Source organism: Oryx dammah, unplaced genomic scaffold (assembly GCF_014754425.2).
Source record: "Oryx dammah isolate SB20612 unplaced genomic scaffold, SCBI_Odam_1.1 HiC_scaffold_1, whole genome shotgun sequence".
NCBI classification, from domain to species: domain Eukaryota; kingdom Metazoa; phylum Chordata; class Mammalia; order Artiodactyla; family Bovidae; genus Oryx; species Oryx dammah.
Window position 1 is genome coordinate 41,082,064 of NW_024070185.1, and position 72,089 is coordinate 41,154,152.

General features: G+C 43.6%; 1 protein-coding gene across 1 annotated transcript; it reads right to left on the minus strand.

The window, feature by feature from the left end:
• Nucleotides 1-18,550: 18,550 nt before the first annotated feature.
• On the minus strand, nucleotides 18,551-33,172 carry KCNV2 (potassium voltage-gated channel modifier subfamily V member 2). Its single transcript, XM_040245336.1, has 2 exons — nucleotides 31,757-33,172; nucleotides 18,551-18,832 (listed from the first exon to the last, which is right to left on the minus strand). Exons 1-2 carry the CDS (start codon nucleotides 33,170-33,172, stop codon nucleotides 18,551-18,553), a joined length of 1,698 nt encoding a protein of 565 aa, XP_040101270.1.
• Between the last annotated feature and the right edge of the window lie 38,917 nt (nucleotides 33,173-72,089).

Below are 72,089 nucleotides of genomic sequence, written 5' to 3' on the forward strand. Positions count from 1 at the left end.
TCAGTGCAGTTTTAGTATGAGAGCTGGATGGTGCCCTTATTGCTGCATTCTGCTGTATGGTGTTGACAGTGCTGAACTTTATCTGAGCCCTGTGTCTCTGGAAAAGGATACCATAAAGGACCCTCATACTCACAGTTTCTAAGACCTACCTGCACCCTTGCTCACTGACTATGATTCCCCTGTTTACTTGGTTCTATAACCCCCATTTGCTTTCTTCAAAGGAAAATAGTTGTTTTTTTTCCCTCCAGAGAAAGGAAAGGGGCCTTACTTTTTTCCTTCATACAATGAAATGTCATAAAATTTGATTGTAATGTATAAAACTATTCAACATGCAAAGGGTAGTACTTTGCTGTATCTTCTTCCAACAGAATTTGGCATTTTTATTAACGAGGATCACTGTATTTTATTAGACCTCCAAAAGTTAACATCTTTCTCTATAGCATTGCACAAGAGTCAAGGGCACTGGAAGGTCAGAGCTCTTCAGAATCAGATAACCCTGGAAGGTGCTCTAAATACCTCACATTCTTTTGAAGGGACACTCAGTAGTCTTTTTCCCATTACACAATTTTTCACAATTTGTTTTAGCATGTAAATTGTATGCATTTAAAATCTACAAGGTAAAATTCTGTATAACAAGAACTTGGTAGAGAATATAACTGTCCACTATCCAACTGTTATCGAACAGAAATTTTATATAATCTCTCTCTAAATATATGTGTATATATATTTACACACATATATACCTACTTGGGGTACATAGACAAAAACAAAAAAATTGCATTCCATTCATTTTTCTCCAAGACAGTGTAAATTCAGGCTTTGGAGCTAAGACAGGCTTCTCCCAGAATGTTCTGTGCCTGGAGCACAGTGTTTCAGTGCATGTAGACATGTGTTCACTAACTTACATTCTTGGCTCACACCTAGGGACACCACTAGAAGCAAACATACAAAATTGAAACCATGTGACTTGCAGGGATGTCTTGTGCTATGACGCACACTTGGGTCTAGCTGCCACTGCCCTCAGCCCTATCTATCGCATCCTTGAAAGACTCAAAACACAAACAGAAGACTCCCATCCCTCCTCATTTACACTCCCACCATAGGGAAGGCCATGTCCTCCTTGTCTGTCTTTGCCTAGATTTCCTGAGAGTCAGAGTTTCTGAAGATGGGGGCCCAGCGTCAATATTTTAAAGATAGCAGACCATTGTGATCTGCAATAAAGGATGAACAATGTTGTGTTTAGTTTGTAAACCTTCTCAGAGAGCAAAGGTTTCTCTGTTACCCTTAATCAAGACACATCCTATAAAGTTAAGAAAGTGTAATTTGATTGTGGGGGCAGGGTATAGGATGTTAGAGTTAAACGGAATTTGTAGTCCAAAAGGGACAAGGACTTGTCCGGTCACTCATCCACTCAGTGGTACAGCCAAGAATAGCTGTATGATGGGCAGAATGTTTAAGATGATGTCTATGACCTTTGTTTGCTGGTGTTACTTCTGTGATGGTTATGTCACATGACACAAGGCAGATTACCCAAATGGGTTTAATCTCATCCCCAAAAGCTCTTTAAAAGCAGGAAAACTGAAATACAAGGCAGTTTTGACAGGAGGGCAATTCTCTGTTGCCAAGATGGAGGGGGCCTTGTGGAAAGATCTTTTAATGTTATGATATAATAAGTATATATTTTGTTGTCATCCCTGATTCCTGGCAAAGAGCTTCCAAAACCTTTATAATTTCCTGAGTGATAGGGGTGAGAAGAGTATTTTATGTTAATTGAGCCCCTTTCAGCCACACTGAAGGTTATGCTAAGGAGGTGATTCTGACGGGCCTCTGGATAGCATCAGGATGCTGGGAGGTTCCTCTGGGATTAGAGGGTTGGGCTTTTCAATTCCATTCTCCTAACCTCCAGGGAAGAGAGAGGGACTGCCTATCAAGTTACCCACTAATGGTTGGTGATTTAATCAAGCATGCCTCTGTAATGAAAAAGGAGGAAAGTGAAGTCGCTGATTTGTGTCTGACTCTTGGTGACCCCATGGACTGTAGCCTGCCAGGCTCCTCCATCCATGGGATTTTCCAGGCAAGAATACTGGAGTGAGTGTGTTGCCATTTCGTTCTCTAGGGGATCATCCTGACCCAGGGATTGAACCCAGGTCTCCTGCATTAGAGGCAGACCCATTACCATCTGGGCCACCAGGGAATCTAGCTTCCTCTGTAATGAAACCTCCATACAAATCCAGAATCCTCTAGGTTGGTGAGCTCATCCCACTACTGGGAGGCTGACTCACCCTCCAGAAGCCTACGTGCTCAGGGCTCTTCTTAGTTTCACCCTACATACCTCTTCAGGCTGCTTTCTTTTCATCATTTTTATAACCTTTATAATAAACCAATAAACACAAATAGTGTTTCCCTGAGTTCTGTGAGCTATTCTAGCAGACTATCAAACCTGGGGAGAGGGTTATGGGAACCCCCCAACTTTATAGCTAGTTGGGTGGCTAGAAGTACAGGCTTGCCTTGGCTTGTTACTGGAGTCTGAAGTGGAGGCATCTTGTGGGGCTGAGCCCTTAGTCTTTGGAGTAATCCACAGATAAGATAGGAATTGAATTAGACTGTTGGACATCCAGTTGGTGTCCACAGAAAACAGGGGAATTGCTTGGTGTAGAAAACCTACAGATTTCATAACCCAGGTGCTGTCACTAGAAACAGATCACAGACCTTGAGGAGCTGAAAGTGATCCCTAACCAACAGCCAGGACAAAGCCAGGAACCTTAGTTCCACAAAGGCAAAGAACTGAATTTGGCCAACAATTACAATGAGCTCAGAAGCAATTAATGCACAGAACCTCCAAGTAAGAGCCCACCCTGGGCAGCATCTTCATTTTGGTTTTGTGAGACCCTAAGCAGAGACTCTAGCCAAGTTCTTCTGAGCTTCTGATCCGTAGAATTGAGATGGTAATTTTTCAAGCTTCTAAGTTTGTGGCAGTCTGTTATATAGCCAAATAAATCCACCATACTTGGGTCTTGGAGCCTTTTGCCTTAACAGCATTCGGTATCTTCATAGACTGACAAATAGCTGGTTCTTCTGTGTTGCTCATGAGGGTGCAGGGTTTAGAGAGGTGAAGGAATTCGAGCTGAGCTATCATTTCTTTTAGTGAAAGCCATTGTTGAGTGGCTACCAGGAGCCAGGCATTGTAACTGCATGCTTTGCATTTATTACTTGCTTCTCAGTCACTATACATAAAGTGTATGGAATTTCCCATTTTACAGTTAAAAATCCAAGGCCCACTATGGCACCTAAGTGGCCCAGGACATGCTGTTGGTAAGTGCAGAGGTTCACATCAGGTCTGTCTGGCCCTGTGGTTTTGTGCTGATAATGCCAAATGCTCTTGTGTTAGTTTGGTAGGGCTACTCCAGCAGAGTGCCACAAACCGAACGACTTAAACAACGGAAATGCATCTTCCAGTTCTGGAGGCTAGAAGTCCAGGATCAAGGTCTCAGCAGGGTTGGCTTCCTCTGATAGCTATGATGGAAGGTTCTGTTCCATGCCCCCTCCTCTTTCTTAAAAACTTTATTTCATATTAAAAAATATATTTACTCATCTTTGGCTGCATTGGGTCTCAGCTGCAGTGCAACGGGATATTTGTGGCAGCCTGTGTGCTTCTCCCTAGCTGTGTGGTTCCAGAGTGCAAGAGCTCTGTAGATGCAGTGCTCGAGCTTAGGTGTTCCATGACATCAGGGATCTTAGTTCCCCAGCCCGGGATCAAACCTGTGTGCCCTGCACTGGAAGGTGGATTCTTAACCACTGGAGATTCTGGTGATTTGTTGTCAATCATTGGCATTCCTCGGCTTGCAGAAGCATTACCCTGATGTTACCGTCACATGGCATTCTCCTTATGTGTGTCTGGTCTGTGTTCAAATTTCCTGTTTTTACATGGACTCAGTCATATTGGATTAGTGCCCACCCTAGTGACCTCCACCTGGGGCAGACCTCAACTGCAGTTCAGAAACACGCCAGTGTGCACATGTGTGTTGCCTTGCCCCCTTAATCCTAGAGGTGGAGATTGAAATCATCAGGATCCAGGCCCTAGCAGAGGATTAAAGGGAACTCTGGGTTTCTTTTCCTGCCCTTTCAGTCTTCCTGTTCCTTATCACTCCATCCCATGCCTTCTGGCGGTCTCCGTCTCCTCAGATCCCCGTGAGAGGAAGTTGTCAAACCCTCCCAACCTGTTGTCCCTGCTTTGCGATCGATCCTGCTTGGTCTCTGCAGTGTCACCTAGAGCCCGCCAATTCCCCCTGGGTGAGTCCTGCTGGTGGGGAAGGGACGGGGTGGGTGGAGGTGTGACAGGGCATTGATGGGGCTTCCTGTGGCAATGCGGCCCAGGCTACACGTCAGAAAACATCTGCTCCATCACTTTTCTTGCTTGTTTCTTCTTTTACCAGAGGTGAGCTTATCAGCAGGGGAAAAAAAAAAAAACACTGCCATTTGTGAACTTTATATTGTGAGCCAGACCGTGTTCTAGGGACTTTATCTACACCACCTCACTTTATTTTCCTTATGTTACTCGGTGTTTCATAGTTTCCAAAGTGTGTTTTCTCATCTGAACTTCACTGCATCCTTTGGAGAGTTATTTCCACTTTTGGATGGGAAGTCACTAGACTGATGTCACCAGATGTGTGATATAGGTAGAACTGAAACCCAGTTCACAGCGGCAGCCAGGCTTTCTTGTGGGAACAACTGAAGGTTCCTCCTGTTCTGTGGAACCTTTCAGAATTTGCCTCCTTCTAAGACCCCTGTCGGAGAAGGCAATGGCACCCCACTCCAGTGCTCTTGCCTGGAGAATCCCATGGATGGAGGAGCCTGGAAGGCTGCAGTCCATGGGGTCGCTAAGAGTCAGACACGACTGAGCGACTTCACTTTCACTTTTCACTTTCATGCATTGGAGAAGGAAATGGTAACCCACTCCAGTGTTCTTGCCTGCAGAATTCCAGGGATGGGGGAGCCTGGTGGGCTGCCGTCTCTGGGGTCACACAGAGTCGGACACGACTAAAGCGACTTAGCAGCAGCAGCAGCAAGACCCCTTTGGAAGACGGCCACATCTACGAGCCCTGCCCCATCCTGACATTTGTGTGTACATTCCTCTCTCACCTACATTCGTGCAGGCACACACATGAGCCCTGTGATCTCACTTTTGGGAAGAAACCATGACGGGAATTTGACAGGCTCTCTTGAGGGTTCTACGTTCTCCCCATCAGCACGTACCACCCTCTGCTTCCAAGAGACCCATCCAAGGTATGCCTCAGCCCAGGGCTGTCATAATTAGCTGGTGCTTCTGTCTTGAGTCTTTGCTATCTATTCTTTGTGGAGCACAGGTCTGGCATGCAGTGGGTGTTCTGTGAAGAATGGTGGTGGTCTGTTTTTATGTATTAGAAAACTATTGCTGCATAACAAATTACCCCAAATTTGGCAGCTTGCAACAACATGTATGTGCTATCTCCTGGTTTCTGTGGGACAGGAATGCAGCCAAGATTTAACTGGGTGCTTCTGCCTTAGAGTCTCTTATGAGGTGGCCATCAAGCTGTCACCCCAGTCCTGCAATCATCTGGGGCTGGTGGGTCTACTTCCAAGTTCATTCCTGGGATGGGGTTGTTCATAGGCCTCACTTGCTGTCTGGCTAGTGGCTTGGATTTCCTCAGCATGCAGGCCTCCCCACTGAGCTTCCTGATGGTCCTCAGAACATGGCAGCTGGCTTCTTCTAGAGCTAGTGACTTGAGAGAGAGCCCAAGGCAGAAGGGGCAGTCTTCTGTTACCTAATCTCAGGTGTGACCTAGCATCACTTCTGCCTGTCCTATAGATCTCATTGATCAGTGCTGGGATGGTGTGGGAGAGACTAGGCAAGGGGTGGGGTCATTGGGAGCTGTCTTGCAGGCCTATCTACACAATCTGTCTGTGTAAGTAGTATTTTCAGAGAACTTCTCATACATGTCTCATTAAAAAAATTTTTAGCCTCATGGATTTAATCTCATTTTCCCAGTAAATTAAAAGCCTGTCAAAGGAAGAGAATGTCACATTTCTACATCACTTGCCCCTTGCTGCTCCCAATCCTCCCAACCCATACTAGTAAACAAAACAAAATAAACTGAGCTTCTGTGGATTTGGAAAGAGTATTTTTGCGTGAATTAGGTAGGCTGCTTTTCTTTTGGCCTCTGTGAAATGGGATGCAGAGAAGAAAGGGCTGGACTGGATGTTCTCTAAGGACCCTTCCAGCTGGAAGATCTTGTTCTAAAGTGGATGGGACTGTCCCCATGTGACAGGTGCAAAAACCAAGGCAGAGAAGGGAGGCAACCCAACTCCCCCAGTGAAGTCTATAGCAAAGCTGGGAGTGGAACAGCAGCCTCAGGACTCTTGGGACTGGTTAAATCTGAGCCAGCCAGCACTTTGCCTGTTGTCTTAGTAGTGTTACTAGTACTACTAGTTCTCTGACCACCACCACCACTACCTGTGCCATTCATTCCGTACTTACTAGTTGCCACATCCATTTCAAGGGTTTATGTTATTCACATGAGTCACAGTAATCCTAGGCCATAGGAATGATTCTCATTTCCCAGGGAACTGACCTAACCTTCAGTGGGTTTTTCCCAAATTGGCCCCAAGTCACTAAGGAATGAGTAGAAAGCAAGGGTGTGACATTTCGAGGCTGGGGGGAGGTTGTAGGGAAGCAGGACACACCAGACGCTGGGGGCCTTCCTCTCAGCCTCCCCTCCCCTCCCTTCCCCCTGGAACCATCTGGCAAGGCAGCTGCACTGCCAGCATCTGCCATCACCCCATCACCCTATGCTGAGAGGGTGAAGTGACCCCTAGGGACACCCGTGTGCAGGATGACTTGGACTCTGGAACTGTCTGACTATGTCTCATGTGGGTGGACTGCTACACTCTGAGCCAAATACAAGACAGGGAAGAAAATGTAATGCACTCCTTTACAGAAAATGTGACTTCAGGCTGCAGAAGCAGCTGTCAGTGTGGTGGGCTGAGACAGGAGTGAGACCTCCAAATGCACTCTCTGGGCGGCCATCCTCCCCTCCCCGAGTTGGCCTTAGGATGAGGCTAAGCCTCTGCCATTCCTTCACAGACCCCGAGCCTCCTCTCCTCCTGTCTCAGAATGTTCACCTCTCATTCCCTGGATTTAGACTGCTCATCTTGCCCTCCTCCTTGACATGCTCTGGCCTACCAAACAAAGGCCTGAGTGCACGCATGTTAAGTCGCTCCAGTCGTGTCCAACTCTGTGCGACCCCATGGACTCTATCTAGCCTCCCACCCAGGCTCCTCTGTCCATGAGATTCTTCAGGCAAGAATACTGGAGTGGGTTGCCGTGCCCTCCTCCAGGCGCTTGGCCCAATCCAGGGATTGAACCCATGTCTCTTACGTCCCCTGCATTGGCAGGCAGGTCCTTTATACCAGCACCACCCGGGAAGCCCTTAGTAGCAGCCCTGAAAACTTCCAAAAGAAGTTTCACCTTCTCCCTGAGGCCAGGGGCTGTGAACACAGAGGTCTGCTGATTCACTCGAGAGACTGTTAGAAGAAGAAAATTAACTTGTTATGCTCGGGAGTCTTTTCCAGTGAAGAGAAGGCAAAACTTCACAGCTCACTACATCATCTTTCATGTATGTCTTCCAGACACCTTATACTTCCGGAATTACGAGGCTTGGAGAGGTTCAGCAACTAGCCCAGGTTAGACGATCAGTGAGCAACAGAGTCAGGATTTGGACTCAGGCATGTGCAGCCTGAGCCGCTGGCTGTGGGCCTGACAGCAGTGAGCACCTATCATGCACTGGGCTAGACACTTTCTGGCTTTGATTTTAAGCCTCGCAACAACCTTGTGAAATAGGTTTTGGGGGCCACTTTATGGATGAGAAAACAGGCTCAGCAAGGTTAAGTAACTTGCCCAAGGACACAGAGCTTAGCCTTGGCAGGAATCGAGACATTTGGAATGCCTTTGTAGGGCCCCCCTTCCTACAGTCTTCAGGGTCAAGAGGCAGTTCCAAGCTCTAGGTGCTCCAGATTAGAACAGCCCTTAGTGAGACTCCACAGTTGCATCAGAAGGATGCAGGGTGGATCCAGGACCGCATGTCCCTCCCTTCTGCTCAGGGCTGCATCACTACACCTGCCCCGAGACCAGCAGGACCATCTCCCTGCCCCTTCAGCCATTGTTATGACAGTCGCCACAGATTCCCTGGAGGAGGAACACTCCAGTGTTCTTCCCTGAAAAACCTCATGGACAGAGGAGCCTGGTGGGCTACAGTCCATGGGGTCACAAAAGAGTCAGACACTACTAAAGCGGCTAAACAACAGCAGCACAGGAAGCCTGGGGCTGCTGGGGCATTACTCAGCCCCCTGACTTTCACTCCAATACCCCCTTTTCTGATCTCGTCTCCTCCCCTTTCCAAATTCTACAGTATTTCCCTGCTGGTCCCTGGAATTGGTGTCAGCAATTCCCTCTGTGCACTTAGCCTTTCCTTTGGATGTTGAATGCTCTTGCCTCCATAATCAGATTACATGTTTTGCCATGGGGGCACTATTGGACGAGATGGATTGTCCTCTCATGGGACTGTTCTCTGCTTTGCAGGGCTTTTAGCATCCTTGGCCCCTCTGCACACTAAATGCCAGTGAGATGACAATGAACCTCACTGTGTCTTGACTCTCCTGAAAGATCCTGTTCACCTGCACTTCAATCAAGTGGTTTCTATCCAACAGCCCTTCCCTACTGGGCCTGCTCTCCTTGCTCCTTATTGCTGCCTCCAGATCACTCTGCCTGCCTTCTCCCTAACTGCTCGGAACTAAATGTAAATTGCACGTCATTAGACCTCTTCCCCTTCTGATCACCACCATCTACTGATCTCCAGGCCCTCCCTCTAATTCCTTGTAGAAGGGGCCCTGGTTCCCTCTCCAACACCACTCATCTCTCATTCCTGGTGACCCTAACATTTCTGTAGACGAGACTTCCAGGACTTCCCTGGCAGTCCATTGGTTAAGATTCTGAGCTTCCACCGCAAGGGACCCAGGTTCAATCCCTGGTCAGGGAACTAAGGTCCCACATGCTGAGTGGTGTGGCCAAAAAAAAAAAAAAAAAGCTTGTTAAAGCTTGTTAGCAATGAGACTTCCAGTGCCCTGCCTCTCAGGTCCTTCACCTAACTTTCTTTATTGGTTGTATCTGCTGTCTTTCTTCAGACACTCACTCCCCTGGTCTTATCCTAGAAGATGTCATTAAGGGAACTGCAGCCTTTCCCTAAAGTCACTTTCAATTGTCCCATATTTCGTTCATCACTTTCTATTTTTCCAGTTCATGTCTGAACTTCTAAAATCCTTCACCGCGCCAGGGCTACACTGCATGGAACCGTCTTCCTTTTGCTTGTTCCTCATGCCTTCGCTAGGTGTGTTCTTGCCCCAAGGCATTTGCTCTGCTCTTCCCCAGATAACTATGGGTTGGGTAACTCCTCACCTCCTTCTGAAGCTCTGCTTCAGTAGCATCCTTCACAGTGGGACTTCCCTGGGGACCCTCCCCCTGATATTACTACCCCTTATTCTCTCATGGTTTATTTGCCTCCATTGTACTTAACACTAAGATAATATAGATTTTCATTTTTATTTACTCCTCTAGGGTGGACGTTTTATGAGGGCAGGGAGTTTTGTTCACTGTAACCCAGTGCCTAGAACAGTGCTTGGCATACAGATGGTTATCCATAAATATTTGTTGAAGGGAAAAAATGTGCTAAGGCTGCATTCTGAGCTCAGTCCAGTCAGACTACAAAGTTCCTCCTCCTACTCCATGTTCTTTCAAAATGAACTCTGGTTAGGGATTAGACTGTGAAAGCTACTGAGTTAGTAGCTTTTCTCAGGATATGGGGAGTAGCATAGGGAAGGGACACAAGGACACCCCGAGATGTGGGTGATTGGCAAAATAGTACCAACTACAGTTTTGAGCAAATGTGAAAATTCAGAGGGTTTGCTGATCTCACGAAGACACAGAGCCAGTCTCACTGCTGCTTTATTCTGTTCTCTGTCTTCTTTTTCTTCCCTTCTTAATCTCCCTGTCTTCCCTATTTGATTTATTGTTCTATTTTTCTTTCCTCTTTCCCTCACATTTTCTTACCTCTCACTCCTTGACCCCTTTTCTCCTCTCCTTAGCTTTCTCAAAGAACAGAGCACATTATTTTTTTGGAAAGAATTTTAATTTTTACAATGTGGAAAGAATGAAATTGCCCCCTTTCTGGAGATTCCCTTGAGCACCCTGCTCTTTAATGAAATAAATGGCCTGGAGGAAGATGTGGTGAGTGGAGGGTGGTTGGTGGGTCTGTCGGTGCTGAGATTCTTTCTCCCTCCCTGTTTGGCCTCTGATGTCCTTGGGAGATGGACAGGGCTGGGCAAACTTACCACTGGTCCTGGGACCTGTGCTACTTCTGGAAAGAAAGAAATGACAGCCTAGGGATGTGGAAGAAATTTGAAAGCCCTCCTGACGGTGAATCTTGCAGCTGGTAGAAAAGCATAACCCTATTCCTGAATGCCAGGGTTTCATTTCCTTGGATAAGTTGGCCTAAAGAATGCTGGTTTCTCCCTTCTCAATGAATTAGGCTCCAGTGTTGCAAGTGGTGGAACCAAGGGGTATAGTTCTGATGGTGGGACACCCACCCCGCCAGGGGGAAGTGGCGGGGCCCAGGAATGTGCACCACACAGAATTTGGTGGGCTTCATCCAGATGTGTATGCAGCAGCAAGGGAAGAATAAGGACCGGTCTCCAGTGAACTTGAGTGCAAATCTTTGCTGTGTTATTTTCTGCCTCTGAAGCCATGCTCCTGTTATTAACTGCTTTGTGCCTTAGTTTCCTCTCCTATCGAGAGGAGGTCAGGACTGGAGATGATGTGTGATAACGGCAGTGAGGGCAGTGATGCAGATGAACGTGAATTAGCACATTTACTCTGTGCCAGAACTGTGCTAAGTGTGCCCATTAGTCCCCATGAAGTGCCCAGAACACTGTTTGGCACATAATGGCCATTTAATACATTTTGGGTAGCATTATATGCAATGCTGTGTAGCAGAGTCACTTTGGGGATGTGACCCTTTAAGACACATGGTTATTTGAATTCATTTCTCTGTGGTGAAATGGAGAAGTTCAGCTTCCCTGGAACCTTGCTAGAGAAAAGAGTATTCATCTAGGTGGGTTAGGTTATGACTGCAGAAAGAAACAACTACAAAATCTCAGTAGCTTTACCCAATAGAAGCGTATTTCTCACTACATGTCAGGAGGGGGGAGTCAAGCCAAGTTCTGCTGATCATTGTCACTCAGAGCTGTGGGCTGATGGAGACTCCATCTTGACATCTGTTTCCATAATTACCAAGTCAGAAAGAAAGGAAGACTGGAATACAGATGCAGCAATTAAATGCTTCTGTCCAGAAGTTATACATGTCTCTCTTGCTCACATGTGTTTGGCCAAAGCAAGCCACTTGGCCACACATAACTTGAATGTGGTGGAGAAATACAATCTACCATGCGTATATTCCAGGAGAATGAAAGCATTTAACAGCTCAGTGACATGGACCCTAATGACCACCATAGAAGGGCATGCTCTGGATGGTGGATGTTAACGGCATTGTTTATAAAGAATGGATAAGAGCTACTATGAGCTAAGTACCTAGTATATGATAGGAGTGTGCCAAGGACTTAGCATTCATGTATCAGCTAATCATAATCTCATTATGGTAAGGTAGAAATGGAGGCTCAGGCATGTTTCCTAACAAAGGCATCATAGGTATTAAGGATAGCATGAACACGGTCTGCTCAGGTTTTCTGGATTTAAAGTCTGAGCATGTGTGAGGATGGCAAACATGTCTTGAGTGTCAACTCTGACAGATTTGTGTTGGCAGCTGGAGAGCTGCAGTAAGAAAGCTTTCCAATGGGAAAGAGTAAAGTGAGATTGAATAACAATGTCTGCTGTGGGCATGGGGAGGGTGGCAGCATGAAAAACAGGTGTTTGCCATCTCTGGGCATATTTCTTAACTTCTCTGTGTTTCAGTTATATCACTTATGAAGCAAGGTTAATGAAACTTGTGTGAGGGAAGGTAGTAGACTGTTCAGGATGGTTTCTTGATGTCTTCAGAGGCCTCCAAAATGTGTGTTCCTAGCTGCAAATATTGCAACTTACTGTATGCACACTGTTCCATCATGAAGTCATGAGAATCCATTTATATGTGTGGGATGGGACTGAGGAAGGCAGTTCAACAAACTGAGTCATTGAAAATTGCCCCTAAGGAGGGTAGAGCTGGAGGCCTTTGACGGGAAGAATGAATCAGTTATTGGCAGCTAAGGGAGCCAATCATCACTGTCCTACCGGACTTCTGTGAACTGGACACGCCTCCTAGTCTTTAAATCCAAGGGCTCTGTTTCTCAATCTGGGGTGATATGTTGGGGAGATTCAAATCCTCAGATAAACATCTCATCTTTTCAGCAGTGATTTAGGGAATATGAGCAATGTATTTTTCTTAAGCTAGGCAAGGTGGATTAGGATCCAAACGGAAAATAGATGACACACTCAGAGATTTAATCAAAGAGATTTTAATAAAGATTCTTTTAAAAGATCCAGTGACACATACTATAAATTATAAGTATTTTTTTTTAGCAAAAATAGATTTGAAATGAGCAGTGCCAAACCAGAAGTGATGATTAGGAGTCTTCCACCAGTGAGGTTTCCCTAATGGCTCAGATGGTAAGGAATCCATCTGCAATGCAGGAGACCTGGGTTCAATCCCTGGGTTGGGAAGATCCCCTGGAGAAGGGAACAGCCCCTCCAGTATTCTTGCCTGGAGAACCCCATGGACAGAGGAGCCTGGCGGGCTACAATCTATGGGGTCCCAAAGAGTCACACATAACTGAGCGACTTTCATTTTCACTTTCCACCAGCAGGAGCTAGAGAAAAGACTTAAAGAGAAAAGACAGAAGCAAAGCAAGGACATTATTTGGCTGGGTATAGCCTGAGCCTTGTTTGGGAAATGCTAGCTGGCTATTTGTGATTGTGCTTAGATTTTTATTCATTTAACTTTGAAGCATGTATTGGCAGAGATTTTGGTTTGTATGCATAGGCTGATGGGGTATTAGAACCAACTTGTTCTAATATCCTCCTTGTATTATTTAACAGTTCTATTTACAGACATGTGGTCAAGATTAAGGAAGCCAACAAGGGGTGGTGAGATGCTCAGGGATTAGCAAGAGCAGGAGAACTCTATCACTTGTAGGTCCTCGGGGTGAAGGTTGGGAGTCACTAAATGATGATGATGGTCCTTTTAGAGCTCTTTTAAAAATTCATGTATGTATTTATTTTTGGCTGTGCTGAGTCTTTGCTGTTGCACCGGCTTTTGTCTAGTTGCAGCACACAGGATTCTCATTATGCTGGCTCTTCCTGCTGTGGAGCACTGGCTCTAGCACACATGGGCCCTAGCAGTTGTGGCGTGCGGGCTCTAGAGCACAGGCTCAGTAGCTGTGGCGCTCTGATTTAGGCTTAGTTACTCGGCAGTATGTGGGATCTTCCTGGATCGGGGATGGAACCCATGTCTCCTGCCCTGGCAGGTGGATCTGTTACCTCTGAGCCAGCAGGAGCCCTCTTTTGTTGTTGGTGTGCCTGCTTTAGAAAATTTTATCTTCTTTCCTCTTTAACAAAAGAGGCCATTCCAGCCCACCAGTTGAACTGACAACCTCTGCTTCCAGTTCTGTCTGTGTTGTCCTGGAAACCCGTCTAAGCTTCTGGGCCAGAACAGGGGGGTTGTCCTAATTTCTTCTCTTGGTACCACTCTCCCACCAAAATCCGCACAGTCCTCTTGACCTCAGAGCAGATGCCTCCATGAGGGTGAAAGAAGAAATGTTTTTAACTGCATTGCCAACTATGGCAGCCTGTAGCCATATGTGGCTGTTTATGAAATTAATTACCCACTCATCTGTCGATGAACACTTAGGTTTTTTTCATATCTTGGTTATTGTAAATAATGATCCTATGAACACTGGGGTATTTATATCTTTTTGAATTAGTGTTTCTGTTTTCTTTGGTTAAATACCTAGGTGTGGAATTGCTGGATACTTCAGTGTTCTTGCCTGGAGAATCCCAGGGATGGGGGAGCCTGGTGGGCTGTCGTCTATGGGGTTGCACAGAGTCAGACATGACTGAAGCAACTTAGCGGCAGCAGCAGCAGCAGCAGCATGGTAGTTCTATTTTTAATTTTTTGAGGAAACTCCATACAGTGTGCGAGGGTTCCGTTTTCTCCTAATTCTTGCCAGCACTTGTGATTTCTTGTCTTTTTGACAATAGCCATGCTGACAGGTATGAGGTGATACCTCATTGTGGGATATATACCCAGTGGAATGTTACTCAGCCATAAAAAAGAATAAAATGTTGTCATTTGTGACAATGGATGGACCTGGAAGGTATTATGCTTAGTGAAAAAAGTCAGAGAAAGAAAAATACTATATGTTTTCACTTACTTGTAGAATTTAAAAAATAAAAAAAAAACAAAAGCAGACTCAGATACAGAGAACAAGCTAGTGTTACGGCGGGGGGGGGGGGGGGCAAGGGTGGGGGAAGGGCAAAACAAGTGGAGGGGATTAAGAGGTGCAAACTACTAGGTATAAAAGAAACAAGTTACAGGGTTGTAATGCATAGCACAGGGAATATAATCAGTATTTTATAATAACTTTGTATGAAGTAGAATCTATGAAAATATTGAACTACTGTGTTGCACACCTGAAACAAGTATTATTTTACTAGTCAATTATACTAAACTAAATAAAATGAAAAATTTAGGTCCTGAGTCACACTGGCCACATTTCAAGGGCTCAGTAGCCACACATGGCTTGTGGCCATTATGCAGTATTAGTGTGTAATGTCTCCATCATCATTGATGATTTTATTGGACAGACTGGTCTGGATTCTTGTGCACAGCCCTGGATGGCAAGATGGCTGGTGACAGGATTCTGACTTCACCCACAGAATTCTCTCCCTGATGATAAACAACCTTCTTTGGGCTGGTACAATTTTTCTATTACATATTTTTCTGTATATCCAGCAAAATAGCAGAGATAATGATAATTGCAGCCGCATGTATTTAGTTCTTAATATGTGCTAAACAGGGTGCTAAGGTAATTAAAGACATTATGTCCTTTAATCACTTCCACAACCCTAAGGAAGACACCACTACTGTCTCTATTTTAATGCTACAAAAACTGAGGCTCAGAGAAATTAAGTGACCACACAGCTATCCAGTTACACCATATGAAACTGCCAATATTTATCTTTTTTTTTTTTTAAAGAAAATAGCAATTTTATATTGTTAAACTTCATAGTGGTTGGCGGAGTCAAATTTTGAATCCAGTTTCATTGTCAAGGTCAGGGTGGCTGAGCCTTTTTAAGGGACCACCTGGAAAACTGCTTTCTTAGGACTGTTCAAGTATTAAGTGAAATAACACTGATTCTGTTCCTGGTGCATGGTTGGGCTCATGAAATTCTACTTCTTTTTGTTTTTTCACCCTTTGATCAGTCCCGCTGTCTTAGGAGGCAGAGCACAGCTGTCTAAGCAGATAGGGCCAGTGAGACTGGGAGGAGGGGGCCTCTGCCATTGACCAGATTCCCTCCCGGGGACCTGGAAAAGTTCATCTTCCTTGCCAAGACCTCCCCACCCTTCCCTCTACCACTTCTGCCCCTATCTCTCACGGAGCCTGTTCTGCTCAGAAGGGTCAGGGTCATTTCCTCTGGGTCTTGAGCAGAGGGAAGGGTAATGAACACATGCCCTCAACAGCCCCAGAACATGCATTTTATCAGCACACCCCTCCCGAGGAAGGGCTGGCTGCGGCGGTGAGCACGTCAGCTGGTTCTGTAGGCCGTGCACCAGACCTCCTGCACGCTGTAACCCTGTTTTCATGATTGTTTCTGGCAAGGAGCCCGATCTGAAATTCCTCCCTCTTTTATTTGGCAAGACAGGAGAGAAGTCCCCCTTGGCTGAGTGGCCTGATGTTTAGGACCTGGGGGGTAATTTTCATCCACACGAGAAACCTTTGTCTCTCTAAAGCAATAGTATAGGGCTGCTGGATTTAGCAGATGAAGCTATAGGATATCCAGTTAAATTTGAATTTTAAGTAAACAACAGATAATTTTTTAGTAAGCCTATAAACCATACAATATTTGGATGCACTTCTACTAAAATTATTTGTGGTTTATCTAAAACCCAGATTCACCTGGACACCCTGTTTTATTTAGCTGCCTTCCAATAGTAAGACTTCTGTCCATCCTTTAGGTACCAGGTCGTTATAATGAGGTTAATGATGTGTTGTTGTTGTTGTTTTAGTTGCTAAGTCATGTCTGCATGGCCTGTAGCCCACCAGGCTCCTCTGTCCATGGAATTTCCCAGGCAAGAATACTGGAGTGGGTTGCCATTTCCTTCTCCAGGGGATCTTCCCGACCCAAGGATGGAACCTGTGTCTCCTGCATCGGCAGACTGATTCTTTACCACTGAGTCACCTGGGAAGCCTGTTAAGGATGCTTAGGACTGAAGAAAGCTAGATCTAGTTTTCACCAGATCCACCCTACTTTCATACTGAGAGCATCTCCTGGGAGGGGCAGAGTGGAGTGACTTAGACTGTGGTTCTCCTATGTGGTCTGTGGCCCGGCAGCAATCAGCATCACCTGGTACTTGGTAGAAAAGTACATCCTTGGGCCCCACTTGGACTTTTTGAATCAGTCTGGGGGGTGCCTGGCACACTGTGTGTAACAAATCCTCCACTTGCTGCTGATGCAGTCTGAGAACCAACAGTTTAGACTCTCAGCAAGAGCTTTAGGGATCAGACACACCTGGGCCAAAGCTCAGTCCCACCATCTACTGCTTGTGTGAGCTTGGCCTCATTACTTAACCTCTCTGAGCCTGTTTCTTCCTGAGTATAAAAGGGAATATAACACTTTATGTAGGGATAGATGAAGGAGTAAGTGGAGTTATATATTTTAGAGTGCAGTCCATAGTGCCTGTGAGTGTAAGAATGCACAAAATGTTTACTCTTTTTTTTTTTTTTTAACTTTTTAATGTTCTGGTCACACCATGTAGTAATGTGGGATCTTAATTCCCTGACCAGGATTGAACTCATGTCCCCTGTATTTGAAGCATGGAGTCTTAACCACTGGACCACCAGGGAAATCCCTTTTACTCTTATTTTTACAACACAAGTGGAGGTCTGATCATGCCCTGAGACAAAACTGATGGTCAGCATGGCAAGCCCCTTGTTACAGAGGAAATTTCTTTTTGTTCCATTCAAAAGTGCCTCTAATGCCCAGGACTTTACTTGCCAACAGTCCTGTGCAGGGAGGAAAGAATTAAAAAGACAAGGGGACAGGGAGAGAAAGAACCTGTAGGAATTGGCTTTCTGACCCACAGATTGCACCCAGAACAGAGGGCCATGCTCACTTATTCACTTTGTTCAGTGCTTAGCTCAGAACAGTTGTCCAAAGGCAGAGGATTTTTCTGTTTGCTTTTGTCTGTTCATGGAAAGGAGGAGAGGAGGCTCTGAGAGGTGAGGACACGTGGGAGCTCCTGTCAAGGGAGGGGGTTACCACCCTCAGGCGTGTTTCACAAGTCTGGGGCGCCCACATTACAGCTCACCCAGGGTTCTCACCTTTGGCACTACTGACGTTTTGGGACAGATAATTCTTTGTGATAGGGTTGTCCAGAGCATGTTGAGCAGTAACTCAGGTCTCTACCTACTACTGCCAGTAGCCCCTCTAATCTTGTGTCACAGTGTTGACAGTCAAAACCATCTCTAGACTTTGCCAAATGTACTGGGCCAAGGGGTGAGGAGGAGTTGTCAAAATCTCCCTTGAATGAGAATCACCAGTCAAGAACTGACCACACAATACCTGCTCTAACAATTTTAACATCTACCGTTTATTGAACATTTATAAGGATCATCTACAATCCCCATGCTGATATTGTAAGGAAAGCTTTCCTTTTAAAGTATAATTTAAAGTTGAAACTGAGGCTCTGACAGTTAAAAGTAACTTGTCCCAAATCGAACAGCTGGGAGACCTGGATTTCTGACTGAGGTTGGTCTAACTCTAAAGCTCAGAGAGTTCCTATTGCAACGCTCCCTCTCTCTAGACAATTAGGAATGCTTTTTTTTTTTTTTTAATTTCAACCAGGAAATTCAAGTCAGCTCAAGTCCAAAAGTATTTGCTGAAAAGCCACAAGAAGCTACAAGAGAAATACAAGGAACTCTTGCTCCTCTCGAGGAGTTTTCAATATCAGTGTCATTGAGCAGGTCAGACTCTTATACGACATCACTAAAGAATAGCAGGAGGCAGTCTGAGTTTGGGCCAAAATGAACATTTCTAGAGGTAGAACTTTGTGAACTGAATGCCTTTTGTGTGTGTCTGCTTCACATACCCTTTCACTGTCAATCCTATAATAAAAAAAACAAACAAAAAAAAGGAAAGTGGAATGAAGCCTTGAAGTTCATGGCTTCAACCAGCCAGACATACTAAAAAATATTAATTATTTAGCCTTGGGGTGGCCTGTGAATTGCTTCCAGCCAAGCACTCTGCTATCTTCTTTCTGGCTCTTTGCAAGAACTCCACATTCCCCCTCTCCCTCCGTATGGCCGTGTACTCATAAGCCTTGAGCTTGCTGTAATAATCAGAGAATTTGTTGTAGAGGATGGATATGGGCATTCCATTGAGGATGATTCCAAAAGCAATGCAGAGGAAGGCAAAAAGCCTACCCAGGTGGGTCTCTGGGTACATGTCTCCATAGCCCACAGTGGAGATGCTCACCTGTGAGGGAGGGAAAGTAGAATGGAATTGTTAGCATCGAGAGGGAGACGTAGGAAAAGAGAGAACCAGGTAGGAAGGTGTCTTCCATCCCCCTGAAGTTGCCTGTGGGTCGTGTAACAGCTCCCCGTGGAGCCAGCTTTCGAAGGTACCAGGAATTTTGCCTGCAGGACTTGTGTCATGGAAAGAATACAAGCTTTAGAGCCTTGGGCTTAAATTCTGACCATCACTTAGACATGTTCTTACAATACGGAGGAGGCAATACCTACTCTAAAGGGTTCTTGTGAAGGGGACAGAGGAGCATGCGCGTGAAGTTCCCAGCGTAGAACAGGCTCAAGGAATGTAGGTCTCTGCCTCCTTCTTCTGGGGCCAAATTTAGAACAGGGTGCCTGGATTTGCATATGTGGTACATGTACTAAAAAGAGCTTGGGCTTAGAACCATTCAGACCTAGGTTCCTCTGATCCTTCCCAGCTGAGTGATCTTGGGCAAAGCATTCAGAATTTCTAAGCCTTGGTCCTTGCATCTAAAACAGAAAGATAGAAGGTATGGTAGCAATAAACAACGGAATAGTACTCAACCATAGAAAGGAATGAAATTGAGTGATTTGTAGTGACATGGATGAACCTGCTGCTGCTGCTGCTAAGCCGCTTCAGTCGTGTCCCACTCTGTGTGACCCCATAGACGACAGCCCACTAGGCTCCCCCGTCCCTGGGGTTCTCCAGGCAAGAACACTGGAGTGGGTTGCCATTTCCTTCTCCAATGCATGAAAGTGAAAAGTGAAAGTGAAGTCGCTCAGTCGTGTCCGACTCTTCGTGACCCCGTGGACTGCAGCCCACCAGGCTCCTCCGTCCATGGGATTTTCCAGGCAAGAGTACTGGAGTGGGGTGCTGTCGCCTTCTCCATGGATGAACCTAGAGGCTGTTATATAGACTGAAGTAAGTCAGAAAGAAAAACAAATATCATATTATATATTAACACATATATGTGGAATCTAGAAAAATGGTATAGCAGAAATAAAGAGAGAAACAGAGAACAAACACATGGACACCAAGGGGGGAAGGGAGGAGGTGGGAGGAACTGGGGTTGACATATATACACTGCTGCTGCTGCTGCTAAGTTGCTTCAGTCGTGTCCGACCCTGTGCGACCCCATAGACGGCAGCCCACCAGGCTCCCCCGTCCCTGGGATTATCCAGGCAAGAACACTGGAGTGGGTTGCCATTGCCTTTTGCAATTCATGAAAGTGAAAAGTGAAAGTGAAGTTGCTCAGTCGTGTCCGACTCTTAGCGACCCCATGGACTGCAGCCCACCAGGCTCCTCCATCCATGGGATTTTCCAGGCAAGAGTACTGTATAAAATGGAGAACTAATGAGAACCTGCTATGCAGCACAGGGAACTCAGTGCTCTGTGGTGACCTAGAAGGGTGGGGGGGGATGGGTGGGAGGGATACTCAAGAGGGAGGGAATACATGTATACTTATGGCTGATTCACGGAGTTGTACAGCTGAAACCAACACAACATTATAAAGCAATTATACTCCAATGAAAATTTTAAAAATAATTTAATTTAAAAAATATAACAGGAGGATAATAACTCTCAGGGTTCTCATGAAGGCTACATAAAAAAATGATTATATGTATATGCATAGTTGAATCCCTTTAATTTCACCTGAAATTACCACAACCTTGCTAATTGACTGCACCCCAACACAGGCTTCCCTGGTAGCTCAGATGGTAAAGAATCAGTCTTCAGTGTGGGAGACCCAGGTTCCATCTCTGGGTCAGGAAGATCCCCTGGAGAAAGGCATGGCTACCCACTCCAGTTTTCTTGCCTGGAGAATTCCATGGACAGAGAAGCCTGATAGGCTACAGTCCATGGGGTTGCAAAGAGTTGGGCATGACTGACTGACTAACACTTTACTTCATACCCTAATACAAAATAAAAAATTTAAAGTTCAGGGAAAAAAAGATTATAAAGTGCTTCATACTATCAGGCACACAGAAGACATTAAAATCAGCCTCCTCTGTTGTCCTCTTCTCATCCTTAAAATAGGGGCAACTTTCATACTTCTCATACAGCATATTAAAAAGCAGAGACATTACTTTGTCAAAAAAGGTCCATCTAGTCAAGGCTATGGTTTTTTAGTGGTCATGTATGGATATGAGAGTTGGACTGTAAAGAAAATTGAGCAGTGAAGAACTGATGCTTTTGAACTGTGGTGTTGGAGAAGACTCTTGAGAGTCCCTTGGACTGCAAGGAGACCCAACCAGTCTATCGTAAAAGAGATCAGTCCTGGGTGTTCATTGGAAGGACTGATGTTGAAGCTGAAACTCCAATACTTTGGCCACTTGATGTGAAGAGCTGACTCACTGGAAAAGACTCTGATGCTGGGAAAGATCGAAGGCAGGAGGAGAAGGGGACAACAGAGGATGAGATGGTTAGATGGCATCACTGACTCAATGGACATGGGTTTGGGTAAACTCTGGGAGTTGGTGATGGACAGGGAGGCCTGGTGTGCTGCAGTTCATGGGGTCGCAAAGAGTTGGACACGACTGATCGACTGAACTGAACTCATACTTCTCAGAGCTATTAGGTAGTTCGAATGAGATAATTTATCTTTAAGGTGCTTTAATTGTCAATGTCTGGAGAAACACTACTTATTCTTCGAAGGGACTTTTGTAAGACATCACTGACCACAAATATGTTCACCCTGCATGAAATCCTTCCCATCACACTTGTCACTGCTTTAAATTCCACTAATTAGAGATTTATTTAGGTTAACAAGCTTCTGTTTTAAAATGCAGATACCCACGGGACTAGTTATCAGTTAGTGTAGTGAGAGAAAGCCCAGGAAAATCTCCAGGGGCCTGTTTTTTATGCCTCATATACTAAGACTCCCGTTAGTCCCCAGACTCTTGGCAGAATTACTAGAAGTCTTTTAAGCAGGGTTGTTGATTACAGTTGAAAAGACTGCCTCGCACAACTCTAGGGGGCAGTGTCAGCTTCATCGATTTGTGTTGTTGCACAATTTTCCAGCATACGGTTATAAATATACAGATCTGATCACCCTGTGGGTCTGTACAGAGACAGCCTCTAGCTTAGAAATGTAAACCTTTTTGTTTCGATGACGTAAGGGTCAGTTTGAACTTAAAGTGTGATTGATGAGTTAGAATGAAATGGACAAGTAGGCCAGCTGGGCAAATCTGGTGGTCCTGATAATAATCAGAGCTTCATGCAGCCCATCAAAGCGGGAGGTTGCAACTCCTCTTGGGACAGGTGACATGCCACTTCTCACTACTCCATCTCCAGAGAAAGACCTGCAGAGGATGTGTGTGTATTGGAGGGGGTGAGGGGTGCGGGGATGCTCCTCCCCTAGTGGGAAAATTCAAGCCTGCATCTGAGAGAGGCAGGAGGGTGTAGACTAGGTTAGGAAGCAGGTGTGGCCCTACGCCACAGCTGTGGGATTGGGGTAGGTGGCCTGAATGCTCTCTACCTTAGTTTCTACTTTTGAAATGTGGAGACAGAATCATAGTGTGCACCTCTGGGGGTTGTTAGGGAATTAGAGGAGTGGCTGCTGCTGCTGCTAAGTTGCTTCAGTTGTGTCTGACTCTTTGTGACCCCATGGACTGTAGCCCGCCACGCTCCTCTGTCCATGGAATTTTCCAGGCAAGAATACTGGAGTGGGTTGCCATTCCTTTCTCCAGGAGATCTTCCCCACTCAGGGATTGAACCCACATCTCTTACATCTCCTGCCCTGACAGACAGGTTCTTTACCACTAGCGCCACCTGAAGGAGTGTCTGGCACTGGTATATCAGGGATAATGTTAGTTGTGCTTGTTAGTCCACCAGACTGGGGAAGAGACTCATGCTGAATGCTGTTGGGGGAGACTGGATGGGACATGTCTCCAGTAGAGAATCTCCTTTCCCTACCTTCTGGTTAAAGGGTGATGAGAGACAGGGATAAAGTAAGATCATGGGCTAATCTTAAAAAAGAAAAGAAAAGTTTGCATTGTGTGTGTATGTGTGTGTGTTTCTTGTCATTGGCCTCGCAGAACATAAAAGAACCTGAATAGTTAGGGAGTTTGAGATGGATGTGTACACACTGCTATACTTAAAATGGATAACCAGCAAGGACCTATAGCACAGCACATGGTACTCTGCTCAATGTTATGTGGCAGCCTGAGGGGAGGGGAGAATGGATGCATGGATACCTATGGCTGAGTCCCTCTGGTGTGCACCTGAAATGATCACAGCATTGTTAATCAGCTGCAAGCCAATATAAAATAAAAAGTTAAAAAAAAACTGCATCAGTTCTCTATCCAGGTGTGTGAACAGCTTCCATATGTCACTAACCCTGTTACTCACACCTCTTTGTGTTTAGTCAGTCAACTTAGCTGGAGTCTAGATGAAAGGGTGAGTGACAGGAAGGGGTAGTTCAGATCAGGAAGCACTCATGAAAGGCCAAAGCAGAGACTTTAGTGTAAACCAGCCCCTCAAGGATCCAGGAATGGGAGGGGTGGGGGTGGGTTGGAAACGTAAGGATACACAGGAAGGAAAATAACTGAGACAAAGTGCCTAATTTAAACCTTTGCTCAGTCCCCACAGTTGGCTTTGATTCTCTCCCAACCCCAACTTCTTTCTTTTTTAATTTTTCTTGGCTGAACTTTGAGCGAAAAGTCAGAAGCAAAGAGAATTGGCTGAAGAAAGATTCAATATTTGATGTGCATAATATGGTCTAAATATTTTTGTATGTCTTGGATCTCTATTTTTAGACAAGAGATCTCTTCTGCTAGGAGACTGTATGACTGATTCTGAAGAGTTTGTTCAAAATGCAGAGCTAATTTATGCACTGCCTGTTTGGGGGATAATCTGACTTAACTGGTGATCTGGTTCTTGCTTCTTGGCTCCAGAGGAACCCAGGATTCCTTGGCTTATGGAAACTTCTTCTCCACATTCCACAGACCAAACCACTTCTCCCTGAGAGAGCATTAAAAATGGAAGGTCCCAGAATGACTCCAGTAACCTCACAGAGCAAGTTCTCTCATTAGCAGGATTTGGGTTTGGACATGTGACCAAAATTTCCACCATCCATCTTAATACACTGAAAAAATTGACTGGCTCAGCCACTCTACCATTCTGTTGAAAACTTAACATATTTTTCCTAGCTCTTGGGTTCCCAAAGCCAGAATGTAGCCTTTCCCCAGCAGCTTACCCACTGGTCAGCAAATCCTGACCTGCTTAATGTTACAAGGAGGACAAGCATCCCATTTTTCTCTGAAACTTTAGAATAACTATACTTGAACTTCTCCTTCAGCAAGGAATGTTTAGTTCCTTCATAGTGACCTCGTCATAAATTACATCTTGTGTTCAGTCGCTCAGTTGTGGCTGACTCTTTGTGACCCCATGGACTATAGCCCACCAGGCTCCTCTGTCTATGGAATTTTCCAAGCAAGATTACTGGAGTGGGTTGCCGTTCCCTACTCCAAGATTATGTCTTAGCACCCAGTAATCCCTACATCCAGGAATAATGATTTCAAGGAACAAAACTGATTTGCCAAAGAATTAATTCCTCTTCTTAATTCCCAAAGAATTTGAGGTAGTCAAGACTAACTTTTTCTGGCTCAGATTATTGCATACTTCATGTTGTCCTTTAACGAATTTAGCTTCAAAAACTATACTTAGCCTACTCATGCGGCCGTGGCTACTACAAATATTTTAGGAATTCCTTCTTGGGATTATAATCTATACAGAGAATTCAGTGGTATGATCTTGAAACAAGTGTTCTTATCCGCCTTGAGAATTAACCTTAGGGCTGGTCTTAAAATCAAGGGTCTTGACTATTTAAAAACATTAAATCCAGCCTCATAAAGGAAAGATTTAACCCCCCTGTGAAGAAGTAAGTGGACATGTCGCAGATGTTTTGACACGTGCTCAGTGGAACAATTCCTCAGTGGAATTCAAAAAATGTTTTGATCAGTGGAAGCCCTGTTAGAATGAGGTCATGGGTAATCTCCTTGAAGAGCACAACCAGTCTCGTGTGTGTATGAAAGTTCTGAGATGTGCATGAATTGTACCATAAGAGGGAGGCTGTCCAGCAGCTAAGGCCAGTTTGGACTCTGTCCCTAGAAAGGAATACAAGAACGATGATGCCTTCACATTCTCAGCTTACTCGGCACTTCTCCCTATCCTCTACAGTTCTATCATGTCCCACTCGAGTTATATTGGCCAGGAAGGAGAGCTGACAGAGCTAAAAGCCGACCACCTCAAAATCAGGAGTCCACCAGACCAAAAATCACAGAAGTGCCTAAGAGACTTTGCCCAGTTGATGGCTCCTGTGCTATTTCTGAAGGAGCCAGGAGAACTTGAGCGCCTTCTGTGCCAAACCCTTACTCCTTATTTCTCGGCCTCAAGCCCCATTCCCTTCTGGGCGCTTTTCTGTAATTCAGCAACTGGAAGGATGCAAACCACATTTTCCAGCTTCCCCTGCCGGCTGTCTCGTGGCGAGGGCCTGCCAATGAGAGACACTGTTGGGAGACTAGAAGATGGAATGAGGAAGCCAGGGTCTCTCTTGCTGCATCCGGTTTCTGTCATCATCCCTCAACAATGACAGAGAGCCACAGCTCAGGCCTCTTTCAGCACACCCAGCACCAGCCTCGTGGTGCCATCTTGGGTGTCCTATCAGCAGCCACAGCCATAGTGGCTCCTTCTCTGTACTCCTAGGTTCCAGTAACTCTGCTGCTGCTGCTGAGTCGCTTCAGTCGTGTCCAACTCTGTGTGACCCCATAGACGGCCGCCCACCAGGCTCCGCCGTCCCTGGGATTCTCCAGGCAAGAACACTGCAGTGGGGTGCCATTTCCTTCTCTAATGCGTGAAAGTGAAGTCGCTCAGTCGTGTCTGACCTTCGTGACCCCATGGACTGCAGCCCACCAGGCTCCTCCATCCATGGGATTTTCCAGGCAAGAGTACTGGAGTGGGGTGCCATTGCCTTCTCCAGTAACTCTACCCTCTCCTATTTGCTCCCCTAATTCTGGGGCCAATATTGTTTCCTATATTTACGAATCTTTAGGTTATCTCACTTTCCCCCTTTTGCTCTTCCAGCCTATGTATCAATCTCCCTGTATCAAGTGCCCTCTGTTTAAAATACCTTGGTTTTGTTTTCTGTTTTTCTGATTCACCTTTCAAATGGGCCTTCTCCAAGCAACCAGGTGACAGGAATAAAATGAATCTCAGTGATCCTGTAAGTGCCACCTGTTTGCAAAGAAATGATAACAGACTTGAGGAACACGGAAACAAGAACAAAGTCTATGGGCCACACCTATGTCACGCCTCAGCCAGAGATAAATTTGCCTTTTTTAAGAGATTTTGTTAGTTTTTAAAGACACGAGTTTATGGTATAATTTCCTATCTGGTTTCTGCAGCTTTAACTTGCTCTGCCAAGCTCAGAAGGAAACGGTCTGTTCAACCATCCCATTGTTGCTTTTCTCCTCAGAAACACAGTTGCAACCGAGGCCGATGCTTACAGCTTGATCACAGAGCTAACTGTGCTTGTTAAGCTGCGCCATGCATTTCCCACACCCAGGCAACCCAGGGAGCCTCCACACGGCTGGAGCTCCTCCGGGCCTGGGCCTGTTTATCTGCATGCTCAGAAACTCTCCCAGGATTGAACAGCTGACCCTCTTGTGCATCTCATAGTCTCTCTCTTTTCCCCAGGACAGAAGGAATCACTTCTGTTTTATTTTCCCCTAAATGAATCTAGAAGCAGAGATGATTGTTTCCATGTGATAGACTATCAACTGGTCAGATATGGTAGCTTCTATTTACTGTGGATAGCGTACGGGCTAGTACTTTACATATGTTTCCTATCACATTATGCTTACAAATAACCTACATTTGACAGATGAGCAGGGTCTGTCTTCTACTGCATGAGCATCTCCAGACATGAGTGTCCATGAGGGATTTGTTCTGCAGCTGTAGGAGAATCCACAATAATGAAAATTGCCATGCTTCTCTTAAAAACCCTGAGTTGAATTACTGAGGAAAGTTGCAGGATCCTTGGCATAGAGACAGAGGAGATTATTAAAAACAAGTCAGATGCTGGGTTGTCTGAGAGCACTAAAAACACATGGAAGGAGGGATGAGGGAACCCGTCCCTAGCATGGGTGAACACACCACAAAGGCCACAGCACTGCAGCGGGCAAGAAAGTATCAACACTAGTTTTCTTTACTCCATCTTTAGATTTCCAATGTGGGAGGGCATGTTTTCTGAACTATACAATGTATTTGAGAAGTGATACCTTAATGCAGTAGGTTGGTTATATTACAAGACTATGTCTTCCTGTATCCAGGTTCTTTGCCATACAACTTTGTGGTGCTTTCCTACAGTGAGTGGGCTAATTTGCTCTGCCCTTTGACTCAGAGTTTGGCTTTGTGTCTTACTTTGGCCAATGTGTTGAGCATGTGACAAGAACAAACCTTATCAGAGTTTGCGTGATTGGGCTTGCACACTCTCTCTCTCTCGCCCTTCGCCACAGCCATGGATACATACATGCTGCCTGGGTGAGGAAGGACCTAGTCGCCCTCTTCATCGCAGATGTCAGCCAGCTGACCGTCAGACTGGGACATGAGTGGCTAACACCAGTCCAAATGACAAGAATCCTGGGGTTGAAACCAGCCCGAGTTGCTGACTTGCAAACTCGTGAGCCAAAAAGATGCTGGACATTTTAAGCCACAGAATTTTGGGGTGGTTTGTAATGCATCATTATTACAGCAACAAATAGCGTATAACTTACAAATAACTACACCTTTATCATGGGTGTGTGCTCAAAATTCTTTAAGTTACGAGAGGTATGATATCATAATCATACATTAGGATTCTGCTTCTCAGATTCTCCTCTCTGCTCAGTCATGCCTGTTTAGATGAACTGCTTCTCACCATTCAAACTCTTTTTTTTTTTTTTTAAATATATGTGCACACTGTTATATCTATGTATTTATTTATCTTTGGCTGTGCTGGATCTTTGTTGCTGCGTGCGGGCTTTCTCTAGTTCCGGAGAGCGGGGGCTCCGTTCTAGCTGCAGTGCGCAGGCTTCTCACTGCGGTGACTCTTCTGCGGGAGAGCACAGGCTCTGGGCTCATGGGTTTCGGTAGTTGCAGCACCTTGGTGATTCTAGGGCCCCGGGGCTCAGTAGTCACGGCTTGCTCACCACTCAAATTTTAATAAATGTCCTCTTTTCCAGGAAGGTTTCTCTGACTATTCCACTATTATATCAAAGGTAGATTCTACCACCGAGATCACTCTCTATCCTATAAAAACACACTAACATCTGAAATGATTTATTACCTCTCTCCATTAGGATGCAAACTCCATGAGGGGAAAAAAATCTTGCTCAGTGAATGAAAATGGATTTTTGAGGGTTACATGAAGATTTGGTCCTAATCTTATGTATCTTTTTACTTTGCATCTTCTTTTCTCTTTGCTTTATTGCATATAAGGGCCCTTGGTATACAATATGCAATGTCATCAGAAATATATAGATGAATTGGGTTAATAATATATTGGTCCTGAGGAATCTTCAAGGGGAGTTGTTCCCACTGTTTTCATAGGTTAGTTCAGAAACAAATACAGGCAATCAGTCTTTTGTCTAATTCATAATGATTTTTACTAGTATAACTAATTCTTAGAGAACAAAATGGATGAGTGCCATTAGTAAAGGTTAAGGTTGGTTAATGGTAAGTTGACATGTGCAAATTCTGGCCTATGAAAACCATGCCTTATAGAGATAACAAAAGAAAAATCACACTGGTAAAAGTAATAATTGGTAAACTTTGTTACAGATAGAAACTGAATGATAATTCAATTTTTATTGTCAAATCTATAGAAAATACCAACTTTGAAATGATTTTAGTTAATATATAAAGGGGGATAAGTTGAAAAAATTTTAAGTATTATACATCAAACAGATCAAGACATTAAAGGAGATTATTAGGCATTCACTTCAGGAAATTTTTTAAAGAGAAAACTCATTATTAGCAACAGACTTCTCATCATAAATTTTATATTAATATACAAAAGGTTAAAAAAAAAACCTTTTGTGCATTAAAAATACAATATCAAAGAGTCCACTAAGTCCAGCTTATATACGCTAGCCTTCTAAGATATTTGGCTGAATGAAAACTTGACTTTCTACAACTTGGTTTTATGTCATCAGCCTGTGGATTTTTTCTTTTCCCTCCTTGCTTTACTCATCTCTAACATCTTAAAGCTCAACATTCAGAAAACGAAGATCATGGCATCCGGTCCCATCACTTCATGGGAAAGAGATGGGGAAACAGTGGAAATAGTGTCAGACTTTATTTTTGGGGGCTCCAAAATCACTTCAAATGGTGACTGCAGCCATGAAATTAAAAGACGCTTACTCCTTGGAAGAAAAGTTATGACCAATCTAGATAGTATATTCAAAGGCAGAGACATTACTTTGCCGACTAAGGTCCATCTAGTCAAGGCTATGGTTTTTCCTGTGGTCATGTATGGATGTGAGAGTTGGACTATGAAGAAGGCTGAGCGCCGAAGAATTGATGTTTTTGAACTGTGGTGTTGGAGAAGACTCTTGAGAGTCCCTTGGACTGCAAGGAGATCCAACCAGTCCATTCTGAAGGAGATCAGCCCTGGGATTTCTTTGGAAGGAATGATGCTAAAGCTGAAGCTCCAGTACTTTGGCCACCTCATGTGAAGAGTTGACTCATTGGAAAAGAGTCTGATGCTGGGAGGGATTGGGGGCAGGAGGAGAAAGGGACAACCGAGGATGAGATGGCTGGATGGCATCACTGACTCGATGGACGTGAGTCTGAGTGAACTCCGGGAGTTGGTGATGGACAGGGAGGCCTGGCGTGCTGCAATTCATGGGGTCGCAAAGAGTCGGACACGACTGAACAACTGAACTGAACTGAACATCAATGTTGTTTGCCAATGCATGTGTTTGGCCAAGGCATTGGCCAAAATTTATAAATTTTTTATAAATAAAAAATTAATTTATCCAATAAATTGGATGAATCCATTATTTATCCGATAATGGATAAATCATGCTCCATTAGTTCCATCTGTACACATGGCTATCTACTATGGGGATGACCTTTCCTCATTTGGAATATGATCAGAGGAGCAGCATTTGGCTCAAATGTTTATTTGGAAGAGCCGAACATCATCCTGTCACCAAGGAAAGCTCACAAACCCTGTTGTACAAGTGAGTGCTCTGCTTTCCAGGGAAGTGAGACTCATTGAACTGTAGAGCTCTACACCCTTTCCTCTTGGAGATGAGAAGACTGAGGCCAGGGAGAAAGGGGGCAAGGTTTCACAGTTAATGAAAGGGCCATACATTATGCAGGGTCACAGTTAATTATTAGCAGATCTGTGACTGGAACCTAAACTTCAATTTTCCATCCTACTATGCTACACTGTTAGTAGGAGCCCTGAGTAGATTCACATCAGAACTTTACACCAGACTGCGGGTTATAACATATCCAATATTAATGTCAAAAGTATCTAGTTTCTAACACAGCAAAAACTGGTTATATTTGCTTAATGTCTTTAAAGGCATTACCAACAAGCTAATTAAAAAATAAGGAAAGGTGTATTTTTTAATTAGCTTGTTGGTAATGCCTTTAAAGACATTAAGCAAATATACACCTAGTTCTTTCCTGTGTGTGCATGTGGCGTGTGTGTGTGCTAAATCGCTTTAGTCATGCCCCACTCTTTGCAACCCTATGGACTATAGACCACCAGGCTCCTCTGTCCATTGAATTCTCCAGCAAGAATACCAGAGTGTGTTGCCATGTTCATCTCTAGGAGATCTTCCTGACCCAGGGATGGAACCTGCATCTCCTACAGCTCCTACATTATAGGTGGATTATTTACCACTGAGCCACCAAGAAAGCCCCTTCCTATGCACATATGTCAGTTCATTCATTGACTTAAGACCCAATCAACATTTCCAGGAATTCAGGGATTTTCCCGAGGATTTAGTCTAGCACATGAGAGACAGATATTTGAGTAAATGGCATAAATTATTATAAAAGGCAAACACCAAAGAAAATAACGACAGAAATAACTCACGCACTAAGTTCAAATTAAGCAAGGAATGCAGAAAAACTCAAGCTTGAGAAGCGCAGTCCTGGGGTGTGGAAAGGGTGTGGGTTTTGGTGGGGAAAGGACATGGGTTTTGCCGTTGGGCAGGCTTGCATTTCAACCCTCACTTTGCTATTATCTGTGTGTCTACATTCAATTTCTCTGCACCTCAATTCCTCTAGCTGTAAAATGGGGCAATAATGCCAAGTCCAGAAATAATTTTTGTGATACCAGAGCAAGTTTCAGTGTTTGTTAGATGCTCAGATTTAGCTAGAACTGGTGAAATTTCAGTAAGGGTTGATACTCTTCAGCCAAGTCTTGTTTCTTCCCCTGCAGACATCAAATTTTTCCTTTTAAAAAATAGTGATCCTGAAATAAGCATTACAAACCACTCAGGACAACAGGTGTTCAATAAGTGACAGATAACACGAGTGATGATGATGAACTTCGTCAGGCTTCATCAGTGAACAATCACTGTTCCTTAAAATCAGCCTCTCAGGGGTATTAAAACTAAATCTAGCTTTGGAGATTCCTAGAATCACGTCAGGACCACGTCAAGCTTCTTGAACTTCGTCTTTCTTCCTGGACTATGTCCTTCGAGCCTTTTAATACCCAACCTATTTTGCTGCTACTGCTTTATATTTTCTGGTTGAGGACAGTGAGAACGAGAAAGCAATGACCATTAAGCAAGGCAGGGGAAAGATGATGGAACAAAGTAAGGAGGGCGGCATCACTCAGGAAGGAGAGCAGCAGCTTCTGCCAAGTTGGGGAAGCGAGAGGGAAAGCTCAGGGGCCATGGTACTCACCGCGGCCCACCACCAGGCGTGCGGGATGCTGGTGAAGTTGGTCCCCTGCACGTCGTGCTCCACGGAGTAGACTGCGGCGGCGAAGGTGAGGATGCCCATGGTGATGAAGAGCATGAGGCAGCCCACCTGCTGGTAGCACTGGCGCAGCGTGAAGCCAAAGGCGCGCAGACCTGTGGAGTGGCGCGCCAGCTTGAGGATGCGGAAGATGCGGAGGAGGCGCATGACGCGCAGTACCTGGCCCACCTTGCCCACGCGGCCCATCGTTTCAAGGTCGTGCTCCCGTGGCGAGCCCTTGGCGTGCAGCTGGTCCTCGCTGGTGAAGCACTCGAGCAGCAGCTGCAGGTAGAGCGGCAGGATGGCCACCAGGTCCACCAGGTTGAGGGCGCTGCGCGCAAAGCGCCGCAGGTCGGGCGTGGAGGCCAGGCGCAGCAGGAACTCGAGCGTGAAGAAGGCCATGCAGAGTGTCTCCACGTGCTCCAGGAAGGGCCGCGGGTTGCCGCCGCCCTCGCCGCGCTCCGGCTGCTGCTCCATCTCTTCCACCGTGTTGAGTGCCAGCGCCACGACGGAGATGAGCACGAAGAGGCTGGAGGCCACCCCAATGGCCTTGGCGGCCACCGATGAGAAGGGCTTCTCCATGAGGTTCCAGAGGCGGCGCCGCTGCGCCCCGTAGAAGCGCATGTCCTGGAAGAGCTCCTCCGCCTCCTCTGCCTGCGCCTGGGCGCGCAGCTCGCGCTGGATCTTGAGTTGCTCGCTCAGGTCGTCGCGCCGCTCCTCGAAGCAGATGCGGCAGCAGCGTGGCGTGTACTTGAGACGCACGCCCCAGTAGCCCAGCTCCTCCAGGAAGCTGCGCGGGCACAGCTCGTCGCGCACCAGCAGTACCCCGGACGAGTAGAAGTTGTAGATGAGCTGGAATACTTCAGGGTCGCGGTCGAAGAAGTATTCGTCTGTTTGCACCTCGTAATCGTCGCACAAGCCCAGCTGGCGGCTGCGGCTGGTGGACGTGGCCAGGCGGCCCAGGCGTGTCTTGGGGTAGCAGGCCAGCTCCGTGTAGTCCAGGCGGTAGCTGTGGCCGCCCACGTTCACGTTCAGCGTGGTGGACACGAGTGGAGCGTCTGCGCCGCCGCCTTCTGCTCGCTCGGTGGTGGTGGCCTCCCCTGGCTGTCGGTCCTCCACCTCGGCCGGCTCGTCCTTCCACAGCTCCTCCTCCTCTTCCCCATCCTCATCCTCCTCGATGTAGTAGTTATAGTTGCCCTCGGTCCACGGTGGGATGCTGGCCTGGGAACCCGAGCGGCCCCCCACGGAGCAGATGCTCCTGCGGTGGGATTGACTCCCCGCCTCCTGGGACGCGTCTTCACCCTCTGTAGTATTCCAGGACCTGTAGCCCCAGGACCGCCTCCTCTCAGTCTGTTTCAGCATAGCTGGAGGAATGAGGGCTCTGGCTTTGCCCTCCTGGCCGTGGTCAGGTCCCCAGCCTGCTCGCTGCCCCTAGGAGTTGGTCACGTGTCCTCTACTATCTCAGAGAGACACGCCTGGACCAACAGACCTGGAGTCCCCAGCATTGCCCTGAGAACTGGCCTTCCTCAGGCTCTGGACAGCCCAGTCCAGCCTGTCTGTTCTGGGCACATATGCCCACAGCTGTTGACTGCTCTAATCTTGCTGGTAGGGAAGAAGCAAGTGTTAGGAGGGATTTAGAGACTCTTAGTTTCCACCCACCCCCCTCCTCTCTGTGACGCAGAGGATGATTATGTGGCCTTAAATCTGTAGATAATCAGAAGGTGGCAGAGATGATTGCTAATAAAAGTGTCTGCCAACCCTGCCCTTAGGAAGCGAGCAGTGTCGGTGTGCTGAGATGGCATCAACTGAATTTGCTATAGAATGTAGACACCTGTGTCTTGACACTTAACTGTTGAAGTTGCAGCCTCTGTCCTAGGTAAACCCACCATGAACAGGGACAGAAATGACAACAGAATGCTTAAAAAGTGGACTTCCTGACAAGTTACTTTTCCTCTCAGCATTTACCTTTTGTTTAGATCATCAGTTCAGTCGCTCAGTCATGTCTGACTCTTTGCGACCCCCAGAAACCACAACACGCCAGACCTCCCTGTCCATCACCAACTCCCGGAGTCCACCCAAATCCATGTCCATCAAGTTGGTGATGCCATCCAACCATCTCATCCTCTGTTGTCCCCTTCTCCTCCTGCCCTCAATCTTTCCCAGTATCAGGGTCTTTTCCAATGAGTCCACTCTTCACATCAGGTGGCCAAAATATTGGAGTTTCAGCTTCAGCATCAGTCCTTCAAATGAACACCTAGGACTGATCTCCTTTAGAATGGACTGGTTGGATCTCAAGGGACTCTCAAGAGTCTTCTCTAACACCACAGTTCAAAAGCAACAATTCTTCAGCGCTCAGCTTTCCTTAGAGTCCAACTTTCACATCTACACATGACTACTGGAAAAACCATAGCCTTGACTAGACAGACCTGTGTTGACAAAGTAATGTCTCTGCTTTTTAATATGCTGTCTAGGTTGGTCATAACTTTCCTTCCAAGGAGTAAGCATCTTTTAATTTCATGGCTGCAGTCACCATTTGCAGTGATTTTGGAGCCCAGAAAAATAAAGTCAGCCACTGTTTCCACTGTTTCCCATCTATTTGCCATGAAGTGATGGGACCAGATGCCATGGTTTTCGTTTTCTGAATGTTGAGCTTTAAGCCAACTTTTTCAGTCTCCTCTTTCACTTTCATCAAGAGGCTCTTTATGGAAGATCTTAAATGATCTCCTTCCCATCTAGTCACATGAACATACTTTCTTCCCCCCAAATGTATTCCTCCTGGCAGCACTGCTCTAAAGTTCAGTCTGATCTTTGAGTCTGTTTCAGTTTTTCTCTCTCTCTTTCTGTCTCTCTGTTTTTTCTTTTGTTCTGTCTCTGTCTCTCCCTCCCTTCTTTTAAAGAATAAGGACATGTGGCAAGGTAGAATGTTCTTAAGGTCTTGCAGCCCTGCTCAGCTGCTATATCAAGGAACCAGACTTCCTTCCATGAAAAAGTCTTCATCAGTCTTCAAGACATCACTTAAAAAAAAATTCTCCTGCTGTGGGTAAGACACTGTGCTAGATGCTGGAGATAGAGACCTGATAGAGACAGAGTTGCAGCCCTCAAGATGTTCTTGGTTTTGTAGGTGATACAAATACATATACAAGCACAACAAATAAGTGAGTGAAAAATATAGGGGTAGCGGAGAAGAGGAAGGGATTAGTTGCAAGCAGAAATTTGTTGCTGAATTCAATTTATTAATATTTTGAATAGCTAATATATGTTCATGACAAAATATTTGAGAGGTACAAAGATGCGTTTTAGTAGAAAATTTCTTTCTCCCCCAACTCAAACTCCTAGCTATTATTGAGTGTACCTCTGAGGTTTTGATTACCCTTCCAGAAATATTCTAAACATATACAAGCAAAAACCTAGCTCCATCTACATCATCTGAATAGTTATTTATTATTAACACAAATTATAGTAGGTGGTTCACTTTGCTTCCCTTGTGGCTCAGCTGGTAAAGAATCTGCCTGCAATGCAGGAGACCTGGGTTGGGAAATCCCCTGGAGATGGGAAAGTCTACCCACTCCAGTATTCTGGCCTGGAGAATTCCATGAACTGTATAGTGCATGGGGTTGCAAAGAGTTGGACAGGACTGAGCGACTTCCACTTTCACTTTGGTATTTTCCAATTAACCAGATATCTTAGAAGTGTTTTCATATCTGAACATAAATATCTGCCTCATCTTGAAGATAGCCCCTTAGTAGTTTGATAGTAACAGATTTCAGGTTGTTTTCTATCTTGGTTTTTATAAACAATAATGCAGCTAATAACCTGGTACCCACACTATTTTACATGTGTTAGGATGTATGAAAGATAACTTGTTAGAGGAGGAGCTGTTACCTCGAAGACCATGTCTTTGTAATTTTGATTGATGGTGTCAGATCCCTATCATGAAATCCTTCTGAATTGACAGCTCATCAATGTATGAGAGTGTATCATCACACTCCTGTGCTCTGCCATTTCATAGATGAAAGACGATGCATGAGTTAATGTTACTTTATATTTCTCTTGTTATGAATGCAACTGAGCATCTTTTCATGTGATTAAGAGCTGCTGTATTTCTCTCTTTTTCACTGAGTTGTTGGTATTTTCTTACTGATTCATTGGAGAGCTTTCTATATTATGAAAATAGACCCATTGCCTGAGATATGAATTACAAATACTTTTCCTGTTATCCTTTGGTGAAATTCTTTTCCATGTAAGATATTTATTTTATGACTTCTGGGTGTTATGTCATATTAAAATGTCTTTGCCTCTCTGCCATTCTTAAAAAAATTTACTTGTTATAGTTTCATCTTTCATGCAAGAATTTGATCCATCAGGAATTAATTTTGATGTTGACAGTGAAGTAGAGACCCAGCTTTATTTTGTGGGATTTTATCTGGATGTTCAAATGCATTAATTGAATAATCTTATCTTTTCCTCGTAGATTTGTTGTGTTATCTTTATCATGTAGTTCAGTTCTAATTGTGTTTCAGAGGTGTTGGGACAGGTAACGGTTGCTACAAGGTTTGCACTCGATAGATTAACATCGGCAGATGGTGTTTAGCTTCCAACAGGGCTTAGACTTACAAGCTTCCAATAAAGCCTCAGAGGTCAGGCCTGGCCTCTTGAGTTGCTTAGTGAATTTCCAGGGTTCTCCAGCATACAATATTGATGCCTTTTCTCCAGACACACACTTGTCCATTTTCCAGCACCATCTCTTCTCTAGGCTGTACCATTACAAGAATTTCCAGGTGCTGCTAAAAGTCATCTTTTTCCTTCAGAATGAATTATGCTATTATAAAAAGTGACAGCATCACTGTTTTTATATTTTGTTTCCTGTTTTTATATTTTGCAATCATGTGCTACTTTTTACCTAAAACTTGAACACTCTCCTGACTTTTTGCATTTAAAAGTTATAGAATTAGTAATGTTTGTAAGGTGTCTCAGAGTCAAGCCACAAACACCACAGCCATGCGGTAGATTGGGGAGTGTTGCCTTAATGCACCACACTTGGGTGACCAACACTCTCACATGTGTGTATTGGTGTGAACGTGTGACTTGGATTTTCTCTGATGTGTATGTATGCAAGTGCAGTGGTAGATGAGTGTCTAAATATGGAGGCGTTTCCTAACAAAGAGAACTATCCAGCCAGAGGATGGATTTGTTCTGGAAACAGTCAGCTCCTCCTCCCTGAATGCATGTCAGCATCTGTAGGGTATGCAGCAGAGGGAGACCTGAGCGGGTGGAAAGATGGGCTGGCTAATTGTCCAGCCCCCTTCTCCCTTGAGATTCCTAAGATTCTAAGTCTTTGCTTGATGTTTGCTTGATGTTCCATTTGTCTAGAATTTTCCACTGCCCTTCTCCTCTGTAAGTCTTCAAAAATCAGCTCAGATTTCACCTTCTCAGAGACCGTTTTCTCACATCCCTCTTTTTCCTCGGAATGGGTGAGCTGCCTCTTCTCAGCGTTCTCATTTAAGATAACACATACCACTAGCTTACAATATGAAGCACTTCTTTTCATGAAAAGTGATATTCCCATTATAAAAGTCATGTAAGTGCATTAAAGAAAAATTAAAAAATAGAAAATAGAATGCTAATATATTTAACAGAATACTAATATACATTAATAACCAGCATGCTGAGACACTTTACTATGATAATGTTTACAACAATCTGTCACATAGGTTCTATAATTATTCCTGTTTTGCAGATGAGTAAACTGAGGCACAGAGAAGTTATGTGACTTACCAAGGCTACACAGATAGGAAATGGTGGGGCTGGACTCTGCCCCAGACTAAGTAAACATCATGCTATAAAATAGCATGTACATGAAAATCATCTGTAATCTCACCATCAAAAGACTACCACTCTTACTTTGCCAGCATACATAGTAAAAAAAAAAACAAACACGACTGTCACTGTCAATCTTTTAACTTGTCTCCGTTTGATTACGCTGCTGTGCTGTGCTTAGTTACTCAGTCATGTGTGACTTTTTGTGACCCCATGGACTGTAGCCCACCAGGGTGTTCTGTCCTTGGGGATTCTCTAGGCAAGAGTACTGGAGTGGGTTACCATGCCCTCCTCCAGGGGATCTTCCCAACCCAGGGATTGAACCCAGGTCTCCCACATTGCAGGCAGATTCTTTCACTGTCTGAACCACCAGGGAAGCCCAAGAATACTGGAGTGGGTAGCTATTCCTTCTCCAGGGAACTTCCTGACCCAGGAATCAAACTAGGGTCTCCTGCACTGCAGGTGGATTCTTTACCAGCCGAGCTACAAGGGAAGCCCTCATTATATATATATACACACACATATATAATATGAAGCACTTCTTTTCATGAAAAGTGTGTATATATATATATACACACACACATATATAGCACAATCATGGTCATATTAGATATAAAATTATGTTTCCTACCTTTTTCATTCAGCATTTTAACATAAGTATTTTCAGTATTTTTAAAAAAGCACTGTAAGCATTATTTTAAATGGCTACAAAATATTCTGTATTGTGGGTGTGCCCTCCATAACATAGCCAAGTGTCTTTTACTGAAATAGATATTTTTAAATATTCTACTATTTTAACTAATGATGTGGTAAAAAGTCTATCTGTTTAAAAGGTTATTGGTTTGTTTGTTTTGGTATTCTAGGTTATTCCTTAGGGTAGTTTTGCCAGATGTTTTAGGCCATTCTTTCTTCATTTTGAGCCTTCCTGTGGGCCATTCCCACTGTTTCTTCCATTTAGGACACTCTTTCTCCACGTGACGCTGTCTCCTTCCTCTGGCCAGCTCCTGTTTATCACTCAGCGGATGGAAGGCTATCTTCCCTTGTCCTCTGCTTGAGGAATGCCTCCCCTAGTTGCCTAAGGCTGAATTCAGCTTTCCTCATATGCACTTCTATAACATCTATACTTTGCCTATCACAACACTTCTCACCAAAGGTATCTGCCTATAAACAAGACAGGACAGTAAGTTCCAGAAGGGCTGGACAGTGTCTGCTCTGTTTTCCATTTTCCCCCAGGGTCTAGCCCAGGGCCTGGCACACATATAGCAGGGCTCAAAAGATACTGGCTGACAGATGGAAATGTTTCATGTATATTGCCAACCTGCTCTCCAGTTTGCCTCACTTTACACTCTAACCAATAAAATATGGGAATGTGTCTGTCAGCGTGCTTTTGCTACTGTGTTACTGCTATTATCCTTATTTGGTAATCGAAAGATGAAAATGGCATTGCATTTTTGTTTTAACAGGCTCTATATTAATTATTTATTTATGTGTTCCCTGATAGCTTCTAAATTCTTCTAGGATAAAGATAGTCTTATAGCGGATCCAGTCTGTAGAAGATTAAAAATATAAATTGAAGACTTCCCTGGTGGTCCAGTGGTTAAGACTCCACTCTCCCAATTCAGGGGGCATGGGTTTGATCCCTGGTCAGGAAATTAAGATCTCACATGCCCTGAAGTATGGCCAAAAAATAAAATTAAAAATAAATAAAATCTTAATAAAAAACCAAAGTTTCCACTTGCTACAATTAAGACCCTGTGCAGCCAAATAAATAAATACTAAAAAACAAAGCAAAGACATATTATATATATACGTTGAAAAGATATTCAAGATCTCTGTCTTAGTCCTCACAAATGTATGTGAATCTAGGATTCTCAAAATGAAATGTTAAAAAATATTTATTACTCTATATTACGTGGCCCCAAGCCCTACTTTGAAGGGAAAGAAAACTAGTAAGCTCCGAGACCCAGCGGCTGGGAACCTTTACTGGGAGTCCCATTTCCCTGGTAATAGAGGTTGACAGGCAGGCAGCATGGAACGATTGGAAGAATGTTGGGATTCAAGCAGACTTGAGTTTACATTCTGGTTTCTAAGTTTGGGGCAAACTTCTTAACACCTTTTTGTCTCAGTTTTCTCACCTGTAAAATAGGTTGCTGGAGGATTTCCTGTGAATATAAAAAGAGAAAGTTGTTAGTTCCTCAGACGTGTCTGGCCCTTTGCGACCCCATGGATTGTAGCCCGCCAGACTCCTCTGTTTATGTGATTCACCTATTTAGCACCTATTTCTCAGCCCAGAAATAATGGGGCAACTCATCATTACAATGAATTCCTTTATGTGAAGGCAGTGCTGACTAATAGAACTTTCTATGTTGTTAGAAATAATCTTATGACTTAAAACATGACTATAAACAGGAACATAATTTTAAATTTTACTTAATTTAAGTGATCACAAGTGACTAGTGGCTACCATGTGGGGTAGGGCAGTGTTAAGATACTATCTGTGTCTGAATCAATCTCTTTTAAATTTGTAGAGCCACAAAGAACAATGAAGAGACTAACCTCATGATTGTAGGAGTTTGACCTCATAAACTGGCCTACCACTTCCCAGACTGAAAGGGAATGAGACAGAGAAAGCAATTTTGAGAGGAATGAATGGAGCCAGGAAATGGGGTGGAGAAGTGTGAATAGGTAGAGGGCAGGCTTGAGTGTGGGGTCATGATAGAAGGGATTCAGATGGCTTAGGATGAGAGTAGTATTCAAAGGGAGAAACTGAGGCAAATGGAAAGAACAAGCTAGCCGAATACATTCTAGCAAATTCATGCAGACTTAGTCCTAAAAGGCAGACAGAGAAAAGGCAAGAAGTTTAGGATTTAGTTGGAAAGCTGTTTTTCTTGAAGATCTTTGAGGTCCCTGCCAGAATATGACTAAGACTGTAATTGTTCAGTGGAAAGTTGAGGTGAAGATATGGTGATTAGTACCTGAGCCCAAACAGAAAGAAAGGAAAAAAAAAAAAAAGAATCTCCCCAACTTATAAAAAAGAAAAAAAAGTTTTTATTTTTTAAGGTCTCTGCTAAGCCTGACAAATTTCTTCCAATAGTTGAATAATTGAGATTTTGCTGACCTTTTCCTCTTTAACTTTACCTGTCTTGTCATAGGTGAATAGTGGAATGAATGGGAACAGTTGTTGATTGCAAAGTGTCTTAGTCAGTTTACATTCTTCCTACCCAAATGAAAGTTGTCTGTGAGTTTGGAGAAAGAAAGAATGAGTGATGGGGAGAAGAGAAGACTGTAACTAAACTTTCTTTTTGTCAGTGTCTTTTAATCAGACTTAAATCTGGAGGGTATACCCCACTTTCCCAGAGCATATCTGTCCTCTTTAATTTTTCTTTTAAGGATGAAGAAGCAGCAGTTCAGAGATGTGGATTTTCTACCTGGTGTTACTCAGTGATTGGCCGGTGGACCTGGATCTGGACTCTGGGACTCATCTGTCTGCCACTCTGGGCGCCATCCTCTCCTCTGTAATTCAGCAGCGGGTCATGCAGCCCCTAGCAATGTTTCTCACTGAGAAAAACCTTGCTTTGATATCTGAAGTCTGTTTATTGCTTCTAGTAGACATACTGGACTGGAAGAAACACAAGCTGGAATCAAGATTGCTGGGAGAAATATCAATAACCTCAGATATGCAGATGACACCACCCTTATGGCAGAAAGTGAAGAGGAACTAAAAAGCCTCTTGATGAAAATGAAAGTGGAGAGTGAAAAAGTTGGCTTAAAGCTCAACATTCAGAAAACGAAGATCATGGCATCTGGTCCCATCACTTCATGGGAAATAGATGGGGAAACAGTGGAAACAGTGGCAGACTTTATTTTTTTGGGCTCCAAAATCACTGCAGATGGTGACTGCAGCCATGAAATTAAAAGACGCTTACTCCTTGGAAGAAAAGTTATGACCAACCTAGATAGCATATTCAAAAGCAGAGACATTACTTTGCCGACTAAGGTCCATCTAGTCAAGGCTATGGTTTTTCCAGTGGTCATGTATGGATGTGAGAGTTGGACTGTGAAGAAAGCTGAGCGCCGAAGAATTGATGCTTTTGAACTGTGGTGTTGGAGAAGACTCTTGAGAGTCCCTTGGACTGCAAGGAGATCCAACCAGTCCATTCTGAAGGAGCTCAACACTGGGATTTCTTTGGAAGGAATGATGCTAAATCTGAAACTCCAATACTTTGGCCACCTCATGCGAAGAGTTGACTCACTGGAAAAGACTGTGATGCTGGGAGGGATTGGGGGCAGGGAGTTTGGGATTAGCAGATGGAGGAGAAGGGGACGACAGAGGATGAGATGGCTCGATGACATCACTGACTCAATGGACGTGAATCTGAGTGAACTCCAGGAGTTGGTGATGGACAGGGAGGCCTGGCATGCTGTGATTCATGGGGTCACAAAGAGTCAGACACGACTGAGCAACTGAACTGAACTGAAACATACATAGTCTTTCAATGTGGTTCTTTTTGTTCTTTTTGCTCCAGCTGATCCAGTAGATCTTGACATCTGTTATGCTATTTTGGAAGTGGATGCAACCAGTTCATCATAAAATATGAGCATTCGTACTGTGCACAAGGCATTGTGCTACTTTCAGGCTGGGAGTGACCTAGTAGTCATCTAGTTCAACTGCTCACATGAGAGATTAGGAAGCTGAGGTGTCAGATAAAACAGGCCACTTATCCAGGCTCTTATAGATAGTGAGCAAGTTAGTACATGCCTGATTCTAGAACCCTATTTTTTGGGGGGGCTTTGCATTATAGTTTATTATAAGATATTGAGTATAGTTCCCTGTGCTGTACAGTAGGACTTTGTTGTTTATTCATTCTCTGTATAAACATCTGCTAATCCCAAACTCCCATTCCTTCCCTCCCCTCACCTCCTCGGCAGCAACAAATCTTTTCTCTATGTCTGTGGGTCTGTTTCTGTTTTGTAGGCAGGCAATTTGTGTCATCTTTGAGATCCACATTTAAATGATGTCGTGTGATATTTATCTTTCTCTGTCTGACTTACTTTGCTTAGTATGATAATCTCAGGGTTCATCTATGTTGCTGCAGATGGCATGATTTCATTCTTTTTTATGGCTGAGTAGTATTCTACTATAGATATCACATGTGATATCTATATATATCATATCTTCATTATCCATTCATCTGCTGATGGACATTTAGTTGTTGTAAATAGCGCTGCCATATATCTTTTCAAATTGTAAATTTGTCTGGATATATACCCAGGAGTGGAATTGCTGGATCATATGGTAATTCTAGTTCTCGTTTTCTAAGGAGCCTCCATACTGTTTTCCACAGTGGCCATACCAGTTTACATTCCCACCAACAGTGTAGAAGGGCAGAACCCTGTTTCATACCAGGGCCTTTCCAGCATCACTGCAGCATGTAGCTTCACTTTGAGATTGTGTTCACGTGGAACAAGCAAGTTATAGATCTGGAAAGAGAGTTATAGATCTGTATCAGATCCTGGCAGTTAACAAATCAGTTATCCAAAGTAATTGCCTTCAGTGATCTAATTCCATGGAAAAATTCTCAGTCTTCCATTTTGTTTTGAGTCACAGTTGTATTTCCACATATCTTCCAAAGACAATCTGTTCCCTTCTGCACAAATCAGAATGTTGCTTGATTTCCATGGCAGAGTAGACCCAGTTGACCTTTACAAAGTTGAGCCTTGACTTCCCTGGTGATCCAGTGGTTAAGACGCCATACTTCCACTGAATGGGGCCCTGGTCAGGGAACTAAGATCTCGCACGCTGTGCAGGGCAGCCAAAACCTAAACAACAAGAACTAAGCCTGTATAATTCAACTTTGCATCTTGTTCCCTTTGGCTTTCCAGGATTCTCTCTGGTCTGTGTCTCTATGTGTTCATGCCTGCTCCCTACACCCTGAGAAAAGAGATTCTCTCTGACCATGTCTTCTCCAGAAGAACAGAAATGAGGGTTGCAGCCTGCATTTGACACAGAGGAAGCAACTGCAGAAAACTCTTGCACCCAAAAAAAATTTTTTTCCCCATCTCAAAATTTGCGTTCAGAAACTCTATGGAGGGAGGGAACTCTGCCTGAGAATATGGAACATCTGTTCTGATGCTGGTATTACTGTGATGACTAGGGGCTCCCTGAAGTAGGGGTGATGGGAGCCAGATGATGCTCCTGAGGAGATTTGCCGATTTAAAAAGTGGCATCTGTGAAAACCTAGTAAGAATACGAGGAATGTGCCTGAACAGATGGTATGTGAAGAATTTTGGAATAGAACGATTTTCTGAAAACCTTTAAGGACTAATAAATGTAGCAAAAGAAAGGGATTACAAGTGATTAATAATGACTCAATTACATTATTCACATTGCCTGTGTAGTTTTACTCCAAACCTTTTCTAGGGGGAGGAAGACAGATCAATAGTTTTCAGTCATGGCAGAATCGCATAGGGTAGGTAACTACTTTCTGTGCAGCTTTCTAAAATATTGTATCTCTGATTGTAAAGGTTATTCATATAATTGGAACAGAAGAGTTAGAGCTTAAGTGATGTACCTGTTTGTGTGAGTTACACTCACTGAAAAGCATAGATATTAGATGTAAACTGCTATGTTTGTGGTTGTATACTTAAGTTGTTGTAGATTAAACTTTAAGGCTTTGCAGTTAATTTTCAAGAACTCCACAAGAAAAGTCAGTATACTCGACTTCAGACAAGTTGGAACAGGATTAGGAAGGTATTGCCAAAATTGTTACAGAATAAATAAAAATAATTATAGTGGACATAGGACCTATTTGTATGTAACTCTGTGCTTGGTGCTGCTAAAGGGCTTGTGATTAATAAGTAGCTTAGTCTTTCAGCAAAGATAATGATTTTCCTTGCCCTCATAATTTCACTCTTGATTTATTTTTAATTTGGCAAAAATCAATTTTAGCTCCTGCTATATGGGGACATCACAGACTATGACTAAGCAAAGTCAATTTGAGGCAGTTTATTGCATGAAGCTTTTACAAATTCATTCAGCTGCATATAACTGAAAGCATGCTAAGTAGGAGGTTGTATATGCAGGCATTGTTTTTCTCCTGTCAGAAGATGCCTGAAGCCCTGGAAGTCCAAGGCTGGTAGAGACGAAGTGTGTCATCCAGGATGCAGGCTCCTTCAGATTATTTTAGGAAGTTGTATCACTTGGTCCTACATGCAGATTTGTTTTCCCATACCTTTTTCTAGATAAGTAGGTCTTGCTGTACTATTTCCATTGTCCATGTTCTATCATGAATATGTGTTCAACCCATTAGCAAGCTCCTGATACTTGAAGTTATTCAGAAAGAAATCTATCTTTTAAATCTCATTGCTTTAAAAAAGATACCAGATCAATATTTTAAAAATCAACACTGGAGAAATGTACAAAGAAGAAAATAAAATCCATCTCATATTCTAACAAATACTACTCTTAACAAACACTCATCAACAAACACTCAACAAACACAACAAACACTCATCCAGAAATCACTGTATCTCCGCATATTTATATATACCTATACAATGGCATCGAAAGAGCAAGAGAGTTCCAGAAAAACATCTGTTTCTGCTTTATTGACTATGCCAAAGCCTTTGATTGTGTGGATCACAATAAACTGTGGAAAATTCTGAAAGAGATGGGAATACCAGACTACCTGACCTGCCTCTTGAGAAACCTATCTACAGGTCAGGAAGCAACAGTTAGAACTGGACATGGAACAACAGACTAATTCCAAATAGGAAAAGGAATACGTCAAGGCTGTATATTGTCACCCTGCTTATTTAACTTATATGCAGAGTACATCATGAGAAACACTGGAGTGGAAGAAACACAAGCTGGAATCAAGATTGCTGGGAGAAATATCAATAACCTCAGATATGCAGATGACACCACCTTTATGGCAGAAAGTGAAGAGGAACTAAAAAACTCTTGATGAAAGTGAAAGAGGAGAGTGAAAAAGTTGGCTTAAAGCTCACCATTCAGAAAACGAAGATCATGGTATCTGGTCCCATCACTTCATGGCAAATAGATGGGGAAACAGTGGAAACAGTGTCAGACTTTATATTTTGGGGCTCCAAAATCACTGCAGATGGTGATTGTAGCCATGAAATTAAAAGACTTTCCTTAGAAGGAAAGTTATGACCAACCTAGATAGTATATTGAAAAGCAGAGATATTGCTTTGCCAACAAAGGTCCATCTAGTCAAGGCTATGGTTTTTCCTGTAGTCATGTATGGATGTGAGAGTTGGACTATAAAGAAAGCTGAGTGCTGAAGAATTGATGCTTTTGAACTGTGGTGTTGGAGAAGACTCTTGAGAGTCCCTTGGACTGCAAGGAGATCCAACCAGTCCATTCTGAAGGAGATCAGTCCTGGGTGTTCATTGGAAGGACTGATGCTAAGGCTGAAACTCCAATACTTTGGCCACCTCGTGCAAAGAGTTGACTCATTGTAAAAGACTGTGATGCTAGGAGGGATTGCGGGCAGGAGGAGAAGGGGACGACAGAGGTTGAGATGGCTGGATGGCACCACTGACTCGATGGACGTGAGTTTGAGTGAACTCTGGGAGTTGGTGATGGACAGGGAGGCCTGGCATGCTGTGATTCATGGGGTCGCAAAGAGTTGGACACTACTGAGCAACTGAACTGAACTGATATAGTGGCTCAGACAGAAAAAATCTGCCCATAATTCAGGAGATCCAGATTCGATCCCCAGTCAGGAAGATCTCTTGGAGGAGGGAATGGCAACCCACTCCAGTATTCTTGCCTGGAGAATTCCATGGACTGAGGAGCCTGGCGGGCTGCAGTCCATGAGGTCGCAAAGAATCAGATACAAATGAGCAACTAACACAAGCATACCCACACTATATGTATATACATTCATATATATCCACACATATATAATTGTGTATATAATTTTACACATTGTATAGTTTCACATACCTGTATTTAGATATATACATAATTTTGCATATATAGAATATGATAAATGTAACTTTCTATAATCTTTATTTAATGTTATGTCATAGTCATTCTTCCATATACAGATCTATTTTTAGATTTACATCATCTTTTTATTCACTGTCTGGTATTCCCTTGTTTGGATGTATTATGCTCATTGTCTAACAAAATGGTAATAGGGTTTGAGCATCATCACAATGCCTAGTTTCTTCTCAAGTTGTATGCCTCTAATCATGTGTATATTAATTATATTATGAAATCTCCTGAAGTGCTGAATTAGACTACACTAAGGAGTACAGTCCAAACTCCCTCATACTATAATCTGAGAGGGAGAAGAGTATGCTGAGGAAATCAAGAGAACTAGTCCCAACTTACATTTACTAGTTGTAAGAACTTCAACAAATCACATCTCCCATTTGGACTTCAGTTTCCATGTCTGTTAATTAATGACACAAGTATAGGTGTCATTCAAGGTGACATTCATGATTTATTACTTTTATAAGATGTCTTTTGTTACTATTAAATCATTTTCAGTTCCATGGATTATAACTCACGTGTAGCTGAGCATGCTGCTGCTGCTGCTGCTAAGTCGCTTCAGTTGTGTCTGACTCTGTGCGACCCCATAGATGGCAGCCCACCAGGCTCCCCCATCCCTGGGATTCTCCAGGCAAGAACACTGGAGTGGGTTGCCATTTCCTTCTCCAATGCATGAAAGTGAAAAGTGAAAGTGAAGTCGTTCAGTCGTGTCTGACTCTTCACGACCCTATGGACTGCAACGTACCAGTCTCCTCCGACCGTGGGACTCTCTTATTAATAGAAAGTACCCAATAAGAATTGGCAGAATGATTGAAAGTGCCAGATTACTAGCATTCTGAATTATCCTCCAAATACACCAAGTTCATTCCCACCTCCTTGCTTTTAGCCAGATATAAATGTACAAGAATTGTCCAGAATAGTTTCTCTTCCCTTCTGTTATATGGAAACACATTTTGTGAATCTTGGTAAAAGTATTTTTACCATGCGTGGCCTGTCTCTTTCACTTTCTTTATGCTTCTTTTTTAAAATTTTTTGATTGTTCAGTGTTTTTCATTTTCATGTAGTTAAATTTATCAGTTATTTTCATGGCTATCATTTTTATGTCTGCTTAAGAAGCCCTTCCATATCATAAGGTCACCAACTCATATTTGTATATTTTCTTTTGTGACTTTCAGAGTTTTGGCATTTACATTCAAGTTTTCAACTTACTTGAGATTCATTTATTTAAAGATTTGGTCTGAGGTAAAGATATAGTTTCATCTTCTCTCTCTGTGAATAAGCAGTTATGGCAGCATTGTTTATTAAATACTATACTATTCCCCAAGTCATTTTCTGTGTTCCTTCTGGCATGCATCAAGTTTCTATAGCTGTATAGATCTGTGTCTGGGATTGCTATTCTGTCCATTGCAGAGTTCGTCTGTTTCTGAGACAATCCCATACTATTTTCACTGCTATTGCTATCAAACTCCATGAGACATTTTGATGTATGTGGAGTGTGTTCTTCAACTTTGTACTTTTTCTTCTTCAGGAGTGTATTTTCTATTCTTGGGCCTTTGAATTTCCATATGAATTTCAGAATACGCTTTTCAAGTTCAAAAATAAAAAATTCTGCCAGAGGCTTAGATTAGAAACAAATTGATTTAATATATCAATTTGAGAGAATTGCTTTTGAGGCTACCTAACATATATCTCTACATTAAGTTAGGTCTTCTTTAATGTCTTTCACTAAAGTTTAAAATTTTTCTCCTTAAAGATTTAAGCATCTTTCATTAGATTTATTCCTAAGTAGATTAGATTTTTCTGCTCAAAATGATATCTCTGGTAGTTTTAAAAGTCTGTCAAGACGTTCTGTGAAGTGCTTGCCTTTAAAAAATGGAGCTTAATTTTCCTAGTAGGTGTGAAATGGACTTAGAGACTTTCTGTTGATGAAACAACAAAGCAGAACTAATTTAGAGACTAATTCATAAGAGGTACTGCGGCTTCCTCCTTGTCTTTTCTCAGATCACCTTCTGTGCAGGAGGGCAGCTGCCATGTCCTGAGAATACTCAAGTAGTCTCGTAGAGAGGTCCATTTGGAAAGAACTGAGGCATGCTAATACCCAGCCTCCATCCATGTGAGTGGGCCATCTTGGAAATGGATCCTTTAGCCCCAGCCAAGGATCAGATGACTAAAGCCCCACCAACATGTGACTGCAGTCTCTTGAGAGACAGATGCTTTGCCAGAATCATCCAGATGAGCGACTTCCGGATTCCTAACCCTCAGATATAGTTGTTTTTCAGTTGCTAAGTTGTGTCTGTCTCTTTGTGACCCCACAGACTGTAGCATGCCAGGCTCCTTTGTCCTCCACTATCTCCTGGACTTCGCTCAAATTCATGTCCATTGACTTGGTGATGCTATCTCAGCATGTCATCCTCTATTGCTCTTTTCTCCTTTGCCTTCAATCTTTCGCAGCTTCAGAGTATTTTTCAATGAGTTGACTCTTCATATCAGGTGGCTAAACTATTGGAGCTTCAGTTTCAGCATCAGTCTTTCCAATGAATATTCAGGATTCATTTCTTTTTGGATTGACTGGTTTGATCTTCTTGCAGTCCAAGAGACTCTCAAGAGTCTTCTCCAGCACCACAACTCAAAAGCACCAATTTTTCAGCACTCAGCCTTCTTTATGGTCCACCTCTCACACCTGCATTTGACTACTGGAAAAACCATAGCTTTGACTATATGGGCCTCTAATAAAGTGGTGTCTCTGCTTTTTAATATGCTGTCATAGCTTTTCTTCCAAGGAGCAAGTGTCTTTTAATTTCATGGCTGTAGTCATTTTCCACAGTGATTTTGGAACCCAAGAAAAGAAAATCTGTCTCTGTTTCCACTTTTCCCCCATGTATTTGCCATGAAGTAATGCAGCTAACAGAGAAGGCAATGGCTCCCCACTCCAGTACTCTTGCCTGGAAAATCCCATGGACGGAGGAGCCTGGAAGGCTGCAGTCCATGGGGTCGCTGAGGGTCGGACACGACTGAGCGACTTCACTTTCACTTTTCACTTTCGTGCATTGGAGAGGGAAATGACAACCCACTCCAGTGTTCTTGCCTGGAGAATCCCAGGGACGGGGGAGCCTGGTGGGCTGCCGTCTCTGAGCTCGCACAGAGTTGGACATGACTGAAGCAACTTAGCAGCAATGCGGCTGAATGCCAGTTTTTTGAATGTTGAATTTTAAGCCAGCTTTTTCACTCTCCTCTTTCACCCTCATCAAGAGGCTCTTTAGCTCCCCTTAACTTTCTGCCATTAGTGTGGTATCATCTGCGTATCTGAGGTTGTGGATATTTCATCCAGCATTCTTGATTGCAGCTTGTGATTCATCTAGCTTGGGATTTTGCATGATGTACTCTGCTGCTGCTGCTGCTGCTAAGTCACATCAGTTGTGTCCGACTCCATGTGACCCCATAGACGGCAGCCCACCAGGCTCTCCTGTCCTTGGGATTCTCCAGGCAAGAACAATGGAGTGGGTGATGTACTCTGCATAGAAGTTAAATAAGCAGGGTGACGATATACAGCCTTGACTTACTCCTTTCCAATTTTGAACGCTTTCCCACTTTTGAACCGTCTGTTATTCCATGTAAGCTTCTAAATGTTGCTTCTTGAACTGCATACATGTTTCTCAGAAGACAGGTGAGGTGGTCTGGTATTCCCATCCCTTTAAGAACTTTCCATACATTGCTGTGATCCGTACTGACAGAGGCTTTAGTGTAGTCAGCAAAGCATCAGATATAATGAGAGATAATAAATGTTAGCTGTTTTAAGCCACTAAAATTTGGGATAGTTTGTTTTGGAATAATATATTTCAAAACTAATAGAGGTTTTGAAAACTTTTATTTTTGTTGCTGCTGGAGAGAGAGAAATGGAATTTATTTTTTTACATTATTCTTCTAGCTAGCTACCTTGCTAAGCTCTTATTGCTGTTAGCGCTGGTATATCTGGAGTTTACATTCCTTGGATGGAATTGATGAACCACAAGTCAAAAATATTGGAAATGCTGTTGGATATTGCCAAATCAATTGCATTAATATAAAACCCCACCCACAGTATACATAAGTGTCTGTTTCCATGTTTCCCCAACCTCTTTTTTCCCCAGTGAAGCCTCCCATTTTCTTAATAATAAAACCATCCAGTTACATAGTAGTTACTATGTTCCAGGCACTGTTCTAAGGCTTCATTTATAGTGCTCATGTAATCCTCACAACAACCCTTTGAGGTAGGTGTTACTGTTATCTACGGGGTGAGCAGCTGTGGCACAGATTCAGCAACTTGCCCAAGTTCACACCAGTGTCAGGATTTGAGCACAAGCAGTCTGGCTCCCAAGTTCATGCACTAAAGCATTATGCTTTCCTATCTGTTACAGCTGACAGCTATTGAAACCTTGACGGGCGGTAAGAGCTTTTACAACTCAATCATCATAGCCACTGTCTCAGGTAAGTACTGTTATCATAGTACTTGGCATATTGAATCACAGGACATACTTTTGTTCCTGAGTAAAAGCATTGGATTGATAGTGGCTTGGCTGAGTGGTTCATCTTGCTATGCCCTGTGACTTCTCAGGAAGTTGTTCCTCTAGGCCAGGCTACTGGCTGGTTCTGGTCTGTGTGTGGCCTGTTAGGAGCCTGGCGGCACAGCGGGAGGTGAGTGCTTGCGTGCTTGCAGAGGAGCGCGGAAAGCTTCCTCTGCATTCACAGCCCCTCCTCATCACTCACCACGCCCCCCGCCCCACCCCTCTGTTGTGTGGAAAAATCGTCTTCTATGAAACCAGTCCCTGGAGCCAAAAAGGTTGGGGATCACTGCTCTAGGACATCGGGATTTGCCCCAAGATTGGAGCTAGACGGAGACATATGGCATGTCTCTTCATTCATTCGTTCAACAATATGGCATGATTTGGGGGAAGGCATTTGGTTACAGTTTGAATTTAGTCAAGATAGCATTCATATCTGTGTTGAGTATGAGACAGTCTGAAAGAGCAAGGGCTTGGGGAAGAGAAAGACCTGGATTTATTTAACCTTCCATTCTGCTTACCAGCTAGGGTTTATTAAGCTCTCCAAGCCTTAGATTTTCCCCATCTGTGGAATGGGGACAATGATAGCAACTTCATGGTGGAGCGGTGAGAATTACCTAAGGTAGCACGTGTGAAGTGTCTGACCTAGTGCCTGGTATGTGATACTTGCTCTGCAAGATTGAATTCCTTTCTTCTTCCTCAAGGGCAGCAGAGTATCCAGGCCACAGATCACTATGGATGTAAACCAAGCTAAAACCTAAAACCCAATGAATAACCAACATATAAACAGTTGAGAATTGATTGTGTATGAGCAGATATTTTTACTAATGTATCAAGGAAATGTCTGATAACTTGCTGTGTGCCAGGTATAATTCAAAATACATTGCATAGATCTAATTTTTTAAATCTTCAACCAGCTCTGTAAGTTGTACTTGACTGTTATTATTCCAATTTTATGGGCAGAGAACTGAGGTGCAAAGAAGTAACCTGCCCTAGGTCACAAAGCTCATAAACAGCAGAGCTGGGGTTTGAACTCAAGCTTTCTGCTGCCGCAGTCTTCCTCACCATGCTGTTCTTCCTGTGGAATAGCTAGAAGACAAATGTCTTACTGAGAAAAATCGAATTAGCAGATTCACACACTCAGTTTATGTTTGAAAGTCCATTTCCAATGCTGAGTTTTTCTTCAGGGTTTTTTTTTTTTTAAAATATTTGTTTGGCTGCATTTGGTCTTAGCTGCAGTGTGTGGGATCTTTGATCTTCATTGCAGACTGTGAGATCTTTTAGTAGCAGCATGCAGGATCTAGTTCCCTGACCAGTGATCAAAATGGGCCCCCTGCATTGTGAGCACAGAGTCTTAGCCACTGGACCACCAGGGAAGTACCTTGATTTAGGTTTTGACATCATCCTTTGTTACAGCCAATAGTGTGTATTAAAGTTAATTGGAATCTTTACCATTGTGTGTGTTTCATAAAAGATCATCCACCCATCTATCCATTTATCCTTTCATTTATTCATTCAGCAATATTTGTTAGGCATTTATCAAGGCAGGACAGAGTTGAAATCAAAAGGCCTTGTTCCAAAGTGGGTTTTCCATTTCCCAGCTGTGTAAACTTGTATAGGTCATTTAACTACTTGAGCTTCAGCCGCTACAGGTTAACAAAGGAAATACTACCTACTGCTCTCGGTTATTCTGATGATGAGATGAGATTGTATTGAAAGGGAAAGTGATTTGGAAACTGTAAAGTGCTGTACAAATGTTATTTGATACAACTATTCCACAAAGAGGAGCTGGCCACAAACCTTTGCTTACTTAACCTTGCTTTGGGAATAGGAAGTGAATTGCTTGCTATCCTTTTTCTATTGTTAATCTTAGTCAGGGTCTGAGCTTAGCTGCAGCAGAGCATAAAGAGAGAAGCTGGTGCCAGGCTCCCACTTTCTCTGTGTATAATAAGCGTTAGTATCTCCAAGGGAAAGTGATCGGTTTGCCTGTCAGCAGAGTGTTTCCTCCTTTTTGGTCCAGAATACAAATGGAAACATCATGCTACAAAGTTATGAGCATTTTCTTACACAGAAGAGATGTTAAAAGTAAACAGGTGGCTCATGGGGGTTGAGAGAGAAGAGGTGAATTGTACTAAAGGGCGGATGCTGTCCCTCTGCAGAAGATGTCTTCGAACTTCCCAGAGACATTTCAAACAGTGAAGAGCTCCGATTTATTGCAAAGGACACTTTTCTTCCAGAGAGCTGTCTCATGTGTCAGTGTCTGTTAAAACAGCCAGTTCCTGGAGTGATTGGTTGCATTAGAGTCAACTAATGATACAGAAGCGAAAGCCTAGTAAATACCAATTCCTAGTTCCACTCTGCAAGGATGCTTATTCTTTAGATCTGACAGCAGACTTGAGAATCTGCATGTTCAAAAACTCCCAGGAAGATGCTAATTCCCAGCTGAATGTGAGAACCAGGGCCTGAAGATGAGAAGGAATATGGCAAATGGAGATGAGTTTTGGGGACCAAGCTGAATGTCGAAATTCATCTGTCTCAGGTCCTGTTCACCTCTGTAATCAGTTTTCTCCTCACCCACATAAAACCTGTTTTTGGAATAGTTTTCTGGACAGTTGGGGCATGCAAGTTTAAATCACTTTAGTCATCGCCTTCTTTGTCAGCCGTTTTATGAGAATATAGGTGAATAGTTTGGGAGGTTATTTGCATTATCCTTTCAACTCATACCCCTCAGCCACAGTTGTATGGCTAATACTCAGGATCACTGTTTCTGTAATAAAATCTGCTTGCTCTACTCCTCCGCTTTCTTTATGCTGTGAATGGGAAGTACTGCTGCGTCAGGGTGGGCCCAAGTGCAGGGTGAGTTCTCCTGCCCAGTTCCGAGAGAGAAAGACAGTAGATGCCAGAACAATTGAAGTGACCTGTTCTCAAGAACTTCGGACGTGGTGAGGCGCAAGTAAAGTCATTGGTTTAGAAATCACTGTATTTTCTAAGAAGCTGCCAAGAGACCAGGCCATAGGCACACCTGGGGCTTGGGGATGAAAGTAGATTTGCTGGTGATTTGGCTGTTGCAGTTAAACAAAAAACAAAGGATGTCTCTGTGCTCCTATCTTGACAAATGACTTCTTGATCAATCAGACCTGTCCATTTGAATTCTGGTTTCCAACACAAACTGTGTGACCAAGTTGGAATAGGTTGCTTAACCTCTCCGTCTTTTGTTTCCTCAACTGATAAAACGATTTAATGATGCCCTAATTGCATGGTTGTTTTGAAGTTAAGATAAGACAAGGCCTGTGAGTGTGCACTACATAATAAAAGCTAGTTTCCATCCAATCTGGACCTACTTCCGCCTTCTTAGTTTATACTAAAGTGTGAAGGGGAGGCTGCTGTAAGGTGAGTCAGTCCTGATAGGGAAGTCCGTTAAGCTGAACCGATGTGTGTCAATGTCCTTTTGTACAGAAGAAGTTCGGGTACAGGTCAGTGCATATAAACGCATAAAGTATACTGTGACAACACAGAGGAGAAGTTGGTGATCTGCAGAAAGCAGCAAAGGAGGGTGTCAAAATGTGCCTGTTGAAGTGGCCATGAGTTCAGGAGGAGGTCTTGGTGATATCCCCCCCTGGTCTACCCCAGGATGTATTTCATACTGACCAGTCAGCTGTAAGAAGTTCTCATTAAAATGATGTGATATCGTCATGGGTGAATTCCCACATGCAATGTGAGAGTCCAAAAGGCAGAGATCCCTGGTTAATATGTTTGGAGCTAATCAGACACAGAGCACTCCTATTTTATGCTTGTGGCTGAAGATGCAATCAGTGGCTAACATCCTGTTGTGTGGAAGAAAACCATCTGGACAGGGGTTGACAATGCCTGGGCTCCAGATTTGACTTTCTTGCCTTGGAAGAGGGTCATCCAGACAAGAATAACTGATTGACCCAGAAGGGACACCAGGAGTTTGGCACTGAGCACTTGGACACAGGCTTGGTGTTCCTTGAAAAAAATAAAACTTTAGCAAAATGACTGAGGTTTCATACTCTTTAAACACTTTTCAAAGTTCTTTTCCTCAACTACACCTCCCAACAGTGCTGTGAGGTCAGTTTTTGAAATCTCCGTTTGGCTGTGGAATGGCCAGGCATTAGACTCTGGGCCGTCTTTTCCATCATGAAACAGGTCCTGTAAGGAATAAGAGTGGGATTTGAATAGCATTATGATGACACAAAGGCCAGTGGATCCAGGTATACTGCTGCCCTCCCAGTGACATAGATGCAGAGACCTTGCAACAAAGAATAGTGACAAAGAAAAGACGAATATCATTTTACTTATTTATTATTGCTTGGATTTTCCCTCCAAATCCCAATACTGATTGGAACATGGGTTCTGATCTCAAAATTTGAGGCCCCTCTTTCCTCCCACATCTGAATTTTGTGGATCATGCCAGACCAGCTGGTAGTATGGGAAAACAGGAGAGAGAGTGAGACTGGGAGACACTGATACCCAGGACTCAGCCTGCTCTTCCTAAAGGTCAGACCACCACTTTCCTTGGGTGGGAAGGAAGGAGGATGGACAGAGCGATCGACCAGAGCGCCCTCATAGGGACCTGGCTGGGGCGTGGGATGGCAGTGGGCATGGGGGGTGTGCAGGAGTCTTGGCCCTTCCACATGGAGTAGACAGAAGAGAGAGATGCACATTGAGAGCTTGACCTTTGCACCCACCCACTAGCAAACATGGCCCAGTTAGTATTCTGGAGTCAGTCTAACTCACAGAAAGTTTTCTTCGTTTGGGAGAAATTGAGGGATTGGGGAGAAGAGCAAGTAGAACCCTGGAAGCAAAGTCTTGTAGAGCTCTTCCAAATACCATGCGGTACAGCATAGTGCTGGTGTATGATGTGCAATGTAGGGGAGTGGCAGGTAAGGATACTATAGAGAAGAGAGAACCAGGAGCGGAGGCTGGATCATGTTAGAAAAGCCTGGACTCGATCCTATAGGATAATGCTACTTAGTGTTGTAGCCCATGGAGATGCAAATTCTCTGGCCCTATCCCAGACCACTAAATCAGAATCTCAGGGCAGGGCCCAGGAGTCTGTGTTTTAATACTCCCTAGGTGACTTATATGCAGAGTACATCATGAGAAACACTGGGCTGGAAGAAACACAAGCTGGAATCAAGATTGCTGAGAGGAATATCAATAACTTCAGATATGCAGATGACACCACCTTTATGGCAGAAAGTGAAGAGGAACTAAAAAGCTTCTTGATGAAAGTGAAAGAGGAGAGTGAAAAAGTTGGCTTAAAGCTCAACATTCAGAAAACAAAGATCATGGCATCTGGTCCCATCACTCCATGGGAAATAGATGGGGAAAGAGTGGAAACAGTGTCAGACTTTATTTTTGGGGGCTCCAAAATCACTGCAGATGGTGATTGCAGCCATGAAATTAAAAGACGCTTACTCCTTGGAAGAAAAGTTATGACCAACCTAGATAGCATATTCAAAAGCAGAGACATTACTTTGCCGACTAAGGTCCATCTAGTCAAGGCTATGGTTTTTCCAGTAATCATGTATGGATGTGAGAGTTGGACTGTGAAGAAGGCTGAGTGCCGAAGAATTGATGCTTTTGAACTGTGGTGTTGGAGAAGACTCTTGAGAGTCCCTTGGACTGCAAGGAGATCCAACCAGTCCATTCTGAAGGAGCTCAACACTGGGATTTCTTTGGAAGGAATGATGCTAAAGCTGAAACTCCAGTACTTTGGCCACCTCATGAGAAGAGTTGACTCATTGGAAAAGACTCTGATGCTGGGAGGGATTGGGGGCAGGAGGAGAAGGGGACAACAGAGGATGAGATGGCTGGATGGCATCACGGACTCGATGGACGTGAGTCTGAGTGAACTCCGGGAGATGGTGATGGACAGGGAGGCCTGGCGTGCTGCGATTCATGGGGTCGCAAAGAGTCAGACACGACTGAGCGACTGAACTGAACTGAGGTGACGTTTATGTTGGCTAAAGTATGAGAACTATCAGTATGGTTCCTGAGAAGGGAATTGAAGAGTTTCTGGATTGGATGACACAGTTGGTAGTCTGAGGGTGGTGACAGGGCCTGCATCTCCTTCATAGGATGAATTTCATCCCTTTAGCTCCTCAGCAGGGGTGTTTTCTCACCAGTTGTGTGTTCTTTACCTGATAGGCCTGCCTGACTATAGCTGGTGGGCTGTGAAAATAATCTTACTCAAGCAATCAAATGATCTCGCCCACATTCCCCGATTTGCAGAAAGTTCAGTCCGTCTCTCTTTTGTGTATGTGCTATTTGCTCAGTCATTCCTGACTCTTGAGACCCCATAGATGTAGGCCTCCAGGCTCTCTGTCCATGGGATTCTCCAGGTAAGAATACTGGAGTGGGTAGGCATGCCTTCCTCCAGGGGATCTTCCCAATCCAGGGATCAAACCTGGGTTTCCTGAATTGTAGGTGGATTCTTTTCCATCTGAGCCACCAGGGAAGCCCCAGACATATCCACATGTTTACCGGCGACCAGAAGGCCAGCTTACCTGCACTGTCTTGTAGCCCTGGAGCCAGTTGTCCTCCCTGTGTCTGGTGGCCTCCCCTCATCATGGCCAGTCTTGGCCTCAGTGATATGGCTGGTGAGTCCCCTGACCCCAGGCATAGTGGTTTTCCAAGTTTGAGGGACTGTGATTTGTACCACATTCAGCCTAGGGCTGCACCTGGGCTGACCTGGGCTGTTACTATTTCAGCCCTGTAGGTTCCCGAGAGGCCTGGCTGCTTCAGGGGGCATGGCTCAGGATCAGGAGTTCACTGCTTAGAGTCACATTTCCCTTCCAATCTCTGCTTTCCTTTAATTCTAGAAGCTGCTTCTCTTCTTTCTCCCCAAGTGATGCCGGTCGAAACTCACAGAAGAGGAGACATTTCTTGCAGGAGAAAAAAAAAAAAAAACTCTACCATAGTGTATGCACTATAGATTTCCATACTTAGCATGTAAGCCTATTTGAGTGAGTTTCTGCTCCTAGAGAAAAAAGAATCTTAGCCAGGATGACTAGGTTTGCCATTGAGAAATCACTGCCAGTAGCATAGATGCTGGAGTAGAGGACAGAGATCTGATGGGCAACACTTTTCCTTTCCAGGTGAGAAAGGAGAGGGGCCTGCAGTAGAGATGGAGGTAGGTGAATAGATCCGTAATACACATAAATGTTAACATTAGTAGAACATGGCAACCGTGACGAGGACGAGAGAGAGGGCTCAAGGATGCTCAGGGTTCCTGTGAGTATCTGAGTGAATGATGAGCCTTTTTCAGAGACAGGGAACACAAGGGGAGGACTTGGAGGACCATGAACACTGTGGCCATCAAATGGTAATGATCAAGGCCGATGGTGACCTCAGGATGTGAAAAAGTCGGTGACACTTCCACTTGCCTCAGAACCAATTGAGAACTTTTTTATCACCCTGTTTTTCTTCTCTGTTTTTCTCTCTCTCTCTGTACTCATGCCTCCTTCCTCTATGGTTTCTCCTTTTTCTTGCTTCTCTGTCTGATCCACTCTGTAATTCTTTCTCTTCTCTCTCTCTCTATTATTTCCCTTTCTGTTTCCACTCAGCCTCATCTTCTTCACTTAACCAACCAGAACAGAAAATGAAAGTACTATGTCCATCTAGAATTTGTAGATTTGGGGCACATCTTATGCGCCTTGCTTTTGTTTTAAAAGCAGTGTAGCGAATTACATAATTATAATGATCATTCCTATATAGACTCTTTGCCACCTTAAAAGTAAAAGGTGGATCCAGTTAATGTCTATTTTCTTTTTCAGACTTAGGTGTAATCCCCCACTGGGCCTTAAGTAACTTATACCCTGCAAATCTGCTTCTTGTGCCTCTTACTGACATTACAGATAGCCCCCCAAACACCAATTTCCCATTGGCTCCAGTTGTTCAAGATAGTAAAACTGCACATAAAATAACAGCTTTAAAAAAAATAGCCTAAATCTGGAATGAAATCAAGTGAACCATAGAATTGCCTCATCAACAACAAATATTCTTTATATCCTCTATGGATTAAGAGTCCCCAGTACATGGCTCAAAAACTGTCTTAGAATAGGACATCACATCCTTCTATTTTCCCCTTGTGGTTTATCTATTCAGTCCAATTAAGTTGGATAAAGATTTTTTTTTTTTGGCCGTGCCCCACAATCTTGTGGGATCTTAGTTCCGCAACCAGGCATCAAACCCAGGCCCTCAGCAGTGAAAGCGCAGTCTTAACCACTGGACCATCAAAGAATTCCCTGGACCAACAGTTATGAGATATCTATTAAGTGCTGGGAATTTGCAGATGGTCAACCAGCTCTAAATAGCAAACAGGCTTCTCATTTAGCCCACACCTTCCCCACTTCCTCTAGCTGAGCTCAAGGAGTTGAAATGCATGGGGATATTAGCATTGGACAAAGCAAAGAGAGTGGCTATAGGGTGAGCATCACAGTGTGCTACGTGGGGGCTAAGTGCACTGTGTATGTTCGAGTTTAGTCATCGCAGCAATATTCTAAGGTAGATGTTAATATCCCCATTTTACTCATGGGAAAACTAAGGCTTGGAAAAGTTAAATGAATTGCCACAGAGTGGTGATCACTGCTTCTTATTTTGTCTTTCTTTTTTTAATTATGGAAAAAATGCATACATACAATTGACCATCTTCACCATCTTTAAGTGTGTAATTGGTGGTATTTAGCTCATTCACAATGTTGTGTAACCATCCCCATTATCCATCTCCAGAACGTTTTTTATCATTCCAAGCTGAAACTCTGTGCCCATTAAACAGTAGCTCCCCATCCCACCCGCCACCAGCCCTTGTAATATCTAGTTCACTTTCTGATCACTCTTGTTTCAAATGCTACTTGGCTGGCATCGGTAGCAGGCTGTAGAATGCAGTGCTTAAGGGTGTTGGGTGCTAACACCAGAGGCCTGGGTTCAAAACTTGCCTTCTTTGAAGTTATAATTCATTTGTGCAAATTTAGCACCTTATTGCACATTTTTATTTTTCTGTTTCAAGCAAAGGAAGCAAGGTTTCAGTGGTATTTTGAAGGTTAGGAAGAAAGGGTGACTTCATATGTAGGCCATGAAGAGCTGTGTGAATACCAGAGGACCTTCCTGATGGAAGTTACAAGGACATTCATGAATTATGTTTACAAAGAAATAATGATGGGGCAGGAGGCCTCTTCACCTTGGGAAAGGATCCCGAAGTGTAGGTCATGAGTCTGGTGCTAAAAAGGAAAAAACTGAAGCTGCAAACTTTCACACATACATGCAAAGAAACACAGAACTCCAGTATTACGTGTGTATAAACACACACACACACACGTACACACACGATCTATATGTGTGTATGTGTAAGAGGACAAATTCATAGCTTAAAACTTTAGTACTCACTCTTCATTGATCCAAGGAGAAGGAATGTTCAGAATTGGGTGAAACAACTTAAAAATAGGATTTTTCTTGACTCAATGTAAGGAGAACAGAACTTAGTGCCAGCGTGCCCCCAAGCCTCTTTGAGTTGCCCTAAGAACTGCTGTGACCCAGCCTATCCTCAAAGTCATAGCTGTGCTGACTTTCAGACCAGCTGAGTAATGGAGAAGTGGTGTGGGGCCAGGGAAATAGCAGCATCCTTTGCCAAATGCCTTGACCTGGGCCACTAAAACCTCACTAAACCTGTCATCTGCTAGAAGCAGCCTTGGAAAGAAACTGATCTGGGGGTGACAGCTAGAGCCAATGCTTACCAGCCAAATGACCTTGGGCTAATAATTGTACCTTTCTGAACCAGTGAAATAAAATGCCTTGCATAGGGCAGAGATGGGGATTACGTGAGAGAATTTATGTCAACAGTACTTGGCCACTGCCTGGCACACAGAATATAGTCAAGAATTTTTCTTTCCTTCTTTTAATAACAGTAATAGTTACAGTTTGTTTTTAGTGCATTCCATGTCAGAGTTATCATACATTTTCTTTTTTACAACCTCCAGAGAATGCATTATTATACTGACTTTTTGCTGATGAGGAAATAATCTCAGAAACCCTCAATGACAGCCAGAGCTGGTAAATGACGAGACTACCATTAAATGCAGGACGTGTGCCCCCCTCCACCCTGCCCCCACCAGCCCGCCTTCACCTTTCTTCCCTCCCAAAGCCAAGTCTGGCCTTGCACTGTAGGCACTAACCCATGAAGTCGTCCTGAAAGCAGGCTATTTCTTTCCTAGTAAGGGATCAGGATGGAATACAGGAAAAAGAATTATTTAATGTCCTGACTTCACTCATCTTCTCGGGATAGGCAAGGTTATTGACTTTTAGTTCTCATTTCAGACTCTTGGCAGTTGTTTGCTCCCACCAAGAAGGGCAGTATCACTAAATCAGTGCCTCCCTGTCAGTGGAGGGAGCCAGGCGGTGATGCTGAGCAGCTTCAGTGATGACATATGTCATGGCTTTGCACCCCATCAGTGTCGAAACAGGGACAGGCCAGAAAGCTAATGGGGCAGGGAGTTGATTGTGGGGAGGCGTTGGAGGCACAGAGCTTCTGTTAGGACCGTTTTATCCACCAGGAACTTGCTGGCTTATTTCTATGTTGCTTATCCTGGTGTTTCTTCCAGCAGGGGTTGTGGAAAGAGTCTGGGACTGAAGATTTGGGGACACTGAGTTCACCTTCAAAGTATGGGGCCTCATCTTGAGTGCAAGCAGTTTGGGCTATAAGGTTTTACTGTTTTCTGGCTCAAAACTTTGATTATTTCATCTGTTCCCAATAGCCCTTGTCCTACTCTTTTGGTTGGTCTATTTTTAAAAATTCTCCTTCAACCGTGGTCATTTCTGAAGATTCTGCCTTTGTTCCCAGGATCGTGTGTTTTCTCACAGCTTTGGGGAGCTTGAGAACTTGAACTCTCAGCTCATGCTGGGGTGTTGAAATGCCTCACAAGCTGTCCCCTGAATTTTTGGTCCTTTCCTGGGCTTGCCTGCCTTGAATGTAATACTTGGACTTTTCTTATCAATCCTTTACTTAGTAATACCCAGTTATTCTCTATATCTCAAGCTATAGCTTTCTCGAGTTGAAGCGGAGACCTGCTTTTATCCATCTAATGTCTTTATATTAGAAAGAATATCTACTTAGAGTGAAAACTGAGGGCTGCTTCAATCAACTGAATTTATAATGGGTATAACTTTCAGGAATGGGATGAAATACTGCATGGATGGGGTCCACAGGAAGGCAAAAGTCAACCTGAAGGGATTTCAATAAAAGCAGGGAGAGAATTTACTTGTTGATCTAAGAAACCCAATATTGAAGTGATTAAATTATAATGTCAGGAGTTATTCTTGGGAAGGAGTCTTTAGTTGATCGCATGGAAAGTGTCACAGGCTCTATGCTGTTTACCTAAAGAAGGATTCATTTTTCAGAGGGACCCACAACCAAAAGTAATTCATTCTCTTACACAGGATGTGACGTTTTCTTCCCATATCAGCCTGGAGGTTGGGGATATTTCCAGGAGTGATATGTCCACAAAGAAAATGCTCTTTCTACAGTACATGCACAGCTGCTAAAACCAACGGAAAGCTCAGATTAGAGAAGCAGAGAGGCCCTGCATCACCCAGCCAGCCTAGGGTTAATGGAGATGAAGAGAAAAGCAGCCAGCTTTTTTTTTTTTTTCCTGCAGATGATACTGAGAATTAAGAAAAACCTGACTTTTATAGAACTCAGTTGATGCTTTCTCAGTGAAAGACTTTGAGATGATATGTTAGCAGCATCTATGAACTCTTCCGATAAGCAATTAGAACAGAGAAAATTTTCAGGGGATCAAGGAAGGTGATCCAAAGATCACTCTTTCCAGCTTCTTTCCTTCAGGGTGCCATATCTCCTAGAGACAACTTTCATTTTCATGGTGACCCTCGTTGTAAATGTTTTAGCTGCCGTGTGCTTTGTGTCTTCTCCAGAAGCTACTGTAGGTTTGTACTGTTAAGGGCTGAATTGTCTTTAGCCCCGCCGGTTGCTCAGAATGTGGCTGTATTTGGAGATAGGGTTTTTTTTTTTAAAGATAATTAAGGTAAAATGAGGTTATCAGAGTGGATCCTAATCCAATATGACTGGTGTGCTTAGAAGAAGAGGAGATTAGGACACAGGCCTGCACACAGGAAAGAGTGTGTGAAGCTATAGGGAGGAAAACGCCGCAGACAAGCCAAGGAGAGAGAACTCTGAACGACCAACCTCCAGAAGTGTGATAAAATAATTTCTGTTATTGAAGACACTGGTCTGTGGTCCTTTGCTGTGGCAGCCTTAGGAAATGAATATACCCCCCTTCTGCCACCTCTGTCCATGATCCCGAGTGTGGGGGCCAGGACAGCTGTGTTTGTTAGACACACTAAAAAGGGGGGGGCAGATGAGAGCTCTGTGGAGCCTAAGCATCTGCTTCTGTTTCCAAGTCCCCTTCCACCTTCTCCTCCTGTGATCATCTCCCCAGCATGAACTTCCCAGACAGTTGGATGAGTCTCCTTATTCTTTACCCCACCTCACACTTAAATGCCAGGAATGACACCAGTGGCAGAAAGCAGGCTAGTCTGGCTACAGATTTGGCTCCCTTTTCAAGAAACCCACTTGAAAAAGATGGAAACTTCACAGCTATCCAGTCCACATGGTATGGAAGCAAACTGACATCTCCACCCCTTGACAGTGGCCAATAGATGAGGTTTTGTGAAAGCTCTCCTAGGGTTACAGCAAAGCTGAACTCAGAGAAGGCAGGTCTATGGATGCCTAACAGTGGGGTTTGGGGGCAGAGTTCTTTGCTGAGCTCCTTGAACTTAAGTGTAGGTTTCAGAGGTCTTAGAGAAGGAAGGGGATAACATGCTTCCATCCTACTATTTTTCTCAAGTGAGCTTTGAATAAACACTAGGTAGCAAGGAGCAAAGAATTAAGGGCAGGGGGTTGCTTTTATTTTTTAAAATTTATTTTTAATTGGGGGATAATTGCTTTACAATGTTGTGTTGGTTTCTGCCGTACAACAGTGTGAGTCAGCCTTGAGTGTACATACATTCCCTTCCTCTTGAACCTCCCTCCCCTCCCCACATCTCAGCCCTCTAGGTTGTTCCAGAGCACTGAGTTGAGCTCCCTGTAATATACAGCGGCTCACTAGCTACCTGTTTTACATACGGAGTGTATGTTTCAGGGCTGCTTTCCCAATTCGTCCCACCCTCTTCTTCCCCCACTGGGTCCGCAAGTCTGTTCTCTGCATCTGTGTCTCTATTCGTGCATCTGTGTCTCTAATAGGTTCATCTGTACCATTTTTCTAGATTCCATCAATATGTGTTAACATACGATATTTGTTTTTCTCTTTCTGATATACTTCACTCTGTATAACAGGGTCTACGTTCATATACATCAGTTCAACTGACTCATATTCATCCCTTTTTATGACTGAGTAATATTCTATTGTATATATGTACCAATTCTTTATCCATTCGTCTGTCAATTGACATCTAGGTTGCTTCCGTGTCCTGGCTATCCTAAACAGTGCTGCAGTAAACACTGGCGTGCATGTGTCTTTTTCGATTACAGTTTTCTCAGGGTCTATGCCCAGTAGTGGGATTGCCAGGTCGTGTGGTAGTTTTATTCCCATTTTTTAAGGAATGTCCATACTACCCTTCAGAATGGCTGTATCAATTTACTTTCCCAGCAACAATACAAGAGGGTTCTCTTTTTTCCACATCCTCTCCAGGAATTCAGTTTTTATACAATGGCAAGAACTTACACTAGGTTGCCAACCAAATTTTGATTGCTTGTCTTAAAGGTGCCCCCAACCAGGGAGTAAAGGTGCAATTCCATTTGCCAGTGCCCCAAAGCCAAAGACGCCTGGGAACATACCTGCAGCTGAACTGGGTAGGGCTTTTTGGCTCATTGCATTGAGGGAGACTGCACACCTGTAGGAACTGTGGCAGTCTTGGGAAGAAGATTCCAGAAGGTTTATATTACAGGATTGGAGCTAGTGTTAGGTGATTTGGGTTGGTGGGGGGAATTCAAGGAAGAAGGGACTGAGTGTTATCAGGAACTTGGGGCATTTGTTTGACTGAGTACCTTAGTTTTTCTCTGGAACAGGAGGAGGCCTGAAGCAGGGGTAGCTGTGATTGGACGGAAGGCTCTCTGACAAGCTGAGGTGAGGGTAGTTGATTATTTTGGTGGCGTCTGCACCTCATTTCTGTCTACACTCAGACGTGATTATTGAGTGGATTTATTTTTGTCTCACTTTATCACAGTGATAGAATGACTTTGTCTGACCTTGTCTTCTAGCCACACTCAGTTCTGTTTACTTCTGCCAGGCCTGCTGTCTGCCATCAGGGCCTAATTTTGTCTTTCTCACATTGCAGGGATAGAGGAGGCTCATCAGGAGGGCACCCCACTAGATGGGGAATGGAGCTTCAAAGAGGGACAAGATGGTCTTTTCAGACTTTGGCTTGAACCTGCTCAAACTCACAGGCTATTAAGGAAAATGAGGCCTCTTTTATTCCATATAGCAAGAAAAGAATTTTAATCCCTCAAAAGTTTTAGGGCAAACCCCTATCCCAGGCAGTGTCAGTTTGAAAGATTAATGTTAGCATATTGATCCTGGAGCCTTGCCCATGTCATCAGGTCTAGCTGCTAGGCCTGTGCTGTAGGTGAACTTGAGCATCTATAGGTTAAAATTATGATTTTTCATGTTACTTGTTAAAAATATAACTTTCTTCTTTAAATGCATTTGAATCAGTTCTAATGAGGTGGATGAAGCTGGAGCCTATTATACAGAGTGAAGTAAGCCAGAAAGAAAAACACCAACACAGTATACTAACGCATATATATGGAATTTAGAAAGAAGGTAACAATAACCCTGTATGCGAGACAACGAAAGAGACACAGATGTAAAGAACAGTCTTTTGGAGTCTGTGGGAGAGGGCGAGGGTGGGATGATTTGAGAGGGTAGCGTTGAAACATGTATATGATCATATGTGAAGCAGATCCCCGGTCCGGGTTTGATGCATGAGGCAGGGTGCTCAGGGCTGGTGCACTGGGATGACCCAGAGGGATAGGGTGGGTAGGGAGGTGGGAAGGAGGTTCAGGATGGGGAACACATATGCACCCATGGCTGATTCATGTTGATGTATGGCAAAAACCACTACAGTATTGTAAAGTAATTAGCCTCCAATTAAAATAAATAAATTAATTTTAAAAATATAACTTTCTTCTTTAAAAAAAACTGAACTTTACATTAACTGTTACTTAACTCAAAAAATTATTGATATTACATTATAGAAAGTTTATAAAACAGAGAGGGAAAAATACCCAATCCTATTAATTACTCTACTGTTATCCCTTTTATTCCTACTATCCTTTCCATGTAGATTTAAAAAGTTTTAATCACACTGCACACAGAATTTCATAATTTTCTAATCTCGATCCCTGGGTTGGGAAGATCCTGGTTGGGAGTAGAAAATGGCAATCCACTCCAGGATTCTTGCCTGGAAAATTCTACAGACAGAGGAGTCTGGCAGGCTACAGTCCATGGTGTCGCAAAGAGTCAGCCAAGGCTGAGCACTCACACACTTTATAATGTACAGTTTTACCTTACATCTATACTTCTCTATGTAACTATAGATTTTTAAAGTTTTTCTTTTTTTAAAAAAAGTGAGTTATAATTGACATATAACATATTAGTTTCAGGTGTACAACATAATTCAGAAATGTAAACACTGTAAAATGATCACTGTGATAAGTCTAGTTAACAACCATCACCACATAGTTACATATTTGTTTTCTTGTGATAAGAATTTTAAGATCTACTCTCTTAGCAACTTTCAAATATATAATCTAGTATTGTCAACTATGTAGAGATCATGCTGTATGTTACATCTCAAGACTTATTTTATAACTGGTAGTTTGTACCTTTTTTGACCCCCTTCACCCACTTGAATGATTGTTTTAAGTGGCTGTATAAAATTTCACATAGATTATCATTTTCTTAGTTATACATCTACTGATAGAAATCTGTAACTTTTCTTCACTTTTAAATAGTACTAAGATAAAAAATGTTCAAGCATGTAGATTTTCTTTTACTTTTAAGAGAACTGTTCTTTCTACCTGGAAGCTTTTAAGATTTTCTCTTTACCCTTGAAGTTTGGAAATTTTGCCAGAACATGGATAAACGGCTCTCTTCTTTCAGTAATTTTGCCTAAAATTCATTAAGCTCTCTATTTCTGGAACTCAAATTTGTTTTTTTCAGAGAAGATATTTTATTTTTCTTCTCTTTTTCTCCTTCTGGGATGCCTGCCATGAAGATTGGTTGGTTTCCTAGGTCTGTTGTCCAAGCTTCTCCTTTTACCCCTCGTGATTACGAGATCTTTGTGTTTTGCGTTGTGGTTTTATTTACTTCACCCTGTTGACTGTCCAGGCCACTGAATTTGAGTATCAAGAGGGCTCATCTTCTTATGATGTACAGATTCTTTTTTTTTAATTAAGTCTTTTTTGTGTGCTGACCTTGAATCTTTAGTGCTCATATTGTCATTACTGTTGAAATTTTTATTGGGGTTTAGTTGCTTTACATGGAGAAGGCAATGGCACCCCACTCCAGTACTCTTGCCTGGAAAATCCCATGGATGGAGGAGCCTGGTAGGCTGCGGTCCATGGGGTCTCGAACAGTCCGACACGACTGAGCAACTTCCCTTTCACTTTTCACTTTCGTGCATTGGAGAAGGAAATGGCAACCCACTCCAGGGTTCTTACCTGGAGAATCCCAGGGACGGGGGAGCCTGGTGGTCTGCCGTCTATGGGGTCACACAGAGTCGGACACGACTGACGTGACTTAGCAGCAGCAGTTGCTTTACAATTTTGTGTTGGTCTCTGCTGTACTCCCAGTTCACCCCACCCTCTCCTTCCCCTATGTGTCCACAAGTTTGTTCTCTACATTTGCATCTCTATTCTTGCCCTGCAAATAGGTTCATCCAAACCATTTTTCTAGATTCTACATATATGCATCACTATATGATATTTGATTCTCTCTTTCTGACTTCACTCTGTATAACAGACTCTAGGTCCATCCACCTGCTTACAGTTTTTTTAAGGTTGCCCTCCATCTGCTCCAGTAAGCTTTATTTCATCAGAGCCCTGCCCTAATCCTTGTTGTCTCTGCCTCTCTCTGACAACCCAGTTCTCTTACTGTCGGTTCTTTCTCTTTGCTGCTTGCTGGGGTTCAGCTGCTGGGATGCCTTTGCCTGCTTGGAGAGTGGGGTAGGAGCTTGAGAGCCCCAGAAGGTGTGTTGCTCTGACCCTGAAGGCTGGCAGAGCCGCAGCGGGAAACCATCAGTTCCCTGTCAAGGCACTGGGTAGTGGAGGGAGGCTTTCCACAGCCGGCCTCAGCCCCAGGGGTGGGAACCCTTAGCCTGCCCATTCCCCTTCTTCTCAGAAGAAGTCTTTGGAAACTGGCCCACGTCTGGGGGTGCTCAGGTTGCCTGATGTCAGCTTTTCCCGCAGGGGTCCAGGAATCCTGTGGATCAAGCTCTCCCCTAAAGCTGACTGCTTCCGAGCCTTGCTCTGAGACAATCTTGGGCTGTGCACCCCACTCCTTCCCTGCCTCTCATCTGGCACAGAGGGTTAAAGCAGCTCCCTCCTGTCAGTTCCCTTATCCACTGCATGAACTGATGCAAGCCTCACAGGAAATGAGATGAAGCTGCTATGAAGTTGTGTGTGTAGGAAAGACAGGATACGTCAATGCACTGTCTTTCCAGAATTCTCTGCCTCTGTGTCTTCCACAACTATTTTTGATATTTTAGCTCAATTATTCTTTTCTACAATTTTAAAATCAGTCAAGTTTTTTAAAATTCTATGAGTTTTTTAAAATTAGATAATACTTGCCCATTATATAAAAATTCAAAAATGGATAAAACTATAAAAAGTAAAATTGGTTTCTCCTTCCTTGTCTTTGTAATCCCATATCTTTCCCAAGAGGAAACTAGTTATTCTTCTAGAACAGGGGTTGTAAAACGTCAAATAATAAGTACAACTGATCCTTGAACGAAATAGGTTTAAACTGTGGGTCCACTTATTTTTCAATAAGAGAATTTTTTTAGTAGTAAATACTGCAGTACTACACAGTCAGTTGAATCTTTGAATGCAGAAGAACCCAGGATATGAAGGGCCAGCCAGAAGCTATATGTGGGTTAACATCCCCCACCCTGAATTGTTCAAGGGTCAACTAACCGTATTTTGCTCTTTGAAGACTCTTAGTTTTTGTCACAACTATTCAACTCTACTGTTGAATACAGAGGATCTGTCTGTGTTCCAATAAAGCTTTATTCTTGGACGTTGAAATTTGAATTTCATGTCATTTTCATGAAATTGTATTAGTTTTCTATTGATTTTTTCCAACCATTGAAAAATGTGAAAACCATTCATAGCATACAGAAACAGATGGTGGGCTGGATTTAGCCATAACTCAGCTGGTAAAGAACCCACCTGCAATGCAGGAGACCCTGGTTTGATTCCTGGGTCAGGAAGATCCCCCAGAGATGGGATTAGGCTACCTACTCTAGTATTCTTGGGCTTCCCTGGGGGATCAGACAGTAAAGAATCTTACTGCAATGTGGAAGAACTGGGTTCAATCCCTGGATTGGGAAGATTCCCTGGAGAAGGGCGTGACAACCCACTTCAGTATGCTTGTCTGGAGAATCCCCATGGGCAGAGGAGCCTGGCAGGCTACTGTCCATGGGGTTGCAAAGAGTCGGACACAACTAAGTGACTAAACACACTATAGTTTGGTGACCCATGTTCTAGAGGCATTCTATACATACTCAATACATTCCTTCTGTTCTCTGGTATATTTATTTATGCCGGGAACAGCCTCCATGTTACGTATGATGTTCTGCACTGAGATTTTTCTGTTCCAGTCTCCTGGTGGTCAACCCATGTCAGTTCATAGAGTTACTTCCATTTTATTGGCCACCAGATACTCAGGCCTGTGCTGTGATGTAATGAGGAGCACTAGGTTATTTCTGATCGCTGCCTTCCACAGTAATGCTAAAGTGGATATTCTTGTACACTGGTGTACCTCTGTAATTCTGTTTGTAGAATAAATTCACAAAGGAGTAATCAGTACTAACAATTCAGCATACATTTAACATTTCTGAGCAGAGATTTGATCACTTTCATTGCAGTTCATTACAGGGCATGTCCAGACCACACCAAAGCCCTGGGTGGCTCAGCAGATACCTGTTAACAGGGATCCTAGAGCAGCTGTCTAGGTGCCAACCTTTTTGGCCCCAGGGGCCGGTTTCGTGGAAGAAAATTTTTCCATGGACTCAGTGGGTGGAGGGGATGGTTTCAGAATGATTCAAGTGCATTACATTTATTGTGTACCTTATTTCTATTACAATTACATCAGCTCCTCTTGAGATCATCAGGCATTAGGTCCTGGAGGCTGGGGACTGCTGCTGTAAATGGACCCTTAGAAGTGCAGACTAGAGATTCTTTGCCCACTCTCAGGGGCTGACTGGCACTGCCCAGAGTTGGAAAGGAGAGAGGGACTGGATTTACAATAAGATATGAGAGGAAGACCTTTGAACTTCATGATTTAAAAAGAGATTACCTCGCCAGAAGGTTATGAACTAATTTTATTAATTAAATTTTATTTTATTAGCAGATGGATGTCATCCACATGAATCTTTTGGAGAATCGTTTATAGCCTAAGTGGTTCTCCCTAAAGTGATTTGTTGTATAATAAGTCAAAGTTTGGACCAGTATCTGAAAACTTATAATACACATATAGCCTCTGTAGCCAGGATAATCACTGCCTCAAAAAGCGCAAACAGCAGATAATCCAAAATTAGGTGTAGTCTCCGGTTTCCTGGTGGCTCAGATGGTAAAGAATCTGCCTGCAGTGCAGGAGACCCAGGTCCGATCCCTGGTTTGGGAAGATCCCCTGTAAAAGGAAATGGTAACCCACTCCAGTATTCTTGCCTGGAAAATTGCATGGACAAAGGAGCATAGCAGGCTACAGACCATGGGGTTGTGAATAGTCAGAAAGAACAGAGTGACTAACACACTTGGTCCAGCAGATGACTTAAGTCATAGCTTCTGTTTCTTGACCTCTAAAACTGAGGGTTGAAATACTGGCTCCCCATAGTCACTTCCAGCTTTAGAACCATACAAACTGAATAAGCAAGAAATGCCCAGTAGATCAGTAGGTCCAGGAAGTCAGAACTGTGTCTATTTTTTTTTGCTGTGATGTTCTCCTGATACTTAGAACAATGTGTGATATTTAGTGGGCTGCTGCTATTGCCAGGCAATATTTGTTAAATGAATGAAAGATGAACGTATCAGGTAGCTTTTGCATTTGTTGGAGATTCTTGTTGTCAACCCAATGGTCATTCTTCCATCCTTCTTTGGAATAGAACTCTGCTACCCTCCTCGACCTCCCTAAGTTTCAGGGGATATGCTCTCAAGACCCAGTGCTGAAACGTGGCACTGGCCAGTCCTAGTGATTCCACATTTTTTGCCTGTGATTGGATTGGATTAAGCATGGTTGTGAGATTTAATTTTGGCTGTAATGATAAGTTAGGGGAAAATTACTTCAGGACTCTAGGAAAGTTTCCCCGTTATAAGAAGGGACTCCTTGAATAAAGCACAATACCCATTGTCGTCATGCCTACTTGACCTCCTGGGACAACTGCAACCAACTTATTAATACAATCATGAGGAAGCCTGTTGAGGACAATCTGAGAAGCCTAGAGTGATAGAGCAGAAATATGGAAAGAATTTGAGTCCATGATGACAGTTTTCAAGCCCTGAGGAAACTAGCTTCTGGATTTTGTAAAAAGTGAAACAAGAAACTCTTTATGATTTGGACAGTCATGTTTTTGGTTACAT

What these genes read in the sequence shown, in the direction of transcription:
- KCNV2 (XM_040245336.1), bottom strand. Translation starts at nt 33,172, where the DNA reads ATGCTGAAACAGACTGAGAGGAGGCGGTCCTGGGGCTACAGGTCCTGG. An exon ending in ACGCCTGGTGGTGGGCCGCG is followed by an intron (nt 18,833 to 31,756) that starts GTGAGTACCATG and finishes CCTCCCTCACAG; the next exon opens with GTGAGCATCTCCACTGTGGG.